General features: G+C 44.6%; 1 protein-coding gene across 4 annotated transcripts; it reads left to right on the top strand.

Moving 5' to 3' along the window:
* Positions 1-18416: 18416 nt before the first annotated feature.
* Positions 18417-71222, top strand: LOC119967382 (syntaxin-7-like). 4 transcript variants are annotated; one of them, XM_038799876.1, is made up of 11 exons: positions 18429-18495; positions 19321-19383; positions 26298-26513; positions 41937-42006; positions 43877-43967; positions 44431-44571; positions 58365-58408; positions 63717-63810; positions 65841-65913; positions 68727-68809; positions 70321-71222. In XM_038799876.1, exons 3-11 carry the CDS (start codon positions 26402-26404, stop codon positions 70414-70416), a joined length of 804 nt encoding a protein of 267 aa, XP_038655804.1. In that variant the 5' UTR covers positions 18429-18495; positions 19321-19383; positions 26298-26401; the 3' UTR covers positions 70417-71222. The 4 variants fall into 4 exon arrangements, with proteins under 4 accessions (XP_038655805.1, XP_038655804.1, XP_038655807.1 ...); XM_038799878.1 differs by lacking the exons at positions 18429-18495; positions 19321-19383 and adding exons at positions 24633-24750; positions 25045-25164; XM_038799877.1 differs by lacking the exon at positions 19321-19383 and having other exon boundaries at positions 18417-18495.
* The last annotated feature ends 867 nt before the right edge of the window (positions 71223-72089 follow it).

Here is a 72089-nt window from a genome sequence, read left to right as displayed (position 1 = left end):
TCGCTCAATTCTTGCCAATCTGGGGCATTTTCCTCATCTAACTGTGTTCCGAAGATGCTTTGGAACCCATTCTGTACAGAAAGCAAAGATTGCAGCTCCGCAATCTGCTTCCTGCACTTCGCGTGATCCACTGTGCTTTGCCTTTGCTCAGTGGTGGCAGCATGGAGTGCTCTTAAAGCTGCCTTTAGGTCAGAGCATTGCCTTTGCATTGCCTCTACCTGCTTTTCTGACTCTTCTCTTATCAGGAATGCACGCTGCACATCTTGATAGGCTTTCTCATATTGGGTTTGGGAACTGCTCAGATGGGCTAGACAGGACTGATGTGCCCTCTTGGCATCATCCACCTTTCTATCCTTCTCTGCCAGCTTCCTTCTTAACTCTAGGTTTTCCTTTTCGATGTCCCTGACATCCACTTTGCTCATCCTATTCCTTTCCTCTAATTCTGCTCGGAGCATCCGAACGACCTCCTCTGTGCCTCGCAATTGTGCCAAGCAGGACACAATTGCCATCGGCTTGCATGCTTTACTTAAATTCTTCCTGTGAATTTGAGAAAGGTTCTCCCACCAAGTATGTCCTATACTCCCGGGACCTGTCTCCTCATTCAAACAAAACTCACTCCAAAGGGGCCAGCCTTTCCCTTTGAGATATTTCCTGAGTTCCAGCTCCCATACGGGACACTGGCCTACTCTGCTGCTGTTGGTCGCTGCAACCACGAACTGCTCTGGGTTCATGAGGCGTTCCATTGCCTGCATGGCCATTTTCTCTTTCTCTCTTTAATTTGGAACAGGGGATGATCAGGTAATGCTTTTAAATACGGGTACGGCTTTCGCTATGTTCTGATTATAAAACTCCCGACAGTTTGACGCAACAAAAATCTCTCAGTTTAACCTTACAACCCTGTTAGTTACGCATGCAAAAACACACTTCCGAATTATCGTTATTGATTTGAACTCCTTGAACACTTGTGGTTTTTACTTTTTCCAATTGGATTTCCAATTCAAATTTCTGGGTTCTCTCAGAGTGGGGGGGGCCACTTCTAATCGAGTCCCAGCAGAGTCTGCCACTAAATGTTGCTCATTCTGGGTGAGTGTGCTTAACACTCAATTTGGCTCTGTTTCTTGTTCTAAACTCTGGAGTCGCCAGGTGCCGTTAAGACACCACCACAAGCTTCAAGGTGAAGTTCAAAGCAATAAAACCGTACACCAATTAGTAAGTCCAAACAACTAGAGTTTATTATAATACAATTATAATAACTACCCATGCACACGCTAAAGGATTAAACTTACTCCTACCGCTAAACAACTAATACTTATCTCGAAGGAACTGCTGGGTCAGGGAACAAGGCCTCTTGCTCTGCTCTGGTCTGCAGACTTCAGATTGTTATCAATTGAAAAGGGGGTCAGGAGTGCCTATTTCTGGTAGCGGTCGTCGTTAGGCACTTACTTGTTGGTGGCTGCTGCTCGATGGCTGGAGTGGGAGACAGGAGCCAGGAGACAGGAGACTGAACCATGTGTGGGACCTTTCTTTTATAGGTCCCAGGGGGTCCGCGCCCCTTTGGGCGGACTCCCTTACCTGCTTGGAATCGATTGGGTTTCTTCCCAATCGATATGTTTGATCCCCCAATCATAGGGCAGTTCCTCGGTCACTGGGGCGGTTCTTGGTACCTATTGTTTTGGGCTTCTCTGGTGCCACAGGGTCTGGCCTTCCATAGAATGTATCGATTTGTGCTTAACTTGTGTCCATTGTATCTGGGACTCGCCCGGTATTGCCTCATTAGTATGTTAACTGGTTTCTTTTCACAGTGCTGTCTGGTTTCTGCAATAGTCAAAACTGGTTTCTGCAGTCGTCCCAATATACAATCGCCTTGCAAGCTGCTTGCTTTCCAACATGTCAATTTTCCCTGCATTCCTTGCAATCTTCCATTTTGTGTTGGGCAGTGGCCACCCCAGGTGGCTACAGGGGTGCCAACAACAGTGCCCTCAAGCCCACCTCAAGACCACCTCCATCAGCCCCCAAACTGACTGTTGTTGGACCGCCCATTTACTAGCCATCACAATGTTTGCTGCCCAGTAGTGATTCAACAAGCTTGACAATGCTAATTCCTCCTGCCTGCCCCTCCCCCCATCGGTCCCTCTCCAAGAGCACCCTCCTCACACACGGAGTCTTCCCCACACACACATAGCTCAAATACAACCTATTCACATTCCTAACAGTGGACTTAGGAGGAATAATTGGGAGGTTATGAAATACCAAAACTTTGGCAGCACCATCATCTTCACTGTCTGAACTCGCCCATCCCACCTAGCACATCCCACCTCTTAAACTCCACCTTCGTTCCCTCCACCAGCCACGCCAAGTTGAGCTTGTGCAGCTGGGCCCAACTCCTCGCCACTTGTATCCTAGGAAATGTGGTAACCCAACCCCTTTCAGGAGGGGGGGGGATTGACGGACCACGTGACTGACTCGGGCCAATCGCACAGGAACGCGCAAAACCCAGCCAATGGTAAGCTTGCACGAGGCCCTGGGTGCGGGACCCTGGGCAGTGTGAACCAGGGAGCCGAAGAGTTAAGCACTGTTTTCTGCGTGTTACTTAACTGTCTTTGCCTTTCATCAATAAATCCCTTTGTTAATTATTAGAAGCCCCCACTGTATGTCTCAAGACATCACATCATGCCTAGCAAATACATTAGAATCCTTAGAGGGTGTGGTAGTCACCACTGATATATATTGTATAGGATGTTGATATTGGTGCTTTACGATAAGGCCCCTGTACTACAGGTACGGGAGTTGATCCCTGCCTGTTGGCTCCGCCCAGTAGGTGGAGTATAAATATGTGTGCTCCCCGTACAGCAGCCATTTCGTCAGCTGCTGTAGGAGGCCACACATTTCAGTGTAATAAAGCCTCGATTACATTCTAATCTTGTCTTTGCGTAATTGATAGTGCATCAATTTATTACAGTGAGTTTTTCAGAGATGGGCCTCCACATCAAGCCGGATCGCCTGCAGCTACATCCTCAAGCAGGCAACGCCAAAAAGGACGTCGAACATTGGCTCGCCTGTTTCGAAGCAAACATCGGTTCTGCGGCAGACACAATTCCAGAAGCACAGAAGCTCCAGATCCTTTACACGCGGCTGAGTTCCAACATCTTTCCACTCGTCCAGGACGCGCCAACCTACACAGAGGCCATGGCACTACTGAAGGAAAACTACGCTTAGCGGACTAACAAAATCTACACCAGACACCTCCTCCCCTTGCGGCGCCAACTTCCCGATGAGTCGGCACCCTGCTTGCCCTAGTTAGAGACTGTGACTGTCAGGCTGTTTCTGCCACGGAACACTCGAATTTGCTGATGAGAGAAGCATTTGTTACGGGCATAGGGTCTGACTACATCCGCCAGCGCCTCTTAGAAGGGACCACGCTCGACCTCACGGCGATCGAAAAGCTAGCGCTCTCATTTACGGTCGCATCACGCAATATTCAGGCCTATGCCCCTGACCGCGCGGCCCACCCCCCCCGTGCATCATGGATTCCACAGATGGCCGTCCCATCATAGACCCCATCAGCGACCACCCTCAGCCAACCCCACGCCTGTGCCACGCGGCAGCCAACCAACCCCGGGGAGGCCCAAATGCTACTTCTGTGGGCAGTCAAAACACCTCCGACAGCGCTGCCCGGCGCGGAGCGCCCTCTGCAAAGCCTGTTGCAAGAAGGGACAGTTTGCTGCAGTTTGCCAGGCCCGCTCAATTGCAGCTATTGTCCCGGCACACCCCACGCGCAGCCAGTGCGTGCCGCCATCTTCCCCTCTCAGACCACAAGCGGCCAGTGGACGCCGCAATCTTGCTCGACTTGCAACACGTGCGGCCCGTGGGCGCCGCCATCTTGCCTGACTCAGAACCAATGGGCACCGCCATCTTGCCTGACCCAGGATACATGCGGCCCGAGGGCGGCGCCATCTTGTTCCTCCCAGGACCAACGGGCGCCACCATCTTGCCTTCCTCACCACACGTGCAGCCCCAGCGCACCTCCATCTTGCCCACAACAGGTGCGGTTTGTGGGCACCGCCATCTTACCCGACTCAGGACCCCTGCCCGTCGGGCACCTCATCCGTCCGCTCATCGCCTGCAACCGCCGACGACCAGCCGCGCCTCGCCTCGGTCACGATTGACCAGTCTCGACCACACAACCTCGCGACTGCTTCAACTAAAGTGAAAGTCAACAGACATGAGATCTCCTGCCTGCTGGACTCCGGGAGCACTGAGAGCTTCATTCACCCCGATACGGTAAAGCGCTGCTCCCTCACGGTACACCCCGCTAACCAGAGAATCTCCGTGGCGATCCGGGGGTACTGCATCGCCACTTTCACTGTACAGTTCGTGGAGTTCAGTGGCTTCCGCCTCTACGTCCTCCCCAACCTCTGCGCTGTCTTGCTACTCGGCCTGGACTTCCAGTGCAACCTCCAAAGCCTAACCCTGAAATTTGGTGGGCCCCTACCACCCCTTACTGTGTGCAGCCTCGCGACCCTTAAGGTCGACCCACCTTCCCTTTTTGCAAACCTAACCCTGGATTGCAAACTCGTCGCCACCAGGCGCTGATGGTCCAGCGCCCAGGACAGGACCTTCATCAGGTCTGAAATCCAGCGGCTGTTTCAGGAAGGCATCATCAAAGCCAGCAACAGCCCCTGGAGAGCCCAAGTGGTAGTGGTCAATGATGTGTTAGGCAGGTTTGTTCGTTGTGGACTGCACTTGTAAACAGACATCAAACACTGGAGAAGATCCAACACTGTTTTATTCAACGATGGAACTGATAAACATATTCAGCTGTGGGTCGACACTATACTGAACTGACTGGAGGCCTTGTACTAGCCTGACCAGATTTACTAGCTACCGCATGGTGTTTGCACTTGCTAGCTCGTGGACTCTGACTGTGTCAGTGGCTGGGCCCTCTGGCTTTATAGTGGTAGTGTCCTGTCTGGTGATTGGCTGCACTGTGCTGTGTGCTTACTGGTCATCCTGTGTGTCAATCACTGCCTGTCTGCACTCCATTATATACAGGAGTGGATATTATGACAGTCAAAACTGGGGAGAAAAACAGGATGGTCGTTTACTATAGTCAGACCATCAATCGGTACACGCAGCTCGACGCGTAACCCCTCCCTCGCATATCTGATATGGTCAATCAGATTGCACAGTACCGGGTCTTCTCGACAGTGGACCTGAAATCTGCCTACCACCAGCTCCCCATCCGCAAGGCGGACCGCCCATACACTGCGTTCGAAGCAGATGGCAGCCTTTACCACTTTTTAAAGGACTCTGTTGGGAGGGCTGAGAGTACACAATTTTTCTCTTCGGCATCACCAACGGGGTCTCGATCTTCCAACAGGAGATGGACCGAATGGTTGACCAGTCCGGACTGCGGGCCACCTTCCCGTACCTGGACAATGTCACCATCTGTGGCCACGATCAGCAGGACCATGACGCCAACCTTGCCAAATTTCTCCAAACCGCCACTCTCCTCAACCTCACGTATAACAAGGAGAGGTGCGTGTTCAGCACGAACCGCTTAGCCATCTTCGGCTATGTGGTCTAGAACGGAGTTCTGGGGCTCGATCCCGATCGCGTGCGCCCCCTCATGGAACTCCCCCTCCCCTACTGCCCCAAGGACCTCAAACGGTGCCTGCGGCTCTTTTCGTATTATTCCCAGTGGGTCTCAAACTATGCGGACAAGGTCCACCCACTCTTTCAATCCACTGTTTTTCCTCTGACGGCCGAGGATCGCCAGACCTTCAACCGTATCAAGGCCGACATCGCCAAGGCTGCGATGCACGTAGTCGACGTGATGTTACCATTCCAAGTGGAGAGCGATGCATCAGACGTCGCTCTGGCCGCCACCCTCAACCAGGCAGGCAGGCCCGTGGCATTCCTTTCCCGTACCCACCATGCCTCCGAAATCCGCCGTTGAAAAAGAGGCCCAAGCCATCGTTGAAGCTGTGCGACATTGGAGGCATTACCTGGCCGGCAGGAGATTCACTCTCCTCATTGACCAACGGTCAATTGCCTTCATGTTTAATGACACACAGCGGGGCAAGATCAAAAACGATAAAATCTTGAGGTGGAGGATCGAGCTCTCCATCTACAACTATGAGATTTTGTATCACCCCGGTCAGCTCCACGAGCCCCCCGATGCCCTATCCCAAGGTGAATGTGCCGGTGCACAAGTGGACCGACTCTGGACCCTGCATGACAACCTCTGTCACCCAGGGATCACACGTTTTTACCATTTCATCAAGGCCCGCAACCTGCCCTACTCCATCGAGGAAGTCAGGGCGATCACCAGAGACTGCCAGGTCTGCGCGGATGGTAAACCGCACTTCTACCAGCCAGACCGTGCGTGCCTGGTGAAGGCCGCACTTCTACCGGCCAGACCGTGCGTGCCTGGTGAAGGCCTCCCACCCCTTTGAACGCCTCAGCGTGGACTTCAAAGGGCCCCTCCCCTCCACCAACTGCAACACGTAATTTCTCAGTGTGGTCGATGAATACTCCCGATTTCCCCTTTGCCGTCCCATGCCCCGACATGACGTCTGCCACCATCATCAAAGCCCTCAACACCATCTTCGCTCTGTTTGGTTTCCCCGACTACGTCCACAGCGACCAGGGATCCTCATTCATGAGTGATGAGCTGCGCCAGTACCTGCTCAACAGGGGCATTGCCTCAAGCACGACGACCAGCTAAAACCCCATGGGAAACGGGCAGGTGGAGTGGGAGAATGCGATGGTCTGGAGGGCCGTCCAGCTGGCCCTTCGATCGAGAAATCTCCCGGACTCCCGCTGGCAGGAGGTCCTCCCCAACGCACTTCTCTCCATTCGGTCGCTCTTGTGCACTGCGACTAATGAAACCCCCCATGAACGTCTCTTTGCCTTCCCTAGGACGTCCATCGATGCTCCCGGAGTCACCGATGACCAAGCCGCCGGAGTCGCCACCATCACTACGGCGCTCACGACGACAGATCAAGGCACCAGACCGCCTGAATTTGTAAAATTATCTGTACTTTGAAAACACAATTTTTTGTATATAGTCCTCCACCACCCCCTCCGGATTCATTTTCAACAGGGGGTGAATGTGGTAGTCACCACTGATGTATATATTGTATATATAGGATGTTGATATAGGTGCTTTACGGTAAGGCCCCTGTACTACAGGTATGGGAGTAGATTCCTGCCCGCTGGCTCCGCCCAGTAGGCGGAGTATAAATATGTGTGATCACGTACAGCAGCCATTTTGTCAGTATAATAAAGCCTCGCTTACATTCTACTCTCGTCTTTGCGTAATTGATAGTGCATCAGAGGGGGTAACAAGCAGGATAGTTAAAGGGGAGTAGATGTAACGCACTTGGATTTCCAAAACGCCTTCAATAAGGTGCCACACAAATGCCTACTTAATAAGATAAGAGGTCATAATGTTGGGGATAGGGGATTGGCTAACTCATGGAAAGCAGAGAGTTGGGATCAGAGGTGTGGTGATATGCCTGTGAATATAGTAAGAAGTCTTACAACACCAGGTTAAAGTCCAACAGGTTTGTTTCAAACACGAGCTTTCGGAGCACTGCTCCTTCCTCAGGTGAATGTTCACCTGAGGAAGGAGCAGTCCTCCGAAAGCTCATGTTTGAAACATACCTGTTGGACTTTTACCTGGTGTAAGACTTCTTACTGTGCTCACCCCAGTCCAACGCCGGCATCTCCACATCATGCCTGTGAATACTATTGTACATAATTAGCAACGTGACCTCCAACCAACTGGTGGTGTCAGACATTGGTCATGTGACATGGCACGCTCGCCAGTTGGTAGTGAGGCATACAACAAGACAGTCACGCATAGGGTAGTTCCAGGAGAGTTCACAGAACTCAAATAGTCACCTTGTCTATGTAGCATTTTATTTATTATCTTTCCACGTGTTAATCAATAAATCATCATTCTAGTTATGTCACCAGATGTCCTGTGTGGATCATTGCAACAGCAAAACTTTCGGGAAACGATCCAAAAAAAAAACCAATCTCGAGCGGGAGCTACCAAATGTGCGACCACTTACACCATTGCTGCCACTGGAAGTGAGGAATTTATTCACAGTGAATCTGTGGAATTCTTCACTGCCGAGAGCTGTAGAGGCTGGGTCGTTAATTATGTTCACGGCTGAGAGAGACAGGTTTTTAATCAGTAAGCGAATTAAGGGTCATGAGGATAAAAAAGGAAAGTGGAGTTCAGGATTATATCAGATCAGTGATGATCTCATTGAACAGCAGAGCTGACTCGATGCACTGAAAGGCCTACATCTTAAACTCTATGGTCTTATTTCCAGTTTTTCGAAGCCTTGTATTCTTTCTTACGAAAAACATATTTATTGGGCTGGATTCTCCTTTTCAGTGGCTAAGGGTCGGCTCATACAGAGAATTCGCAGAGGTTTTACGACCAAAATGTCGGCATGGACCCCTCACCGATTCCAGGACCCCAGCTCCCACGCCAAAAACGGCCGGAGAATGGCCGGGTCTCTTGCCACGCTTGTGCACAGTTGACAACCTGCAGTGATCGTTCCATATAACGTGGCGCCAGCCTTGTGTGGACCCAACTCGCCATCTGCGGCCCCACAGGTCGCCTCTACCAGTCCCCCCCACACTGGCGGAAGGCCCCCCCCGACCAGTGGCACGGATCCATTTAATGTAGATAGACATCCTAATCCATTTCACTGGGGCATGATCCAAAATAATGGGATTAAAAACAATGCTTCTAAAACAGTTAACAAAAGCACAGAATCACAGGATCTTTACAGTGCTGAAGGAGACCATTCGGTCCATCGAGTCTAACTACCTTTCTGAAAGAGTTGACATGAGGTTCTATGACAGTACGGTGATCGGCCCTCACTCCTCCCCCCCAACCTCAAAATATGGCATTAATTCCTTTTTTCAAACATCCTGGGTGGGATTCTCCATTTGCTGATGCTGGAATCTCAAAATGTGATTGGGCGGTGAAAAGGTTCCAAAGCCAAAATCATGGCAGATGCTGATTTGACACCAAATCGCGATTCGCCGTCACCTCGACAGTGACATCAATGCATACCGGAACGCACGTACAGTAAACACCGTTTGCATATCATCATCGAGCCCTACATGGTATTCTCCGGGGCCTCTGCGATTCTCCTCCTCCGATGGGCCGGGTTTCTGATGGCGTGGTTCACTTGTGCTTTTAAAAGTGATGAGGGACAGAGAGGAGGTAGGGCACAGAAAGGAGTGGCTGTAGGGCAGCACATTGGCACAGTGGCTTAGCACTCACGGCACCGAGGTCCCAGGTTCAATCCCGGCTCTGGGTCACTGTCTGTGTGGAGTTTGCACATTCTCCCCGTGTCTGCGTGGGTTTAATTGATTGCCCCTTAATTGATAAAAATAATTGGGTAGTCTAAATTTAAAAAAAAGAAAGGAGTGACCATGGGCTGCCGGGCTGGACACTGGCCGGGCTGGGGAGCCCTGCAAGGGCCGGGGAAGGGAATGACTCAAGTACAGGCTGTGAGGCCAGGGTGACCCCCCCCCCCCCCCCCAATTTACTGGGATGGTGCCCAGTCCCGGATCGCCATTACCGTGGCTATCGATGGCGCCGGAGCGTGGTGACTCTCTGTGAGCTCTCCCAAACAGATCCTCTTTTTAAATCTCTTATAATTTACCTTGTGTTGCCCTATTGTGTATTTTATTTTATTTTCATGTACTAATGATCTGTTTGAGCTGTTCACAGAAACATACGTTTCACTGTACCTCAGTGCACGTGACAATAATCAAATCCAGTCCAATTTTGCTGTGCACCCACTGACCACCGACCTTGGCCCCTGGTTCTGCAGAGTGACACCGGTCGTATGGGTGCACCCACCCCTGCACCTCAACCAACCCCAACCCCCGCCCCGCCACATTGTCTCCCACCCGGCTGCCACCAACCGGCTGCCCATCCAGGACAACACCCATAGAAGCCCCTACAGGGGCCGCGGTGCATACGCCTGGTGAGGGCAGTGCCAACCAATCAGGAATGGGCACCAGGGCAGGAGGCCCCATGGTGCCAGCCACCACTGGGGCCAGGGGTGCGGGGATGGGGGGGGGGGGGGACATGTGGGGTGAGAGCACGCAGTGCCATGTAGCCTGGTGGACCTGGCTGGGCACAGGGGTTTGCACCATGCTAACATGTCTGCCCCCTGCAGACACTGGATATTGGAATTCAACCAGCAATGGTGGCCTTCCTCCTAGTCACCGGAGCCCTAGGGGATGCCCTGCGGCTGTACGAGTGGGCGCTGCTCAAGGAGGAGGAGGAAACTGTACCAGCGGAGTGGATCGCAGAGGGACAGATGGCAGCCACCCAGGTTGGGGGGCCGGCCGCCCAAAAGGCTGAGGAGGTGGGTGTGCTAAGGAGGCGCCGTATGAGGCCTCGCATGTACAGGCATTGCCTGTAGACAATATATAAAACTATATATAATACATAAAACTCTCCCTATCAACAGCCACTTTCATTCTCAACAGCACTCACATTCATTCTCCCCATCAGCAGCCACATTCATTTTCAACAGCAGTCACATTCATTCTCCCCATCAGCAGCCACATTCATTCTCAACAGCAGTCACATTCATTCTCCACAGCAGCAGCCTCTTCTCCCTCCCACCAGCAGCCAGCCTCTTCCCTTCATAACCAATAGCTACTTTCTGCTCCACCCACCAGCAGCCACTCTCTTCTCCCCAATCCAGCAGCCAATTTCTCTATCCCCTACCCACCCCCAACACTGCATCACTTCCCCCACCTGGTAGGTGCTCCATTCCCCCCACCTTGTAGTCAATCCCTTCCGCCTCCCCCCCCCATCCGACAGCCACTTTGTTCCTGACTGGCAGTTACTTTCCCCCTGATCGGCAGTCAGTTTCATCCTGCTCGATGACCGTTTTTGACCACTTGGCAGACATTTTGATTCTTCGTCCCTCCTAGTAGCCTCACTGCAACAATTGTGCCATATTTTCAGGCCTCAGATAACTGCTCCTCCATTCAGAAATTATTGCTCTCCAACATTTGCTGCTGATTGGCTCAGTAGTGTTTCCCTCAACAGCAAACATGGGAGAGAACTGGCCTGCGATTGGTGGAGCAGTTCCTTGAAGAATCTTGAAATTCACTTGCCGACATTTTCTGACAGAGGAACTCTGTGGGCTGAGTAGAGCGGGCTGGAGGATCAGATAATCATATGCGAGCCAAGCAGTATGTTGGACAGGATTTATTTAACAGGTCTGCCATGCAATTCCTGTGGAAAGTTTAAAGAGGTGGTCAAGTTTACAGTATCAGATCAGGTGACTCGTGGCAGCTATTCGCGATCTATGGTTTTCCTGTATTCTATTGTGTCCTTTAATTAAATAGGTCTTCCTTAAACATTCCATGTCTATGGTTAGCTGGTGAAGTTGTGGGTAATTCTCAGTCAGTTAGTTTCCTGTCATCGTGACAATATTAATCACATATTTTTGCGATACCTGTCACAACAAAACAAAGAGTAACATTTTACAGAGAAACAAAATGCAAGAATTATTTTGAACAATGCGGAATAATTTTATACGGATGAATTTCTGATTTAATTTTGATCAACTATGGAAAATCTCCAAAGAAGTGGGTGAAGTCTTTGTTCGATCCTTAATGTGATACTATTTAATCAACCACTTACTTTTACAGCAGCAAAATGGGACACGAGCCCAATAACTTGTTCTCTTAAAGCTAAATGAGGTTGTGCTTGAGATTCTAGTTATACTTGAATATTGACTCAACCACATCACAAGGAAACATAGAGTCACATGAATCACATACCTGGCTATCACATGTTAGATTGGATCAACAATATCAAGTTGTGCAAACCACAACCTGGTAACATTTTGCAAGGATATCGCATAGTCAATATATTGATTGTGTGTTCAAACACTAAAAAAATCTGTTTCGGAATAGCCACTGTTACATGTTAATATCAATTTATATGGTGATAATAAAGTCACTACATATACAAAATCAATTTGGAATCATATGGTTGTGTGGTTTGATTATATTTTTCAGCTGCATACCATCAATAGTTTTGTGAAATTTACACTCTAGTTTGGGTTTGAATTTTTGTTTCTTCAAATACCGTCTGGCCCTTGATTCCTTTCAAAAAGCTGAGAAATGCACAAACATAGTAGCCCTGAACTTGGTACCAAAAAGCATATCTAATCTGTTTATTTTAAAAGCATCAGAAACAATGCATTATAAAGCTTGTAATCATGATATAGCATATAGCACCAGCTCAGTAAACTTGAATTTAACAGTTAGATGAAATTACCATTTTGATCAACTTAATTAGCAGCTTTAGGAAAAAATTACCTGAGTGTATGATTAATGACTATTAGTATATAATGAATATGATCTATTATTACAGTAATTGTATTAACATCATCAATACACATCAGACAACCAAATTAATCATTTTTGCATTTTGGTTAATGCTGTTGCTGTTATCTCTGCTTCTTGCGTGTAAACATTTTTTTCTTCATAATACAGTAGTACCATTGCTTCAATAAACCTCAATAATATTCATTTATCTCACATATCATGGATTTTAAAACACATTTTTTTTTAGTTCTTACCATGATACATTTTTCTCAGATAACTGGACCAGTACAAACATGTTCTGGGATCTCTGCTATCATTACTCCATAAATCAGCAACAGCCAAGTGGATAGTGAATTGCTTTCAAACTTTCTGTGTTTCTGCTGTGGCATCTGTTTTTAGCCTCTATTTGGTATATCCCTGCAGTGCAATGTTAGAAATTGAGAACACACCATGCAGCAAACAACTGATGTAAACCCATACAGGGTTTAGGGGAGATGGTGGCATAGTGTGGATGTCTTGTGGCGCAGTCATAGAGTCTCTACCTCTGAGCCAGGTCAAGTTCAACTCAAAGACTTGATGGCCATGAAAGATGCATTCATAATGTGGCCAATCGATTATCAGCTTGTAAATCCTTCCACTATCCCTGATGCCAAGCGGGAAGAGTTTCCTGTTGAGCCAAAATGTAGAAGGCAACAGCAAACCACGGCAGTAGTTTGTCAAGCATAATCTGCATGATCATGGAAGATCAATCCAATGGAGGTCCATGGTTATTGACACTCCCCTAAGAGATGATCCCTGAAAGAGGAGATGGGGGAGCAGTATTTTCACTGGCCGAGTAATACAGGGACCCAGGCTAATGCACTGGTAGAATTTGAAATCAATTAATGAACTTGGAATATAAAGTTAGTCTCGATAATGGGGGCCACGAAGCTATCATCAATTATTGTAAAAACCCATCAGGTTCACTACTGCCCTTTAGGGAAGGAAATCTGCCTCTTTACCTGGTCTGGCCTACGTGATTCTTGACCGAGAGTAATGTGGAAGTCTTTTAATTGCCTTATGACAAACCTAATCAGTAAGGATGGGCAGCAAATGCTGGTGTTGCTAGTGGGACACACATTCTTTCACAGAGTAATTCTCTCAATCTGCTGTAGAGTTTATTAAAACACACTGTGACACTATGGAGTAATGCAACTTTCTATTTTATCATTTCCCTGCAAAATGTTCTATCACCTAATACTGTGTGCTCACCTCGAGAACATAGAAGGAGGAGGACATTCGGCCCATCGAATCTGCACCGACCCACTTAAGCCTTCACTTCCACCCTATCCCTGTACCCCAATAACCCCATCTAACCTTTTTTTTGTCACGAAGGACAATTTATCATGGCCAATCCACCTAACCTGCATGTCTTTGGACTGTGAGAGGAAACCGGAGCACCCGGAGGAAACCTACGCAGACATGGGGAGAACGTGCAGACTCCGCACAGGCAGTGACCCAGCGCGGAATTGAACCTGGGACCCTGGCGCTGTGAAGCCACAGTGCTATCCACTTGTGCTACCGTGCTGCCCTATAAATGAGAAATAAATACAAATGAGTTAATGTACCTGGAGCATGTAGGCAATTGCAAAATTTATTCAGTCACTTGTTAGTTGAAGCTTGCTTCTTTCCAAAGACTTTTTGTAGAATTTTAACTGTTGGGTAAAGTGTATGGTGGGGATTTTGGAAGATAGGTTTGGTTGTGGGGGTTAATGGCCTGAAAGATTGGGTTGGGTCAGAGAACTGGCATGATCCCACTCTCCGCTGAGCTTGACCAGGGTGTGTTTGCATGCAAAACCCTCGTGGAGTTGATGGGTGAATAATTTGAATGTGGAAATAAATACTTAATTTTGAATTAAACCCAGAATTCTTGTTTTAACAGCCAAAGCATGAGCTTCCTGAGATGTATTTGAACTTGCCGGAGTTAACAAGTCAGAAGCACAGCAGGAACCCATTGTTCAATGAAACATAGGCTTGAAAATCTTTAAAATGTGTAACTGCACACCTACTGGCCAACCTATGGCAAAGGCTTGACCTCGTGGATGATCATGCTCTGAGAGCCTAACTTCACTGTTTTAAAGATGATTTCAACTTTGTACAAATCATTACAACTAGCTTGCTTGATCTGAACTTCACTGTTTTCAGCTTTCATTGCAGCAAGGGAGCAACTTGTGCAGCTACAGCATGGATCTCTGATCAGAAGCAATAGGAGAGGTCACACCAACACAGTAGCTCTTGGTGCCATATATACAGCTCCAATATCAAGACCTCGAACAGCAGCTGCCTTCTCTTTAGTCATATGCCACTCCAAACGTCAGAAAGGATGGAGACAGAGCTCAACCATTCTCCACCATGGCTGATACACATCTCATAGAATCGCTATAGGGCAGAAGGGGCTCATTAGGCTCATCGAGTCTGCACCGATCCTTGAAAAGAGCACCCAACGTCGGCCCAAGCACCCACCTTATCCCCGTAACCGCACTTAATTTTTCTTTTTGGACACTAAGGGGCAATTTATTATGGCCAATCTACCTAACCTGCACATCTTTTGACTGTGGAAGAAACAGGAGCACCTGGAGGAAACCCACGCAGCACAGGGAGAATGTACAAATTCCACACAGTCACCTGAGGCCGGAATTGAACCGGGGTCCTGGCGCTGTGAGGCAGCAGTGCTAACCACTGTGCCACCGTGCCGTCTCTGGGGTACTGCATTCGAGATAGCTAGGGCCATAGATGGTAAGGTGCACATCACATGCAAGTAGGCACTGGAAATGTGAACAGCAGTGAAAAGTCTCCATCAAAGGACACAACACACACCAAACTCTGTTTCACATAAATATTCAGTCTTGGGAAGGGTGTTTGCATTGATGAAGTTGAGGGAGGGGGATACCTGCATTGGCAAGTGTGAGGGGGAGGATGCCCTCATTGCTGGCGGGGGCGGGAGATGCCTCGGGTCTCTAATGCCCCAATGCCAACAATGATGAAGGACATTAACTTCAATTTGAGATCTGGGTGCCCTTGTACAATGGCACCCTGATCACTGTAGAGCCAAGCTTGCTGACATTTTTAGACCCTGTCCCTCAGGAATTTCAGCACAAAGCACACACCCCTGCTTTTTTCTGAGCAAGTGTCAGAAGATTTGGAGAAAACCAGCCTGTTTCTCTGGGGAGAAAACATGCTGGTTTTCAGTCAGAACTTGACACTTTGCAATTTTCTCGTAAAATTGCACCCAACATCTTGCTATGGCCACTCATCACATCTAGCATGACCTATAGGAAAGAGTCAGAGAGACATGGGTAGTCTTCGCACTATTTTTTTTTTGTTGCTGTAAAGATGCACGCAGACATTCTTATCCTTAATGGGCTCCCTTTAAATAGAAAACCTTCCTTTGAAAGAGTGCAGGCATGCAGGTCATCAGAATGCCCGCACTCTGTCACTGGTCAGAAAACCCAGAAGTGGGATGTTAATACCATGGCTAAGTCAATGAGCCACATTAAAGTCCACTGATATGTGCTCCTGATCCACTACCACGCTTCCCCACAACAATTGGATATTATACAACCCATAACTTCCATCCTTGCCCTCTCCATAATTCTTCTCTCCTTTTTGCATCTTCTCTTCTCCCTAACCTTGATTCCACTCCCATCAGGAAGCTCAGATACAAGAACAGCACGAACCAGGGGAGGCAGTGGCATAGTCACTGGATTAGTAATACAGACACCCAGGGCAATAGTCTGGGGACCCGGACTTGAATCCCATCATGGTAGATGGGGAAGTATGAATTCAATAACAAAAGAGAGGAATTAAAAGTGTCCATGAATTGATTGTTGTAAAAACTTATCTGGTTCACTAGTATCCTTTTGGGAAGGATATCTGCCATCCTTACAGGTCTGGCCCAAGTTGACTCTTCAATGCCCTCTGAAATGGCTCAGCAAGCCACTCAGTTCAAGAGCAATTAGGGATGGGAACTGCCAGTGCAGCCAACGACATCCACATGCCGTGGAGTAAAAAAGGCAAGTTACACACTTCATGCAGTGAGTCACAAAGAGCCCAAAATTAAATTTAAGTTGCCAATTAAGTAAATGGATTAGAGTTTGACTGTACACATTTCCAACCAAAAGTACTTCATGTACCAACTGTGGTTCAGTTCGGATGACCAACTAAACTTCTGCAATACATGATAGGTAGCTAACTTTACTTAACACAGGGGCTGGTTCTCCGTTTCAGTGGCTAAGTGCCAGCTCGAATGGAGAACTCACAGGAATTTTATGACCAAAAACCGGCGCCGACCCCAAACTAATTCCAGGACCGGTGAGGGGCTTGCAGCAGCGGCGGGCGAAACTCCCTGCTCCTGCACCGAAAACGGCCGTGTCTCTGGCCACAGATGCGCACATCTGATGACGTGCAGCAGTCGCGCCATAAAACATGGTGCCGTCCATACGCGGGCACGACCCGCCATCCGCAACCCTACAGGCCACCCCCCACCCCACCCCACCCCACCCCCCACCCCTCGTGGAAGCCCTCCCTGGTCAGCGGCACGGATCCCAGCCGGGTGCGGCAGTGCTCGCCACAATCAGCAACCGCTAGGCCGGGTTTCCGACTTCTGAGAACACATGTGTCCCGCGCCGTCGGGAACTAAGCCTATTGGGGGCACAGCATCGCGAGAGGGTCTGCCGATAACTCACCAACGCCACTGCAATGGCGCACAGCGCTCAACACGATTACATAATTCCTGAGGAGGTGGAGCAGGGCTGACCAGCATCAAACCGGCATCGGCCCCAATTTGGGCATTGGAGTCGTTTTTCTGCCCAATCGCTGATTATGATAACGCTGTCGGGTAACAGAGAATCCAGCCCCATGTTTTTGCAATCAAGTGCGATAAGATGTGTTCCACAGACAAAGAAAGCAAGGCCAGCAGATGTGAGATGTTTTTGCAAACTAACATTGAGGAAAATGGGTAACTGGTCAGCCGTGGACATGGCTAAATAACTTTACCGATGCTGGAAGAAACTGAATATAAAGTTAGCAGCCTCAGCAGAGATCTGTGGGACCAACTATCAAGCAAGAAGACCACCCAGAGTCTGGGACTCAGAGGAAGACCAGTTCAACTTAAGGGAGGTCGGTCACCTCACCTTGCAATGGATAATATCTGAGTCTTGTGGTTCATTGTAACAAGCAATCAGCACTTCAACCAGCAGAATGAAGAGCAGTTCAGTGTTTATCTGATGTTTTAAGCATTAATAAAGTGATTTGTGCAAAATATTTAAAGAGATGTTCAGTGTTTATCTAGTGTTTTAAACAGTAATAAAGATTCAGTTGAAATATCTTGTGGTATTTCTTTGTCCTCCATGTCAGCTGATACCTCAGTCTGAGGGCAAGGTAAGGAGAGGGCGGGGCCAGGCGGGGACAGGGGCGGGGCCAGGGGGACAGGGGCGGGGGAGGGCGGGGACAGGGGCGGGGGGAGGGCGGGGACAGGGGCGGGGGGAGGGCGGGGACAGGGGCGGGGGGAGGGCGGGGACAGGGGCGGGGGGAGGGGCGGGGGCGGGGGGGGGGGGAGGGCGGGGGAGGGGGGGGAGGGGGGGGGGGAGGGGGGGCGGGGGGGGGGGGGAGGGGGGGCGGGGGGGGGGGGGGGGAGGGGGGGCGGGGGGGGGGGGGAGGGGGGGGGCGGGGGAGGGGGGGGCGGGGGGGGGGGGAGGGGGGGGGGCGGGGGAGGGGGGGGGCGGGGGAGGGCGGGGACAGGGGCGGGGGGGGGCGGGGACAGGGGCGGGGGGGGGCGGGGACAGGGGCGGGGGGAGGGCGGGGACAGGGGCGGGGGGAGGGCGGGGACAGGGGCGGGGGGAGGGCGGGGACAGGGGCGGGGGGAGGGCGGGGACAGGGGCGGGGGGAGGGCGGGGACAGGGGCGGGGGGAGGGCGGGGACAGGGTAGACGGCGCCAAGGGAATGGATGGGCGGCGCCAAGGGAATGGATGGGCGGGGCCAGGGGACGTGGGGAAGGTCAGAGGTCGAGACGGAGGAGCCAGGGAGCGGGGACTGAGGTTCCGACCGGAGCAGGTATCAGCCGCCTCCTCTCCCACACGCACCTGTTCCGCTGCTGCTGGGTAGGCTCGCGGGGGAGGAGATAATCCGCCCGGAGCTGAGTCCGGGCCCTGGCTTCACCTGGGAGCGGCCGCCGAGAAGGGGCGGACACTGCCATTCCCCATCCCTCCCTCACAGCTGTCCCAGCGCCATTCCCGGGAAGGGCGGCGACAACAAGCCTTTGCAGAGCTGATTTGATGGGTGACGAGTGGGTGGGTGTCTCCGGGAGGAGGAGCCGGTGCTCCCCCCGGACGGAGCAGCCGGGTGGGTGGGTGCAGTGATCTGACCCTCCCGGGGCTGGCAGTGCCACCGGCAGCTCCCCGCCCCCCAGCACTCGGCTTCCTCAGCCGGGCGGCCGTGCTCTGCCCAAGGCCGGCGTCTCGGCCTCCGATAGGCAGGAAGTGACTTGGCTTCGGGAGCCGGCGGGGCGATGCCTTGCACAACCCCCCTGTTGGCATCGACCGGCCGATCCCTCCTGCGGCGATTGGGTGGCCGGGGGGGGGGGGGGGGGGCTGTGGGAGGCGTCTCGGAGAAGCTTCGCCCCTGGGGTAGATGGCCGTGAGTTCAACTTGCGCTCCAGACCTTCAGCACCAAATTGGAAGCTGAAAGTGTTTTCTTTCAGATAAGACCTAAACCGAGGCCCTGTCTGTGCTGTTCGGTCGACCGTAAAAACTCCCATGGCATTATCTTGAAGAAGAGTAGGGGAGGTATCCCTATAGTCCAGGCCAGCGTTTATCTCTCAAATGATTTCCTACATGACAACAGTGATTGCACTTCAAGCAGACTTAAATTTACTTTCAGATGTTCTGAAGAAAGAACAGTACAGCACAGGAACAGACCCTTCAGCCCTCCAAGACTGTACCGGTAATGATACCACCCTTAGCCAAAACCCTCAGCACTTCCTAGTGTCCTATCCTCTATACCCATCCTATCCATGTATTTGTTGAGATGTCTTTTGGACGCTGTTAATGTATTTGTTTCCACAACCTCACCTGGCAGTGCGTCCCAGGCACTCAACACACTCTGTAAAAAAAAAAACAAAAAAAAACTGCCTCACAGAACTCCTCTAAACATTGGCCCATGGACCATAAACCTATGCCCCCTAGTGACTGACTCCTCCACCCTGGCAAAGAGTGGTTGCCCATCCACTCTATCCATCCTCTTATCAGGTGGCCCCTCAACCTCCGTCGTTCTACTGAAAACAGTCCGAGTCGATTCAACCTCTCCGCAGAGCTAACACTCTACAGACCAGGCAACATCTGGTTAACTGCTTCTGCACCATCTCCAAAGCCTCCACATCCTTCTGGTTGTGTGGCGACCAGAGTTGTGCGCAATATCCGAAGTGCAGCCTCACCAAGGTTCTATACAACTGTAGCATGACTTGCCAGTTTTTGTACTCTGTGCCCAGTCCAATGAATGCAAGCATTCCATATGTTTTCTTGACTATAGTGCCCACTTGTGTTGCCATTTTTAAAGATCTGTGGACCTGTATGCCCAGATCTCTTGACTTTCTATATTCTTAAGAGTTTTCCATTTACTGTATATTTTCCCTCTATGTTAGACCTAATGCATTACCTCCCATTTGTCTGGATTAAACTCCATTTGCCATTTCTCTGCCCAAGTCTCCCAACATCTATGTCCTGCTGTATTCTCTGCCAATCCTCAACACTATCTGCCACTCCACCAACCTTGGTGTCATCCACGAATTTACTCATCAGACCAGCTACCTTTTCCTCCAAATCGTTTATGTCTTCCACTAACAACAGAGGCCGCAGCACCGATCCCTGTGGAACACCACTAGTCACAACCTTCCATTCAGAAAAACACCCTTTACTGCTACCCTATGCCCTCTGTGACTGAACCAGTTCTGTATCATCCTAAAGTTATGAAAGGTGCTGTACAAATGCAAGTATTTCATTTTGTGAGAGGAAAAAAGTATAATGGAAATAAAGAATCTGTTCTGGGGGCAGTGGGGGACCAGAGGAGGATAGATGAGAGGAAGTAGAGCATTCATTGTCTTGAGCTTCTGTTTTTTTTAAATTCAGGACAGTGAGTTGGTAGTACTTTGAACTGATATTTCAAATAAGGAGCCAGAAATCAGAGTTGAGTTGTAACAATGTTATATTCTGCAAAGTGAGGAAGAATTGATCTAAATTCAGTGAAGTTTGAGTGCCTTATAATGAACCCTTGATTAGATTGCATCATTGAGGGGTGGCACAGTGGTTAGCACTGCTGCCTACGGCTCTAAGGACACTGGTTTGAATCCCGGTCCTGGGCCACTGCCCATTTGAAGTTTGCACATTCTCCCCGTGTCTGAGTGGGTTTCACCCCACAACCTAAAGATGTGCAGGTTGGGTGGATTGACAATGCTCAATTGCCCATAATTGGGGGTGGGGGGGAACATTATTGCGTACTCAGATTTATGTTAAAAAAAGTACTTTGCAACATTGAATATCGATCCTTATGTTTAGCTTTTTCTTTAAATGTATTTCTGTCTATACTGTGCTCACAGCAATTGTGTCTCAGCCCCATATTTTCAAAATAAGAAGCATGAAAACTGAAACCTGGAAGCTATAGTGTTGCTAGTTGCAGTTCCTGACAATTGTGATTGGTAACCTTTTACTTTGTGTGCGAAGCACTTGTTTTATTTTTGAAGGTTTAAGATTTTTGGTTTATCTTATAATGATTAAAGTAGGTAAAGTTACTGTAGTCCCAGGTGAGTAGCACGGTAGCATTGTGGATAGAACAATGGCTTCGCAGCTCCAGGGTCCCAGGTTCGATTTTGGCTTGGGTCACTGTCTGTGCGGAGTCTGCACATCCTCCCCGTGTGTGCGTGGGTTTCCTCCGGGTGCTCCGGTTTCCTCCCACAATCCAAAGATGTGCAGGTTAGGTGGATTGGCCATGATAAATTGCCCTTAGTGTCCAAAATTGCCCTTAGTGTTGGGTGGGGTTATTGGGATAGGGTGGAGGTGTTGAACTTGGGTAGGGTGCTCTTTCCAAGAGCCAGTGCAGACTCGATGGGCTGGATGGCCTCCTTCTGCACTGTAAATTCTATGATGACCATAGCCTTCTTTCCCCTTTGAGGGGGAAGAGATGACTGGTGGTGATCTAACCTGAGGATCATCACACCACAGGAAAGGGACAAGGTTGAGAAGGCAGGGCCTTCATGAATAACCTCAGCCAATATGGGAATTGAACCTTCTCTGTTGGCCTCGCAATGCATCACGAACCATCTGTCTAGCCAAGTGAGCTAAACCAGCCTCCATTTTACTGATTACACATTAATGATTGCCATAAAGACATCAAGATTATATATTTCAAGTTTTGTTCCTTTCTGTTGACGGATTGAAATGGACATATTGAACTTCTCTATTTGCATAATCACAGAAAAGCTCACTGGCCGCTTGTTTCAAAAAATTACATCAGTGTCATTTGGCAACCTATCCTAGATGTGTACAAAATTAATTTATCCATTTTTGAAATGGGCATCTCACTAACATTTAAAATAGCTTCTTCAAATGGCATTCTTAAACTGGCAGGTTATGAGAGTAATTTGTGCTGTGTGCATGTAATGAGTCAAAGGTGGGGCTTGCGTTGTGAAATCTTGTCAAGGATGTAGGTGTCTCCAAATCCACAACTGACTAAACTTTAAATAGCTTGAGGAACTGGCACCCACTATTTTATTGATGCAACTGGCATTTGCGTGTTTGAAATAGTTTGATTTGTTGAAAGCTCTATATAGGTACAAACAGTGCAACATTGTAAATTCAACATCTATACAATATAAATCTTCTCCCTGTCTATATTTACTGTCGTCACTGCCCTTATTGGTGCCATATTTTGTATTTCCCCATTGTCAATGGATATGTCCACATGTTTAATTTGTTTATGTTAGTTATCGCTTGTCACAACGTAATGTAACAATGAGACTACAGCTAATAGGTGATCCTGCATTTTGAATATTGGAATTTAAATTCTGGTCTTGAGTTTCACATCATTTGTCAAATTTTTCAGAGATTTTTTTTTCTTTTTAAAGCTGTTCTACTTGTGATCTTTGGAAAATAATTTATGAATGAAATCATTTTGTATGGTCTCCTTTTTTTTGTTTGCATGTTACTATCCATTTTTAAAACCCATCTTTCTCCAAGCAAAATACTGCAATGCTGGAATCTGAAATAAAATCAAGAAATGCTGGAAATACTCTGGTCCGGCAGCTTCTGTGGAGAGAGAAAGTGTTAACAATTCGGACTGATGGCTGGTCATCAGATGTTCTGATTAAAAAGACAGTTAGTGAGTTGTTGAAAGAGGCTGCAAAAAGATTTAGTCAGAAAATTATGTTTTTGCAGACAAATGAGTGACTCTGGAAATAATGTGGTTAGATCTGCAATGCAGAATTATTGCTGGAGACAAAATAAGTTTTTGTTTTGTTGCAGTGTGAAATAATAATTTTGGGTGAATTCTTTAAGCATTTTTAAAAAATTAGAATCCCAATTCTAAGGCAGCCTGGTGGTGCGGTGGTTCAATCCCGGGCCGGGCCATTGTCCAAATGGAGTTTGCACATTCTCCCGTGTCTGGGTGGGTCTCACCCCCACAGCCCAAAAAGATTTGCAGAGTCGGTGAATTGGCCATGCTAAATTGTCCCTTAATTGGGAAAGAAAATAATTGGGTACACTGTAAAAAAAATTTTTTAAATCCAATTCTCTCTCCAATTAAGGGGCAATTTAGCGGAACTGCTTTAATAATCGGGGTATCCTCCCCCCTCCCTCCCCGTACATTGGTACTGAGAGGAGGGTACCCTTTTTCTCCAACACAAAATTAGTATTTGTACCGTTTGGCCTTGTATATATTTTTTACTGTTTTAATAAAAAGATGTGGCCAATCGGCCTACCTTGCACATCTTTGGGTTGTGGGGGTGAGGCCCACACAGACGGGAGAATGTGCAAACTCGACACGGATAGTGACCCGGGGCCGGGATCGAACCCGGGTCCTCAGCACCGAAAGGCAGCAGTGGAATCCTTTGAATATTGAAGTATGTATGCCGGAGTGTTTGTCAGGAGAACTAGGAGCTTCTTAGGATATCTGTACAACAGTATAAAGTTGCATTCTGATGGAGAAAACCCTGGTGAGGCAAACTAATTTGAAATTTAGCACCACATTAGATATATATGTAAAGTTTGAGTCAGAATTTTTTTTTGTGGAGGGGATTGACATTGTCGTGTCTGGAGGTGTGCTAGGAAATCTATAATGCAAACTTGTGGCTGGTTGGTTCCCTTTTTCAGCAGCATGTGAAAGTGCGTTTTCCCCAAACACTGATTCTCAGCTGAAATTGACAACCGAGAGAAAACGTGAGGGGGGATAAATATGCATATATTAAACTCTAAATTGCACAGTTGATTGTGATTCATGTTTGTATTAGATCTAAACCTGCCGCCTTTCCTATTTTTGAGAAAGTGTATATTGTGGACATGCCTTTCCGTGAACCACACTAATTCACATGTTTTGTAGCAGCTGCTCTCTGTTTCGGGGATTTGATTACTGCAGAAGGAAGTATATCAGCTTCCTCTTTTTTTGAAACGTGTTACTTAAAACTGAGTTGTTTTGAAGAAATGCAAAAAGCCGTGAAAGACAAAGCAAAGGTCATAACATAAAACCTGAGTTTTCTGTATTTCGTTTACTATCAGTTGGATAATTTTTATGAAGCTACGCTTTTGTAAAAGTGAAATTTATGCATAAATCTGTGAGGTTATCTTTGCCATTTTTGGTCTGTAGGCAAACTGGTTTGCACTATGGTAGTCAACTCCAAGCTCTTTGGTAGGATACTCTTTCAAAGAGCCGGTGCAGACTCGATGGGCTGAATGGCCTCCTTCACTGTAAATTCTATGAAATCTATGTAAGCATGGCCTGGCATGGCTCAGGAGCCTCATTGCTGCATTTGCTGCAGGGGAAGACAGTGGGCTGAGAAAGTGCACTATTCACTGGCCTACGCTTTCTCTGGGCCCTCTACTTGGCCAGCTGAGCTCTTCATTTCTGCTTGCCCTCATTGCCCTTCCAAACAGTCTGCCTCCAGGGGTCCCAGCAGTCACAGAATTTCCACCTTCCTATGTCGCTTGTAGGTATCCTTGTAGCGGAGATATGGACGTTGAGGTCGTCACCCAGTGGCCAATTTACCATGCAGAAGATCTTTGGGTGTGCATACAGCGGTTATCCACCCGATGGACATGGCTGAACTAGGTGACCTTTTAACCTTTGCAATAATAATGACAAACAGCTGCAGCAACTTTGTGACAGAAATATTGGCCCTTTCCAATGCAGTTGTTAATTGTTTGAGTGTCTTTAATTCATTCCTTGTAAGATTAATTTAGTTTCCCAGAAGTATATTTGTATTGTCTCTGATGACAGCAGTCTACTTGTATGTAAAGAGAAGCTTTCAGATGGCATATCAGTAGCCACCTGACACTCAATTGATGTGGCCGCGTTGTTAATCCGAAGTCCACCCTGTACATTTTGTTGTATTTTCTGTGCTAGTGAATGGTGCAATTCCGAGCCTGATTTGACAGCCTGAAATACTATCAGAAATGCAGTGCAATTGATAAATTTAAAGGAAGCGGCTATCAACTGAAAGTTGGGGAGTACGGATGTTTCATGGTAGGACACAGATTTTCAATGTAATTCTCAATTTGGCAAGTTTCTGATACTTTGTTGGAAACCTGAACTGATGCAAGACGTTTTCATTCTGTAACACCGGGTTATCTGTCTTGCAGCAAGTCTTATGTGCATAGTGGTTATTTTCATTTTGTCTTCCATTTGTTTGTTGCATTTATGTACCACCTTTCATGACTTCAGAATATCCCATAGCACCTTACAGCCAGTAAAATGTTTTTGGTGTCATCACTGTTATAATGCCAGGGTAAGCATGGTATCCAACTTTCACAAAGCGGGTTCTTACAAACTGCACTGAGGTAACTGACTAGATTGTTGGTTTTTAGTGATGCTGATTGAGGAACATGTATTGGGAAGGATGCTAGAAGAACTTGCTAGTTTCTCAGTTCCTTCCACAGGATCCTAAATGGTTAGATGGAGCCTCAGTGAAACGTTGCATTTGTAAAACTGTACCCTGGCCAGTGCAACATTCCATTAGTAGTTACTGAAAACATAACAATGGATCCCCACAGTGCGGAACAAGGTTATTCAGCCCATAGAGTTTGCACCGACCTTCTGAAAGAGCACTCTACAAATCCCCTTCCCTATTCCTGCAACACCTTAACCTGCATATCCCTGGACACGAACGGACAGTTTTTTTAACCTTGTCCAATCCACCTAACCAGCACATCTTTAGACTGTCGGAGGAAAATGGAGCACCCAGAGGAAACCCATGCAGACATGGGGAGAAAGTATCAACTCCACACAGTCACCCAAGTCCGGAATTGAATCAGGGTCCCTGGCGCTGTGAGGCAGCAGTGCTAATCACTGTACGGCTGCGCCACCCAAACTTTGCCCTAGATTATGTGTCTGAGTTTATAGAGTGGGATTTCACTCTACAATTGGGGTGAATGTTATTACTGAGCCTAGACTAATGCCCAATGCAGATAAATTACAGAAGCTCTTTTTGTGTGTTTTCTTCATTTTGCCACTTCTGGGAATTCAGAAATTGTTTTGAATTTTTAAAAATGTATTATATTTATGACCCCTGATTTTGAATTTCTTACAAGTGGAGATATCTTCTGTACCCTATTGAATCATTTTCATAATTTAATATTAATATATAAATACTATTTCAGCTGTTTTCCAGGGGCCAAACAGAATCCACGCGTGAAGGTTATTTGAACTTCTGATGCTGGTCAACTGAATCTCGCTGGAGTTTTACTTAACCTAATAACCAATCATGGCTTCTGAAAGAAATGAAGGCGGGTACTTGGAAGAATCAAATTTATCTTCAGAAACACATCAGCTTGCTCAAATAATAAGTTCCAACATCCAGAAGATTGCACAAAATTGTAAGTTACAAACTATCTTCCTTTGTTGGAACAATTTTTATTTCCAAAAACAGATTTGCCATTGTAATCTCGTAAGAATATATTATAGATGGCTGGTAGCACGGAACTTGAATATCGCTGAAAAGAGAGTCATGATGCCGAAACTTTTCATCTTGCAATCATCAGGACAAACGCAAGAATGCAAAATTTCAAATTGTCACGACAATTATACCATAAGGGAAAAGGGCACCGATTGGTTGATATGTTGACTCTGGCCAAGATGTTGCTATTGAATAAGCACAAATGAACTGTAGACTCTATTGGGAGAACCATATAAACTTTTTGTTAACAAAGTTGAAGCTAATGGAATGGGAGGATTAGTGCTCAATTAGATTTCAAAAATGGGGTACGAACAGAAAGCAACGAGTCATGGTACTTTGTACTGGACGGCTTTTGTTTTGCTGTATATAAACAACTCGGATTTTAGAATACAGAGTAAAATTTCAAAATTTGTCGACCATTCCAAGTTTGCTCTACTCTACCAGAGTTTTTTTTTTATAAATGTTTAGCATAACGTCTTTGCATTCGATGTCTATATTTATGAAGCTCAAGGTGCAACATGCTTTACTGATCGCTTTCTCAGTATGCCCTGTCACCTTCAAAGATTGATGCAAATGCCCCCCCTCAGTTTCTGTTCTTTCTTCAGAATTTTGCCATTTGGTTTATATTGCATCATCTTACCCCTTTGGCGAAATGTATCAATTTGCTCTTCTCTGAATTAAATTCTGTCCACCACCTGTCTGGCCAGTCTGCTAATCTACATGTCTTGTTGCAGGTGATTGGTATCATCCTCACTATTTTCACAGTAACTTCATTGCAGTGTTAATGTAAGCCTGCTTGTGACACAAAGAAAGATTATTATAATTATTTGGTGTTGCTCCAGGTTTTGTATCATTGGCAAGTTTTTGAATTTTATTCTATATTGGGACTCAGGGACCCAGTTTCAATTCCAGTCTTGGGCGACTGTCTGTGTGGACATTCTCCCCGTGTGTGCGTGGGTTTCCTCCGGATGCTCCTGTTTCCTCCCACAGTTCAAAGATGTGCAGGTTAGGTGGATTGGCCATGGTAAATTGCACCTTACTGTTCAAAGGTGTGCAGGTTAGGGGTTGAGGATAGAGAGGGGGAATGGGTCGAGGCCGGAGGCTCTTTCAGAGTGTCGGTGCAGACCTGACAGGCAAATAGTCTCTTTCAGCACTGTCTGGATTCTATGGATTCCAGAATCACAGAATACTGCAGAAGAGGCCCTTCAGCCTATCGAGTCTTTGATGACGCATGAAAGGCCCTGACCTCCCCACCTAATCCCACTTACCAGCACATAGCCCAGATTCTTGAATGTTATGATATGCCAAGTAGTCATCCAGGTACTTTTTTAAAGGATGTGAGGCATCCTGCCTCTACCACCCTCTGAGGCAGTGCATTCCAGACCATCACCACTCTTTGGGTAAAAAAGGTTTTCCTCAAATCCCCCACTAAACCTCCCACCCCTCACTTTGACCTTGTGACCACTCCTAGCTGACCTTTCAAATTAGGGGAACAGCTGCTCCCTATCCACCCTGTTCATGCCCCTCGTAATCTAGTACACCTCGATCAGGTCACCCCTCAGTCTTCTCTGCTCCAAAGAAAACAACCCAAGCCTATCCAACCTCTCTTCATAACTTAAATGTTCCATCCCAGGTGACATTCTGGTGAAAGCGACAGGGAGCAGGGAGTTAAATGGCAAGATACGCAGGAGGATAACATGTAGGCAGGTGGATTTAAGCTTGAGGCAGACTAGGAATGCAACAAACAGGAAGGATAACTTTGGACATCTTAGGACTTCCAATATCTGTACTGATAAGAAAGTTAACATTAAGGCACTTTACCTGAATGCTCGTAGCATTTGTAACAAAGTAGATGAACTAATGGCACAGATCATCGTGAATGATTATGATGTGGTAGGCATCACAGAGACATGGCTGCAGGGGGTTCAGGGCTGGCAGTTAAACATCCAAGGATATACAACCTATCGAAAAGACAGGGAGGTGGGCCGAGGGGGTGGGGTTGCCTTGTTAGTTAAGAACAAAATTAAATCTATGGCACTAAACGACATAGGGTCGGATGATGTGGAGTCTGTGTGGGTAGAATTGAGGAACCACAAAGGCAAAAAAACCATAATGGGAGTTATGTACAGACCGCCTAACAGTGGTCAGGACCAGGGGCGCAACATGTACCGGGAAATAGAAAAGGCATGTCAGAAAGGCAAGGTCACAGTGATCATGGGGGACTTCAATATGCAGGTGGATTGGGTAAATAATGTAGCCAGTGGATCCAAAGAAAAGGAATTCATGGAATGCTTACAAGATGGCTTTTTGGAACAGCTTGTCATGGAGCCCACAAGGGAGCAGGCTATTCTGGACCTAGTGCTATGTAATGAACCAGACTTTATTAAAGATCTTAAAGTAAGGGAACACTTAGGAAGCAGCGATCATAATATGGTTGAGTTCAGTCTGCAGTTTGAAAGAGAGAAGGCAAAATCGGATGTAATGGTGTTACAGTTAAATAAAGGTAATTACGAGGGCATGAGAGAGGAACTGGTGAAAATCAACTGGAAGCAGACCCTAGCAGGGAAGACAGTAGAGCAAAAATGGCAGGAGTTTGTATGCATAATTGAGGACACTGTACAGAGGTTCATCCCCAAGAAAAGAAAGATTATCCAGGGAGGGATTAGACAGCCATGGCTGACAAAGGAGGTCAGGAAATGTATCAAAGAAAAAGAGAGATCCTATAAAGTGGCCAAAAGCACCGGGAAATCAGAAGATTGGGAAGGCTACAAAAACAAACAGAGGTTAACAAAGAGACAAATAAGGAAGGAGAGGATCAAATATGAAGGCAGGCTAGCCAGTAATATAAGAAATGATAGTAAAAGTTTCTTTCAATACATAAGAAACAAACGTCAGGCCAAAGTAGACATTGGGCCAATTCAAACTGATTCTGGAAGGCTAGTGATGGGAGATGAGGAAATGGCTGGAGAACTTAATAAGTACTTTGCGTCTGTCTTCACGGTGGAAGACGTTAGTAATATCCCAAAAATTATAAAGGGTCAGGGGGCTGAGTTGAGTATGGTTGCCATTACAAAAGAGATGGTGCTAAAAAAGCTAAAAGGTCTTAAAATTGACAAATCTCCTGGCCCCGATGGGCTACATCCTAGAGTTCTGAGGGAGGTGGCTGAAGAAATAGCGGAAGCGTTGGTTGAGATCTTTCAAAAATCACTGGAGTCAGGGAAAGTCCCGGACGATTGGAAGATCGCTGTTGTAACCCCCTTGTTCAAGAAAGGATCAAGACAAAAGATGGAAAATTATAGGCCAATTAGCCTAACCTCGGTTGTTGGTAAAATTCTAGAATCGATCGTTAAGGATGAGATTTCTAATTTCTTGGAAGAGCAGGGTCGGATTAGAACAAGTCAACATGGATTTAGTAAGGGGAGGTCGTGCCTGACGAACCTGTTAGAATTCTTTGAGGAGGTGACAAGTAGGTTAGACCAGGGAAACCCAGTGGATGTGGTCTATCTGGATTTCCAAAAGGCCTTTGATAAGGTGCCACACAGGAGGCTGCTGAGTAAGGTGAGGGCCCATGGTGTTCGAGGTGAGCTACTGGCATGGGTTGAGGATTGGCTGTCTGACAGAAGGCAGAGAGTTGGGATAAAAGGTTCTTTTTCGGAATGGCAGCCGGTGACCAGCGGTGTCCCACAGGGTTCAGTGTTGGGGCCGCAGCTGTTCACCATATATATTAATGATCTGGATGAAGGGACTGGGGGCATTCTAGCGAAGTTTGCTGATGATACGAAGTTAGGTGGTCAGGCAGGTAGTGCTGAGGAAGTGGGGAGGCTGCAGAAGGATCTAGACAGTTTGGGAGAGTGGTGCAGGAAATGGCTGATGCATTTCAACGTGAGAAAATGTGAGGTCTTGCACTTTGGAAAAAAGAATCCAAGCATAGACTACTTTCTAAACGGTGAGAAAATTCATAATGCCAAAGTACAAAGGGATCTGGGAGTGCTAGTCGAGGATTCCCTAAAGGTAAACATGCAGGTTGAATCCGTGATTAAGAAAGCGAATGCTATGTTGTCATTTATCTCAAGAGGGTTGGAATATAAAAGCAGCGATGTGCTACTGAGCCTTTATAAGGCTCTGGTTAGGCCCCATTTGGAGTACTGTGTCCAGTTTTGGGCCCCACATCTCAGGAAGGACATACTGGCACTGGAGCGTGTCCAGCGGAGATTCACACGGATGATCCCTGGAATGGCGGGTCTAGCATATGAGGAACGGCTGGCGTTCCTGGGATTGTATTCATTGGAGTTCAGAAGGTTAAGGGGAGATCTAATAGAAACTTACAAGATAATACATGGCTTAGAAAGGATGGACGCAAAGAAACTGTTTCCGTTAGGCGAGGAGTCGAGGACCCGTGGGCACAGCCTTAGAATTAGAGGGGGTAAATTCAAAACAGAAATGCGGAGACATTTCTTCAGCCAGAGAGTGGTGGGCCTGTGGAATTCATTGCCGCAGAGTGCAGTGGAGGCCGGGACGCTAAATGGCTTCAAGGCAGAGATAGATAAATTCTTGATGTCGCGAGGAATTAAGGGCTATGGGGAGAATGCTGGGAGGTGGAGTTGAAATGCCCATCAGCCATGATTGAATGGCGGAGTGGACTCGATGGGCCGAATGGCCTTACTTCCACTCCTATGTCTTATGGTCTTATGGTCTTATGGAATCTTCTCTGCACACACACCAGAGCAATTAAATCCTTCCTATAATGTGGTGACCAGAATTGCACACAGTACTCCAGCTGTCACCTCACCAGAGTTCCATGCAATTTCATCGTGACTCCCTGCTTTTGTAATCTGTGCCCCAATTGATAAAAACAAGTATCCCATATGCCTTTTACACCACCCTATTAACCTGCCCTTCTGCCTTCAGCGATCTATTGTCAAACACGCCAAGGTCTCTTTTGTTCTTCCCAGTGTCAGACCTTGTTAAATTAGTCCTTCCAAAGTGTATCACCTCTCTTTTTATTTAAATTCCATCTGCCGCTATCCGCCACATATTTTCCTGTAACTGTAGAAACTCAACCTCACTGTTAACCGCCCAGCCTATCTTTTTGTCCTCCACAAACCCCCCACATAGTCATCAATGTCATTTATATCATAGAATTTCATAGAGTTTACAGTGCAGAAGGAGACCATTCGGCCCATCGAGTCTGCACCGGCTCTTGGAAAGAACCCCCTACCTAAGCTCACAACTCTACACTACACTATCTCTGTGACCCAGTAACCCCACCTAATCTTTTTGGACACTAAAGGCAATTTTGCATGGCCAATCCACCTAACCTGCACATCGTTGGACTCTGGGAGGAAGCCGGAGCACCCGGAGAAAACCCACGCAACACGGAAAGCGCAGACTAGGCACAGACAGTGACCCAAGCTGGGAATCGAACCTGGGACCCTGGAACTGTGAAGCAACTGTGCTAACCACTGTGCTACCATGCCCCCCATAATAAATGACAAACAATAGGGGGCCAGCATGGATCACTGGTACGCCATTGGTCACTAGCTTCCAGACACTAAAGCAGCCATCTATCATCTTCCGCTGTCTCCTACAGCTAAGCCAATTATGAATCCACCTTATCAAGTCATCCTCTAACCCATGTGCTTTGCCTTCTTATTAAGTCTGGCAAGTGAGACCTTGTCAAAGGCTTTGCTGAAATCTATGTAAACTAAATCAACTGCACGACCTTAATCTATACACTTGGCTACACGGTCAAAAAATTCAATGAAATTTGTTAGGCATGACCTCCTTCTGACAAAGCCATGCTGATTATCCCTGATCAAACTTTTCCTCTCCAAGTGTAGATAGATAATGTCCTTCAGAATCTTCTCCAGTAGTTTCCAACCACTGACGTGAGACTCACCAATCTGTAGTCTGGCTTGTCTCTACAACCTTTCTTAAATAGTAGCACCACATTAACTATTTTCCAATTTAAACCTCAACAAGTTGATCTGGAACTTGCTGCCTTTGAGGCCGGTGGGATCTGAAACGATCAATGATTTCAAAATAAGGGAGTGGTATTAGTTGGCATGGATAGAGATTTGTCTAATGGGCAGGAAACAGCGAGTGAGGAGAAGGGGTTATTTTTCAGGATGGCAACCTGTAACCGATGGGGTTCCACAGGGATCAGTGCTGGGACCGCAACAGCTTAAATATATATTAATGACTTGGAGAAAGGAAACAAATGCACTGTAACCAAATTTACAGATGACACAAAAGTAGGTGGAAAGGCACGTTGCAAGAGAGATACAGTTTGTAAAGAGATATTGATGGATTATGTAAGTGGGCAAAAAGTTGGCAAATGGAGTATAATGTGGGAAAATGTGAAGTTAATTTTGGAAGGGAGAACAAGAGAGGGTGCAACACAAAGGGACTTGGGGTACTTGTGCACGAGACACAGAAAGCTAGCACACAGGTGCAGCAGGTAATCAGGAAGGCTAATGGAATGTTGGCTCTCATTGCAAGGGGGTTGGAGTATAAGAGTAGGGACATCTTGCTGTAACTGTACAAGGTACTGGTGACACCACATCTGGAGTACTGTGAGCAGTTTTGGTCCCCTTATTTAAGGAAGATATTTCATTGGAGGCTGTTCAGAGAAGGTTCACTGGAATGATCCCTGGTATGGAGGGATTATTTTATGAGCAAAGGTTAGACACGTTGAAACTTTACTCATTGGAATTTAGAAGAATGAGAGGTGATCTCATTCAAACATATAGGATTCATAAGGGGCTGACAAGGTAAATGCTGAGAGAATGTTTCCTCTCATGGGGAGTCCAGGACCAGAGGGCATGATCTCAAAATAAAGGAGTGCCAATTTAAGACTGAGATGAGGAATTTCTTCTCAAGAGGGTGGTGAGTCTTTGGAACTCTTGCCCCAGAAAGCTGTGGGGGCAGAGCCCTTGTATATATTTAAGGCTGAGATAGGTAGGTTCTTGACCAGTAAGGGAATCCAGGGTTATGGAGAAAGGGCAGAAAAGTGGACATGAGGAACGTTGGGTCGGCCATGATCCTATTGAATGGTGCAGTAGGATCGAGGGGCCGAACGGCCTATTCCTATTTCTCATGTCTATTGGCAAGGATTTTGAGAGTCAAGAGATGTGGTGGAATTTGGGGAATGAATTAGAGTGAAGGGTTTTGAGGTACCTGAAATCACAGCTACTCCAATGTAAAGAAACTGTTTTAGATACCTGCATCAATTTTAGTAGAAAATGCTGTGACACCATGCATGTAATGACTAACTTATTCCACAACAGTGGACCTTTTGAAAACAATTTGTTTAAAGGAAGCAATCAATTCCTGACTCTTGAATTAATTTAAGTTTATTCCCCGTAATGATAAATCTTGTAATTTTTCACCTTTTGGTTTCACGCAAGGAACATTATGTTGAAGAATTTTATTTGAACCTCAGGCCCCAGTATAGTATAATTCTTGCCTTAATTTTAAAAAATCTGATCCATCTGATCTTTATTTAGTTCTATGATGGAATAGTTCAGTCAGAGACTTCACACTAAGTCTCTGCCAGTGCTTAGAAATCTAGTTGATAAGGGGTAGATAAGAATGGGCAAAGATGTTTTTACTCTCTTGAGATTATTTACCTCTGTTGACATTTTTGGAGTCTGTGAATTAACTTTGAGTTGATGTGAAGTGGTTCCTTGTCCACATCAATGGAAACGTGGCATTATAGCTCCAGTCAGATTGATGATCTCGCTGAGCACATGGAGAAATGCAAGATCACCTTCAGTTAGCTTGTATTTGTATCTGTATAGTAAGTTGTACAATGTCTTAAACAAGGTGTGGACATGAAAGGAATTAATATTTTTCCTTAAGGGCATGATACGTTACTGGTTATGGTACCAGGTTAACAGCCCTGAGGCTGCATTTATATTCCTGCCCAAGGCAAATTATGAAAATAAAAAAGTAAAACTGGTAATTTATTCACTTAGATGAAAATATATCATCATAGAACGGCGATTATAGTTTGAAGAAAAAAAAAACTGGTTCACTAATCCCAGAGAAGGGATCTTACCTCCCGTCTCATCAAGTAGGCCGGCATGAGGGGGGCACATGGTACAGTGGTTCGCACTGCTGCCTACGACACTGAGGACCCGGGTTCGAATCCCGGCCCTTTGACATTGTCCGCTTGGAGTTTGCACATTCTCCTCATGCCTGTGTGGGTTTCACCCCCACAACCCAAAGATGTGCAGGTTAGGTGGATTGGTCGTGCTAAATTGCCCCTCAATTGGAAAATAAATTGGGTAGCCTAAATTTATTTTTTTTAAAGTCAGCCTACATATGACCCCAGTCCCACACTGTTTAATTTACTCAGTGGCCCATGGGCAAAGAGTGTGATCATGCCATGCCATTCTTGTTGACATCTCATGGAGAAAATATTTTTATTAAAAGGCTAAAAGCTTTACTAGCACACTAGATATTGGATACACCAGTGGAAAATGCAAGTTTATATCAACAATTAATATAATATAATATGAGGTAGTATGGGTTGAAGTCAGAAATAGGAAAGGAGCAGTCACCTTGTTGGGAGTTTTCTATAAGTCCTCCAATAGCAGCAGAGATGTGGAGGAACAGATTGGGAAACAGATTTTGGAAAGCTGCACAAGTCACAGGGTAGTTATCATGGGTGACTTCCCAAACATTGAGTGGAAACTCTCTAGATCAAATAGTTTGGATGGGGTGGTGTTTGTGCAGTGTGTCCAGGAAGCTTTTCTAACACAGTATGTAGATTGTCTGACCAGAGGGGAGGCCATATTGGATTTGGTACTTGGTAATGAACCAGGGCAAGTGATAGATTTGTTAGTAGGGTAGCATTTTGGAGATAGTGACCAGAATTCTGTGACTTTCACTTTAGTAATGGAGAAGGATAGGTGCGTGTAACAGGGCAAGGTTTACAATTCGGGGAAGGGTAAATACGATGCTGTCAGACAAGAATTGAAGTGCATATGTTGGGAACATAGGCTGTCAGGGAAGGACACAAGTGAAATGTGAAACTTGTTCAAGGAACAGGTACTACGTGTCTTTGATATGTATGTCCCTGTCAGGCAGGGAAGAGATGGCCGAGTGAGGGAACCATGGTTGAGAAGACAGGTTGAATGTCTTGTTAAGAGGAAGGAGGAGACTTGTGTAAGGCTGAGGAAACAAGGTTCAGACAGGGCGCTGGAGGGATGCAAGATAGCCAGGAGGGAACTGAAGAAAGGGATTAGGAGAACTAAGAGAGGGCATGAAAAATCTTTGGCAGGTAGGATCAAGGAAAACTCCAAGGCCTTCTACACATTTGTGAGAAATATGAGAATGACTAGAGCGAGGGTAGATCCGATCAAGGACAGTAGCGGGAGATTGTGTATTGAGTCTGAAGAGATAGGAGAGGTCTTAAACGAGTACTTTTCTTCAGTATTTACAAATGAGAGGGGCCATATTGTTGGAGAGGACAGTGTGAAACAGACTGGTAAGCTCGAGGAGATACTTGTTAGGAAGGAAGATGTGTTGGGCATTTTGAAAAGCTTGAGGACAGACAAGTCCCCCGGGCCTGACTGGATATATCCAAGGATTCTATGGGAAGCAAGAGATGAAATTGCAGAGCCGTTGACAATGATCTTTTCGTCCTCACTCTCAACAGGGGTGGTACCAGGGGGTTGAAGAGTGGCGAATGTCATGCCCCTGTTTAAAAAAGCGAATAGGGATAACCCTGGGAATTATAGGCCAGTTAGTCTTACTTCGGTGGTAGGCAAAGTAATGGAAAGGGTACTGAGGGACAGGATTTTTGAGCATCTGGAAAGACACTGCTTGATTAGGGATAGTCAGCATGGATTTGTGAGGGGTAGGTCTTGCCTTACAAGTCTTATTGAATTCTTTGAGGAGGTGACCAAGCATGTGGATGAAGGTAAAGCAGTGGATGTAGCGTACATGGAGCTTAGTAAGGCATTTGATGAAGTTTCCCATGGTAAGCTTATGCAGAAAGTAAGGAGGCATGGGATAGTGGGAAATTTGGCCAGTTGGATAACAAACTGGCTAACCAATAGAAGTCAGAGAGTGGTGCTGGATGGCCAATGTTCAGCCTGGAGCCCAGTTACGAGTGGCGTACAGCAGGGATCAGTTCTGGGTCCTCTGCTGTTTGTGATTTTCATGAATGACTTTGATGAGGGAGTTGAAGGATGGGTCAGTAAATTTGCAGACGATACGAAAATTGGTGGAGTTGTGGATAGTGAGGAGGGCTGTTGTCGGCTGCTAAGAGACATAGATAGAATGCAGAGCTGGGCTGTGAAGTGGCAGATAGAGTTTAACCCTGAAAAGTGAGAGGTTGTCCATTTTGGAAGGACAAATATGAATGCGGAATACAGGGTTAACGGTAGGGTTCTTGGCAATGTGGAGGAGCAGAGAGATCTTGGGGTCTATGTTCATAGATCTTTGAAAGTTGCCACTCAAGTGGATAGAGCTGTGAAGAAGGCCTATGGTGTGCTAACGTTCATTATCAGAGGGATTGATTTTAAGAGCCGTGAGGTGATGATGCAGCTGTACAAAACCTTGGTAAGGCCACATTTGGAGTACTGTGTGCAGTTCTGATCGCCTCATTTTAGGAAGGATGTGGAAGCTTTGGAAAAGGTGCAAAGGAGATTTACCAGGATGTTGCCAGGAATGGAGAGTAGGTCTTACGAGGAAAGGTTGAGGGTGCTAGGCCTTTTCTCATTAGAACGGAGAAGGATGAGGGGCGACTTGATAGAGGTTTATAAGATAATCAGGGGAATACATAGACAGTCAGAGACTTTTTCCCCGGGTGGAACAAACCATTACAAGGGGACATAAATTTAAGGTGAATGGTGGAAGATATAGGGGGGTGTCAGAGGTAGGTTCTTTACCCAGAGAGTTGTGGGGGCATGGAATGCACTGCCTGTGGAAGTAGTTGAGTCGGAAACGTTAGGGACCTTCAAGCGGCTATTGGATAGGTACGTGGATTACAGTAGAATAATGGAGTGTAGATTAATTTGTTCTTAAGGGCAGCACGGTAGCATTGTGGATAGCACAATTGCTTCACAGCTCCAGGGTCCCAGGTTCGATTCCGGCTTGGGTCACTGTCTGTGCGAAGTCTGCGCATCTTCCCCGTGTGTGCGTGGGTTTCCTCCAGGTGCTCCGGTTTCCTCCCACAGTCCAAAGATGTGCAGGTTAGGTGGATTGACCATGATAAATTGCCCATAGTATCCAAAATTGCCCTTAGTGTTGGGTGGGGTTACTGGGTTATGGGGATAGGGTGGAGATGTTGACCTTGGGTAGGGTGCTCTTTCCAAGAGCCGGTGCAGACATGATGGGCCGAATGGCCGCCTTCTGCACTGTAAATTCTATGATAATCTATGATTAATCTAGGACAAAGGTTCGGCACAACATCGTGGGCCGAAGGGCTTGTTCTGTGCTGTATTTTTCTATGTTCTAATTCACAGCAGTTCAGTATCTTGTATATTATTGCTCAGACCACCAGAGGGTGCTAATGGTATAAACTTGGCAATTATAATTACAAAATGATACAGAGGAAAAGAAAAGCCTGGAAACCTGAAGTTTGAATTCTGGAAATGTTCAGCAAATTTAACAGTACTGACAAAGAGCGAGGATAGGTTCACATTTTGTGGGTCGACATCCTTTGTCAGGAGATAGTTGTCGTATTGTATCTTCACGCACTTCGCTTCCATGATGCCACAGATAACTTGGCTTTATCATTGTATTTAGTAAGGTCAGTAGCATTACAGGACATGGACTGAAGTTTGCAGCACATGGCCGTAGGCTGACCAAACAAACACTAATCTGCTTTTTGCCATGCACAAAAATTAAAATGTGTATGTGTAAACATGACAAAATACCAATGAATGGTAGTGTCAGTTACTTGTGTTTAAATTTATTAATCAATACAACTTTACAGACCTCGATTCACGATGTTAGACAGCATTGCCATAGGTGAGTACTTGGATTAGCTTCTGGTGACCAGCTGGGTGTGTAAGATTGATGTCTAGAATATGAATGTGACTGGCATGTCGCAAGCTATCTTAGTTCGATCCTTCTATATTTAAAGCTGATGGCCATTAAATGGCTGAAGAAATTTGGGACAATGTGCAATGGAGGTGTGTGAGCCCAGATTTGTGAACATTTATGCATATATGGGGCATGATTTAATGGCTTCGTTGCACTTGAGCGGCTATGTGACGCAGCCATTAGATTGCGGAAGAGGCCAAAATCGGGAACCGCGCCGAGCATCGATCGGTTTGCGATCTAAACAGCCCGCTCCCGGTGGCGAAATCAGGGTCCTGTGGCGTGACGAGAAATCAATAATCACCAATTAAAGCCAATCTCCATACAATTAATGGGATCAACCCTCTATCTAACAGCCTCCCTTGATCTAATCGCCTCCCTGGTAAGTGGTCACATGGGTGCCAATTAATACATCTTTTTAAAAAAGGAGAAGTTGGCAATATGACTGCTGTGGGAATCCGAGGAAGTGCGTAACCTGGACTGGAGTTGCTGCCTTTGGGGGGTGGGGGGGGGGGGGGGGGGAGAAGGGCGGTGGTGGCAACCTCGGGTGGTGGGGGATTTGTTGGGTGCCTTCGGATCCGTGGTTCGGCCATGCCATCACCTGGATTGTGTGCACCCATAATGGGGGGGGACCCCCAGATCCTGCCTTTCTGTCCACCGACCACCCATAACTCCCACTGAACGTGGAGGCCTTTGACCATGTGGCTGAAGGCTATTGCTAATAGGAAATTGGCAATCGTAGTTAAGTGAACACTTCACACTTCCAAGTGCATTCCGGTGGATAGGCATTTTGTGTCGCGTGGAAGTTACTGCCTAGCATCCCAATCTGATCGTGAGGCCTGGCCACTGTGTCTGAACACTGCAGGAAGCAAGACCAGGGATGCAGCGGCCAACATCCGAACACCCAGCACCAGGGATATTTCTGCAAGCAGAGAGTGGGTGTGTGCACCGGGGAGGGGACCAGTGCCCGGTTCACGTAACGTTAAGAGCGAGTGTCTGGGGTGCAGGGTCTGGTGACCAGGGGAACCTGCTACGTTGGTAGGGTGTGTTGGATGTCACCCTGACTGGGGATGTTTGGGCGGGAAGGGCGGGGGTGTAGTGAATGGAAGTCACGGGGGACTGGAGGGTCCCGGCGATCAAAGAGATCGCTAGTCACCAGACTCCTACTCTTTCCAATTCCTTACAGATATTACACGGGATGGACGATATCTTGGATCCCACAGCAGCTGCCCTCACCCTGTTAGAGGCAGGCAACGCGGAAGACGTCAGAGAAGTTCTACGGCCCATGTGCAGGGCCCCATCCCACACCCGGAGGACCTGGCTGCCAACCCACCTGTGCGGCCCGGTAGAAGCTGTTGATCATCTTACGGCACTGGGTGCCAGTCCCCATGCTGACATTCCCCAAACTTGCTGACTATTTCTCCCAGGGACATTGGCTGCCCTGTAGCTGACCCTCTGAGCCCCTCGGGCACAGGCCATCCCATCTGGACCGCATCCAACAATCTGATCAGGTCAGCATCCCCTAATTGTGGGGTTGGTCTCCTCTGTGACATAGCTGCGAGCTGTAGAGGTTTACTCTGCGGGATAGGTTTAAGTGCTGCTTCCCCTTTATTAATGGAAGCGATTCCAGTGAGTCAGCAGCGGGACCATCATTTGCAGCGTGAAGCCCATGGAACCTTGTAAGTGGATCATTTAACAAAAGAACAAAGAAAAGGACAGCACAGGAATGGGTCCTTCGGCTCTCCAAGACTGCACCAACCATCATACCCGTCAAACCTAAAACCTTTTGCCCTTCCAGGGACCATATCCCTCTATTCCCATGCTATTCATGTATTTGTCAAGACGCCCCTTAAACGCCACTACCACCCCAACAGCGAGTCCCAGTAACCTGCTACCCTCTGTATAGACAAAAAAAAAACTTCCCTCTTGTATCTCCTCTAAACTTTGCCCCTCGCACCTTAAACCTTTGTACCCTAGTGATTGATCCCTCTACCCTGGGAAAAAGCATCTGACTATCCACTCTGTCAGTGGCCCTCATAATTGTGTAGACCTCTATCAGGTTGCCCCTGAAGCTCTGCCGTTCCAGTAAGAAAAAATGGAATTTAGCAAACCTCTCATAGCTAATGCCCTCCATACCGGGAAACATCCTGTAAACCTCTTCTTTACCCTCTCCAAAGTCTCCACATCCTCCTTGTAATGTGGCAACCGGAATTGGACACTATATTCCCAAGTGATTGGCCCCGTCGTGGTGAGTGTCAGGAAGCTCGCAAAAATTCCCACTCGCTACGACACTTAGAAAGTTTTCCATTCAATCTACTGGAGGAACTCCTATTTGCTGTTTGGTTTTGGTGTTTGTTTGGTTTGTTTATACAGCTAATACTGCTCAGAGGTTCCTAATATCTATTGTCCACCTAGTAAATGATTATACAAATGTTCCTTGGTGTCAGACAAACAGCCAGTAACAATCCTTTTTCAGGAAAGGAGCGAAGCTTGATTTCTGGAATTGAACTGACTGGTGGTATACAAATAGTTGCTTGGTAGCACAGAATTTGAGCATTGATTTAACAAAAAGAGAGATGCTGTCAATGCTTTTTAAGTCTTGTACTTATCAGGACAAATGCAAAGAAATCCAAAATTCAGAGGGAGCAACAATTGAAGTGGGTGCTGATTGGTTAGCAAGTTGGCTCTGACTTGCTGAGGCGTTGCCATGGAGAATGCGCATGTCTGCAAGCAGAAAGAACAAGTCCAGGCATTACGTCTTTTTTGAATTAAACAAAAGTTTGAAGGACAATAATTCCTTGGTGCATTCTGCGGCAATGCCTCAAACAGTCGGGGTTGACTTGGCAATCAGCAGCTTTTCTCCAGCAGTACAAATTGTTGTTCTCTTTCAGTTTTGGCATTTCGTGCATCGGTTCTGATGAGTGCAAGATGAAAATATTCACAGCAGCATATCGCTCTTTTTGTACAATACTTATGAACTGACTGCCTACAAGATGACATGCCTTGCCATGGGAAATTAGAATTATGTAGATCTTGTGATGAAATTGGTAATCTGATGCGTGAACCAGGCACCAGGATGACATTAGACTAGTCTGCCTGCCTTTTAAAGGAGAGAACCTGCGACCCCCACTTGACCTGTAAGTCATTATAATTGGTTGGTTGTATCTGTTGATGTTCTGTGCCTCCTGTAAAACTAGTTGTACGTTCAAGGGTATAATTTGCTTGAAATTGTTTATTTTCTCTTAATTGTCTTAATTCAATATTTGATAACTTTTCACTTCAGCTGCAGAGATCCAAAAGATTTTAAGCTACTTTGGCAAACCTCAGGACAATATAGACCTTCGACACAAACTGTGAGTATTATGCATAGCTATAAAATCTTAATTCTTTCATCACAGCAATGAAAATGAAGATATCAGAAAGAGGCTTTCACAATTGGGGAGTTTGGCAAGTAAATGGGGAAAAGCTATTTTCTTTGGTTAGTGAGTTGATAACACAAGTGCAAAGATTTAGGTTAGTCAAAATAAAGAAGATAAGTGGTTAGAATTATTTTTAGATAGGATTTGGAATGACTTCCAAAAACTGGAAGCAGATAATCCATTGCAGCTATTAAAAGAGAAATCGACACATGTTTGAAAAAGATGAGTTGAAAAGGCAGGAGAATGGATTAATTGGCTCTCAGAAAACTGGCTGGTACAGAGATAATGGGCCTTTGGCCTGTTTCTGTGGTTTATAATTCTGAGACATAGTAAGACATCCTATGACAAGAGATTAAGACGACTAGGCCTATCTTCCCTGGAGCTCAGAAGAATAAAAGATTTGAATTGAAACATTTGACAGGATGGACGGTGAGAAAATGCTGCTCTGACTCAAAAATCCGGGACACAACCTCAGAACAAAAAGGTCAACCATTTAGGACTGAAATTGGAAACTTCTTCACTCAGGACAGCACGGTGGTGCAGTGGTTAGCACTGCTGTCTCACGGCACTGAAGTCGCAGGTTCGATTCGGGCTCTGGGTCACTGTCCGTGTGGAGTTCTCCCCGTGTCTGCATGGGTTTCGCCCCCACAACCCAAAAATGTGCAGAGTAGGTGGATTGGCCACACTAAATTGCCCCTTAATTGGAAAAAATAATTGGGTAATCTAAATTTATTTAAAATTTTTTTTTAAATGGTTGTGAATACTTGGAATTCTGTACACTAGGGAGCTGTAGATGCTAAACTGTTGAGCATATTCGAGAGAGGTCAGTATATTTTGGGGTAATAAAGAAATTCGGGGATATGCGAATATGCAGGAAAGCAGAGTTCCAAGAGAAGATCAACCAAGATTGTACTAGATGGCGGAGCAGATTGAATACCTGCTTTGCATTTTTATGCCGTTAACCATAACAATGAAACCTAGGTTTGAATTTTCATGTAAAAAAGTGAATTTTTAAAAAATGTTCTTTCAAATCGTGACTTTGTCGGTCATGCTTCAATAAAGTTGTTTCATTTTTTTTTTCAACATGATATAAAATACGTTTCAATCTGATTCCTGACCTGTCGTGTCTTTGGTTTATCTTTCTCGGACAGGGTTTGATTTCGTTACTAAAATCGGAAAGGATATTGAAGATTGTAATCTAAGTAACATTTGTGCTTCAGGTGATCTTTACAAATTGCTCGGCTTTAGCACAATTGATATATTATTGATCCTTTTTAGTTTCTACCTATAATTCCTTTTAATATCGTAAATATTTCTATTTTCAATATAAATATTCCCAATATTTCTGTACCTCAAAGCCATGGTTTTATAGCACCAAGAAAGAAGAGAGCAGTAATATCAGGAGCACTATCACCTCTAGGGTTCATCCTGGTTTTCTGACTTAGAAGTAAGCTGCTGTTCCTTCTATATTGATGGTAAAAATCCTAGAATTCCATACCTAACATTATGAGCAACACAGGAATTTGCAACAGTTCAAAAATAAAGCCCATTGGCCGTACTACCATGCTACCAGTGAGCAATAAATATAGCCTTGCCACCATCGCCAAATTTGGAAGACAAATAATAAATTATTGGATAAAAGTGCAGCTTTACTTCTGAATATTGCAAACCGTGAAATATATAATATCAATCATTTTGTTTCTCTAACCAATGTCAATAGGACTGTCAACTATTTTCTGTCAATGATTGCTGCTGATCCTTACTGCATTGTTAATTTGTGTTCAATATTTCTTTCCAATGCTAGTCAGCAGAAGCAACAGCTGGTCAATCACCTTGCTAAAGAAACTGAAAGGAGCATAAAGGATTTTGGATCATTAAAATCTATAAATGACCAGGTTAGAGGTTTTTTGCCACAGTAACTGAATTTTCTTGATCTGATGGATGTGTCAAACACATCCTTGACATTCCTCTGTTAATTCCCAGCTATTAACTGGAAAATAAACACAACAGTCCCAAGTCTACAAACTTCAAAAATTAATCAGGACTAATTATAAAACATTGCAGTTTTATTGACTTAATTTCAATATTTGTAAGTAAAAGCATTTTAAAAGGAGTTCTAAAACATTTGATTTTACTTAGAAATTCCTACAATTAAATAGCAGTGAAAAAGGCTTTGTCCATTTTCTCTTAATAATTTTGCATGTGTGTCTTAAAGCAGTTTATATTGAGAATACTAATTAATTTTGCCATGAATGTCTAGGCTTCTGTGTAAACCACACTCCATTTACAAAATGGATTGTTTCATTTATGACTATTTTCAAATGTGCCTTTTTTCGTACACAATTTGTTTTCTTTTAGCAGCGGCACAAAAAGCTAATGAAAGATCGTTTAGTAGCAGATTTCACTACAGCATTGACCAGTTTCCAAAGAATCCAACGCGAAGTTGCCGAAAAGGAAAAAGAATTTGTAGCAAGAGTACGTGCTGGATCACGTCTGTCTGTAAGTGTTTCGTTTACATTAGCACTAATTAAGGAGTGGACCAAGCAGCCTGCTTGATCGCCACCCCATTCACCAATTTAAACATTCACTCTCTCCACTACGTACCCACAGTGGCAGCCATGTGTACCACACAAGAGGTGCACTGCAACAACCCACCAAGCATCCTCTACCACCTAGAAGTGTCTCTGTCTGGCTCTCTCTGTCTGTGTCTCTCTCTGTCTGTGTGTGTGTGTGTGTGTCTGCCTGCCTGTCTCTCTGACTGCCTGCCTGTCGCTCACCCTCTCTGGCTGTGTGTTCTGTGTGTGTGTGTCTCTCTTGTCTGTCTGTCTCTGTCATTCCTCTTCACCTGCTTATTCAGAAGCCAGTGCGAAAAACAAAGCAGCAGAAGCCCTAGAGGCGTATAGACTGTGAAGTGGGAACTTAAAAAGGAAATTGGGAGAGTAAAAAGAGGACATTAAAGGATACTGGCAGATAAAATAATGAAAAATCCGAAGTTGTTTTACAAGTACATGAAGGGTAAAGAATAACTAGGGAAAGAGTCGGATCCATTAAGGACCACAGTAGTAATCTATGCGTGGAGCCAGAGGACTGAGGGGCATTCTGGCAATGTTCACTCGTGAGAGGGAGGGAGTGGGTGGGTATTGAAATCTGGGAGAAGGACTGTATTAAAATTAAAGCGATTAACGGAGAGGAGGTTCTGAGTCATCTGGCAGGATTAAAAGTAGACAAATATCCAGGGCCAGATGTATTGTATCCCAGGTTGTGAGTAGGGCAAGTGAAGAAATAGCAGGGGGCGCTAACAATAATTTCTAGTTTCTCTCTGGCCACATGAGAGGTGCTGGAGGACTGGAGAGTAGCCAATGTGGTACCATTATTTAAAAAGGAATGAAGAGATAAACCAGGAAACTACAAGCCAGTCGGTCTTAACGCCAGTGGTAGGGAAACTATTGGAAGCAATTCTGAGAAACAGAATTAATCTGCATTGGAGAGGCAGGGATTAATCAATAACAGTCAGCATAGTTTTGCTAAGAGAAGGTCATGTCTGACCAACTTGATTGAACTTTTTGAAGAGGTGACCAGGTATGTAGATGAGAGAAATGCATTTGATGTAATATACTTGGACTTCAGCAAGGCTTTTGGTAAGGGCCCATATGGGAGACTGAGATTGAATGCAAGAGCCCATGGGATCCATGGAAATTTGGAAAATTTGATCTAAAATTGGCTGAGTGGCAGAAAGCAGAGGGTGTTTTTCTGACTGGAAGCCTGTGTCGAGTGGGGTCACGCAGGGGTTTTGGACCCCTTGCTGCGGTTTCAATAAATCATTTAGATATGAATGTAGGAGGTTTGATAAGTAAAATTGGAGATGATAAGAAAATTGGTGGGGTGGTAAATCGTAAGAAGGATAGCCTTTAATTACAGCAGGATATAGACAGGCTGGTCAGATGGGCTGATCAGTGGTAAATGGAATTTAATCCGGATAAGTATGATTGATCCACTTGAGCAGGACAAACGAGGCAAGGGAATATATGATAAAAGGCATGACCCAGGGAAGCACCAATGATCAGAGGGACCTTTGGTGTGCATATACGCCCGTAAGCTAGTAGAGCAGGTGGATACAGTGGCTACAAAGGTATATGGTATACTTGCTTTCATTAGACGAGGCATAGAATTTAAGGGCAGAGAGATTATGCTGGTACAGTATGAAACATTGGTTCAACCACAGCTAGAGTATTATGTGCAGTTCTGGAATCCACATTATAGGAGGGATGTGATAGCACTGGGAAAGAGGAGATTTACCAGGATGTTGCCGAGGCTGGAGAGTTTTCATAATAGATTGGATAGACTTAGACTGTTTACCTTGGAGCAGAGGAGATTGAGGGTGTGGGGGGGGGGGGACGACGACGACGTGATTGAGATATCTAATTATATGGGGCATATATATGAATGAAATGAAAATCGCTTATTGTCACGAGTAGGCTTCAATGAAGTTACTGTGAAAAGCCCCTAGTCGCCACGTTCCGGCACCTGTTCGGCGAATCTGGTACGAGAATTGGACCGTCCTGCTGGCCTGCCTGGGTCTGCTTTAAAAGCCAGCGATTTAGCCCAGTGTACTAAACCAGCCCCTAGAGTAGACAAGAAGAAACTTTTCCCCTTAGTGGATGGATCAGTGACCAGGGGGCATGGATTTAAGGTAAGGAGTATAAGAACTAGAAGCAGGAGTAGGCCATCTGGCCCCTCGAGCCTGCTCCGCCATTCAATGAGATCATGGCTAATCTTTTGTGGACTCAGCTCCACTTTCCCGGCCGAACACCATAACCCTTTATTGCTTTATTCTTCAAAAAACTATCTATCATTATCTTGAAAACATTCAATGAAGGAGCCTCAACTGCTTCACTGAGTAGGGAATTCAATAGATACACAACCCTTTGGGTGAAGAAGTTCCTCCTGAGTTCAATCCTAAATCTACTTCCCCTTATTTTGAGGCTATGCCCTCTAGTTCTGCTTTCACCTGCCAGTGGACACAACCCCCCGCATCTACCCTACCTAGTCCCTTCATGTTTGTATAAGATCTCCCCGCATCCTTTTAAATTCCAACGAGTACAGTCCCAGTCAGCTCAACCTCAACCATGGGGCAGCATGGTAGCACAAGTGGATAGCACTGTGGCTTCACAGCCCCAGGGTCCCAGGTTCGATTCCCCACTGGGTCATTGGTGGAGTCTGCACGTTCTCCTTGTGTCTGCATGGATTTCCTCTGGGTGCTCCAGTTTCCTCCCACAGTACAAAGAAGGTTAGGTGGATTGGCATGATAAATTGCCCATAGTGACCAAAAAGGTTAGGAGAGGTTATTGGGTTATGGGGATAGGGTGGAAGTTAGGGCTTAAGTGGGTTGGTGCAAACTCGATGGGCCGAATGGCCTCCTGCACTGTATGTTCTATGTTCTCTCCTCGTAATCCAACCCCCTCAACTCTGGGATTAACCTAGTGAATCCCTTCTGCACACCCTCCAGCGCCAGTACGTCCTTTCTCAGGTAAGGAGACCAAACCTGAACGCAATACGCCAGATGTGCCCTCACTAATGCCTTATACAATTGCAACATAACCTCCCTAGTTTTAAACTCCATCCCTCTCGCAATGAAGGACAAAACTCCATTCACCTTTTTAATTACCTGTTGCACCTGGAAACCAACTTTTTGCGACTCATGCACTAGGACTTATGGGGAGAAGGCAGGAGAATGACGATGAGAAAATATCAGCCATGATTGAATGGCGGAGGAGACTCGATGGGCCGAGTGGCCTAATTCTGCTCCTATGTCTTATGGTCTTATGGACACCCAGGTCCCTCTGCACAGCAGCATGTTTCAATATTTTAGCAGGAGGTTTTGAGGAAAAAGGTTTTTACCCAGAGGGTGGTGGAAGTTTGGAACTGACTTCCTGAAAGGTTGGTGGAGGCAGAGACCCTTGATGTGTTTAGAGCAGAGACCCTCAATGTGTTTAGATGTGCACTTGCGATCCCAAAGCAAACAAGGATCATGTGCTGGAAAATGGGATTAAAATGGTTAGGTGGTTGTTCATGACCGGCGCAGATGCGATGGGCTGAAGGGCCTTTTCTGTGTTGTATAACCCTATAACTTGATAACTGCAATATCATCTGGAAATAGTGTCTAATTCATTATGACATTAGCCTCCAAGATAGGAAGTAGGAAATGTGTATGTAGCACAGAGGGTGAAATTTCACAGGTCTTTGAGCTCCGTTCTAGAATTTTGTACTTTTTGTCAAGAGTTTGTAATTCAATATGTTAAATAACTTGCAAGCGAATAATGCTGTTTCTTAGCTAATAAGAACATAAGAACATAAGAACTAGGAGCAGGAGTAGGCCATCTGGCCCCTCGAGCCTGCTCCGCCATTCAATGAGATCATGGCTGATCTTTTGTGGACTCAGCTCCACTTTCCGGCCCGAACACCATAACCCTTAATCCCTTTATTCTTTTATTCTCCAGTAAATCTTGTTACGACCCTAGATCAGACCCCAACATTATCTAGGGTACTGGACCGAAACTCCAATATTTCACTTGTTTGTAAGAGTGTGCAGAATGAATTTTTCGATCCAGGAGTGATTACGTGATGAAATAGGGCTTTGGTATTTTTTTTAAACAAAAGTTTATTATGGATACAATCTTAAACCTTTTTAGCTGCACACCTAAAAAGAACAGCTTACAATTACCCCCTACTACCCAATTTCTCATTAAACAACAAAAAAATAAACATACAGCTCTCAATCTATCTTAACTGTGGGAGAATTGTGGACTCGGCGCCAGGCAGATTCAGAATTCAACTCCTCTCTGCAAAACTTTCTTCAAAAACTGCCTCTCTCAAGCTTTTTAAAATGTCTCTAAAGCATTCAAAATGTTTATCTGCATTCCTTGGCTCAACCCAGCAATGACCTCATCTCTCCAAGCTGAATTATCTATGCAGGCTGCAAAACACATTAACTCCCCAGGGACTTTCCCAGTCAAACCATAGTCCATTAGCCCAAACTGAAAAACGCATTCCTTTGTCAATTTCGCCATCTATTAACCTGTCACAAGTAGGCTTACATTAACACTGCAATGGAGTTACTGTGAAAAGCCCCTAGTCGCCACAGTCCGCTGCATGTTCGGGTACAGGGAGGAAGAATTCAGAATGTCCAAATTACCTAACGGCACGTCTTTCGGGACTTGTGGGAGGAAACAGGAGCACCCGGAGGAAACCCACACAGACACAGAAAAAATGTGCAGACTCCGCACAGTGATCCAAGTCGGGAATTGAAACTGAGACCGTGCCGCTGTTAAGCAATAGTGCTAACCACTGGCTCTCAGGCCCTACAAAACAGAATTCCTTTGAAAAACAATCCTTGCAGTCAGACACACTCTAACCCCAGGCTTTTAAACCTTAAATTGCCCAATTCTTAGGATCTAATATTCCTGAAGTCTTCCAGTTGTCGTACCTCTCCCCTTAAAGAAAAATGGACTAGCAATGGAAACAGCTACAACTTTTCCAATGTAAAATATTTCTTAAGGTAACATACAATTTGTACTTTATACAATATATCATTTTACATTTTTAAATAGCAAACATAAACATGAATATAGTCCATTTTAGCATTCTCACATGTTACAGGTGTCATAAAGCATCAACAGTCACTTTCACTTTCTGCCACATATAGAATTCGTAAATTAAACTGTTATAATAATAAACTGCATCTGCATAGTTTTGCGTTTTAAATTTGTCCAAGAATTTAAATGGATTATGGTCCATATGTACAATTGTGCCAGATAAATTGTTACTAACGTAAATGTTAATGTTGTAATGCCAATACCGAACTCAGTGTCTCCTTCTCAATGGTCGAATGTTTCTTTTGGTGATTGTTGAGTTTCGTAGAAAAATACCTGATTGATTTTTCAATTCCTTCATCTTCTTTCAGCAGTACCACACCAACACTTGCCACCATAAATAATTAGGTGTCATCAACACCGGTGCGGTGGTTAACACATTCTTCAGATTATTGAATGCCTCCTGACATACTGACGTCCACTGACGTTTTTTGTGTTCTTTTAGAAGTTCAGTCAGTGGAGCAACCACGTTGCTGAAATTTGACATGACTTTCCAGTAGAAACCACTCATGCCCAGAAATCTCAATACTTCTCTCCTAGTTAATTGTATTGGAAATTCTCCACTAGCTTTCGTCTTCCCGTTCATCTGACCATGTCGATGGCATAGTCAAATAAGGTGAGTTGAGCTTTGGCAAATTCACTCTTATCCAAATTTACCACTAATCCAGCTTTCTTTAATTGATCAAATATATTTTTTTAAATGTTCCAAATGCTCCTTCCATGTTTCACTGAACATCATCGAATTGTCAATGTGTACTGCACAATTGTTTAGACCTGAGATGACCTTGTTGGTTAATTAGTTTCAATTAGCCTTGTAATTAAAACTATTTCTTGCAATGGTTCTGTAGTGAGTATGTCAGTGTGCATGTAAATTTAATGTTGGCTTTGAAGTGCTGTTAATTTTCTTGGCTCAAACTCCCAAGTCATCCAGTAAAAATGTACTATATGCAAAAAATTATGACTTTCCATCTTGTTGGTTAAGTTTCCAGAACTTTAATTGATATTTTCATAACTTGCTAGAATCAAGCTAATCTATAAACCATGGAGGCCTCACAAAAATAATGCAAACCTTTGGAGATGATGATAGGAGGTGAGCTGGAATGGTGCCAAAGCGGTTTATTTATGGAGATGGGCTCCAGGAGCTTGGGCCATTTGAAGAGGGGATCAGTGTTTGCTGTAGGTTGTGCTGCAACCTGTAAGTCGTCATAGAGAAACATAGAAAATAGGTGCATGAGAAGGCCATTTGGTCCTTCGATCTGCACCACCATTCAATATGATCATGGCTGATGATGCAAATTAATTATCCCAATTTCTCTCCATATCCCTTCATCCCATCTTAAAGGGCCACATCCAGCTCCCTCTTGAACATATCCACAAATTCCGCAAGTTCACAACTCTCTGAGAGAAGTTCTTTCTCATCTCCGTGCTGAATGCCTTACCCCTTATTCTGAGGCTGTGACCCCTCGTTCTGGACGTCGCCAACATCAGGAACAATCTTCCCCGATCTAGCCTGTCCAGTCATGCGTAAGTCGACTCCCTTAGCTTATTGAACGTGCATACCCATGCGGAAAGACTTAAAGGGATCGTACACTTAAACAAATCACCCCCGCACTCCCCAAAAATTAAAGGGTACATTAGAGAGGTTAGGATTTTTTCAAATGAGTGAGCTTAAAATATTTACTCTTCTTTGACTTTTGCTTTTATTTGATCTTAAACTCATGCTGAACAATCTACTGAAGATTGACAGCAAGGGTAGAATCAGGAGACAGAATTGATTAGCTGCTGAGAATTATTGATTTTCATAAAGAGCATTTACCTCTACATCAAATTACTGAAATATTCACGAGGTATGAATTTGCGATCTATTTAGAAGGAATAAGTTCCTGAAGGAAAGAGACATTTCAAGTACTTAGTTACTTGATTGCCTTTAAAGAGTTGGAGGAAATTTGTGAGGTTTCTTGACTTATTGAGGTTTGATTTTGCCTCTTTCAGAGGATTGTGGGGTGGCGTTGGATCAGTGATGTATTTGGTTAGATCATTGTCATGGGATGGTGGACAAGATGGCTGCTTCTTGCCATTTTCATGTGTTAATTGGTAGCTGAGTTATTAAGGCATATTATGTAGAGGATCTTTGGCAGCTGTTGCCTTGGATTGGAAACGGATTGCACACCTGTTGTAGTGGGGATGGCATGTCAAGGAAACTTGTAGGAAAAACATTGGTTCGTCATCAACCAGTATTGGAACGTACAGAAAGAGTATTCTGAAGCAAGTATCATCGTTGTGCAGGAAACTTGTTATCGTAGATTAATGATTTCATTAATACCGTACCAATAATTACCTGGTTCTGTCCCTCGAGCGTTTAGATAATAGGTTTTCTCACCTCCTGTTAGGGTGAATGTAATTTTCTGTTAGGTGCTAAAGACGGTTTTAAAAGCCGCACCAAGAGCCAAAGTGGAAAATCCTAATGACTCTCCTGAGGCAATTAGGTATTTCTGTCTTGTTTACAATAATGATGGCCCAGTTACATTGCCAAAATAAAAACATCAAACGTCAATCTGAATGGTTGATGAATGTACCTAAGTGTATGTAATGGCTGGTTAGATGTTTTAAATGTTTCCTTTGTAAAATGAGCATTGATGTTAATGGATCCTAGAAATGTTATAAACATCACTTGGCTCCATATGAACAGATGAATTAGGATCAGGACTAGGCCACTTGGCCCTTTGAGCCTGCTCTACCATTCAGTCGATCATGGCTGATCTGATTGTAACCTCAAACCTATATTCTTGCCTACCCCGGATAATCTTTCACCCCCCGTTAACTAAGAATCTTGTTAACCAGAAATCTCATTAGCTCTGCCTTTAAAAAATAAAGCCATTGCCTTTGAGGAAGAGAGTTCCAACGACACTTGACCCTCTTGAGAGAAAATATAGTTTCCTCATCTCTGGCTTAAATGAGTGGCCCCTCAAATGGTGAATCCTTGGGCGAAATTCTCTGCAGACCGTCGTAACGCCGATTTCCGGCGAGAAAAATTGGTGTAGATGACTCCGGCGTCGGGGCCTTCTTTTAGGCCGCTATTCTCCGTTCCCGGAGGGGCCAGCAGCTGACTGACGCGATACGCGTCAGTTTCACCAGCTGCGGAAGTGGTGAGACCCGCCGTTTTGGGGGGGGGGAGGAGGAGGAGAGAGACAGCCCGGCTTTTGGGGGGGGGGGGGGGAGGGGAGGAGGAGAGAGACAGCCCGGCATTTTGGGGGGGGGGGGGAGGAGGAGAGAGACAGCCCGGCATTTTGGGGGGGGGGGGGGGGGGGAGAGAGACAGCCCGGCGTTTGGGGGGGGGGGGGAGGGGGGGAGGAGGAGAGAGACAGCCCGGCGTTTTGGGGGGGGGGGGGGGGAGGAGAGAGACAGCCCGGCATTTGGGGGGGGGGGGGGGGAGACCCGGCGTTGAGAGGGGGGGGGGGTTGCGGCGATGAGGGGGGGTTGCGCCGTTGAGTTGAGAGAGGGGGGGCGGCGTTGGAGGGGGGTAGGGGTGGTGGGGAGGGGGGGGGGGGGGGGTTGGAGGGAGGTAGGGGGGGTGGTTGGGGTAGGGGGCAGCGGCGTACAGAGGGGGGGGCGACGGTGCGTTGGCCCGGGCATCCGTCGCCCCCCCTCTCTGCACGCCGCTGCCCCCAAACCCCCCCCCCCCGATGCCGCAACCCCCCCCCCCCATGCCGCAACCCACCCCCCCCGATGCCGCAACCCCCCCCCGATGCCGCAACCCACCCACCCCCCCATGCCGCAACCCACCCACCCCCCCCATGCCGCAACCCCCCCCCCACACCCCACACCCCGGACACTGAACGGCGTCAACCATCATCAATGGTTAACGCCGTTTTAAAGCAACTGTGATTTTCGCCGACGTGACCCGTGGCCACGTCGGCGGGACTTCGGCCCATTCGGGCCGGAGATTTGTGGAAACTAAAAAAAAAATGAAATCCCGCCGGCGCCAGCTGTTTTCAGAGGCTGCCGGCGGGATTTGCACAGCGCCGGTATTTGGCCGGTCAGAGATTTAAAAACCCTGCGGGAGCGGGATTAACGCCGCTGCCGGCCGATTCTCCGACCCTGCGTGGGGTCGGAGAATTTCGCCCCCAGTTCTAGATTTGCCCACAAAATGAAGCATCCTCTCCACATCCACCGTGTCAATACCCTTCAGGATCTTGAAAGTTGCAATAAGGTCACCTTGATTCATTCAGTTTGGCCTCAGATATCCCTCCTTCATGAATGGACCTAGCAGGTACAAATCTAACCTGTTTTTCCCCAGAAGATAACACATCCATTCAAGTATTAGTCCAGTAAACCTCTGAACTGCTTCTAACATGTTTATATAGTTCCTTAAATAAGGAGAGCAATACTGTACACAATACTCCAGATGTGGTCTCATCAATGCCCTGTACAATTGAAGCATAACTTTTGTAATTTATTTCCCTCATTACAAATAATAACGTTCTATTTGCCTTCTGTATTACTTGCTGTACATGCATGCTAGCCTTTTGTGAGTCATGCACTAGGACACCCTTTAAATCTCAGCTCTGCAATTTCTCACATTTAGAAACGTTGTTTTAATTCTTTGACCATTTCACCTTTTCCCACATTATACTCCGTTTGCCAGATCTTTGCACATTCACTTATATCTGTGTATCTTCGTAGCCTCCTTATGTCCTCTTCACAATTTAATTTCCAACCTATACATACAAACATGCTAATTAGGAGCACCAGTAAGTCACTTGGCCCCTCAAACCTGCTCCGCCATTCAATAAGATCATGATTGATCTTCAACCCCACATTCCTGCTTATCCTTGATAACCTGTCATCCCTCGTTAATTAATAATCTATCTAGCTCGGCCTTAAAAATATCCAAAAACTCTGCTTCCATTGCTTTCAGAAACTCATGTGCCTCAGAAAACAAAATTCTCCTCACCGCTGTCATAAATGAGTGACCCATTATTTCTAAATCATAGAATCCCTGTAGTGAAGAAGGTGGCCAGTCGGCACTGACCTTCCGAAAGAGCACTCTACCTCGGCCAGCTTCCTCGCCCTCTCACCATAACCCCACCTTAACTACACATCTTTTGTACACTAACAGGCAATGTAATATGCCCAATCCACTGAACCTGCACATCTTTGGACTGTGGGAGGAAACCAGAGCATCCAGAGGAAGCCCATGCAGACAGTAAGAGAACGTGCAAGTTCCACACAGACAGTTGCCCAGGGTCGGAATCGAATCCGGGTCCCTAGCACTGTGAGGCAGCAGTGCTAACCATAGTGACTCCTGACGAGAGGAAATATCCTCTCAACATCCATCGTGTCAATACCCCTCAGGATCTTATGTTTCAATCAATTTGTCTGCACTCAAGTGGAGACGAACCTAATCTCTCCAACCTTTCCTCAAAAGACAACCCGCCCATTCTAAGTATAAGTCTTGTAAACCTTCACTGAACTGCTAACGCATTTACATCTTTCCTTAAGGCGACCAATACTGTACCTGTCTGCAAATTCCACAACCATGAAAACTCAGCTGAAGAATTCAATATTAATTCAGTTTGAATCTTGAACTGACTCAGGTTAATTTTTAGGTCCATTCATGGAGGAGAGATATTTGAGGCCAGACTAATTTGAATAATTTAATTGAACTAATCATTCATATTGGGCCCGAAGCTGGGAACTTACTGGGTAGGTTGGTGACAGAAATCACATCAACACTTTTGGGGAAAGTTTGTTGGGGCAGTAGAGTGGAGAGCAACAGAAATTGCGAAAAGATTGTGTGTTTTAAGAACAAAGTGGCTGGAAAATCCCACTGACTGGCACAAAGTGAAGTCAGAAACATGAGCCTGGGAAATAACGAGCCACACAGCATTCGACTTCTTGTTTAAAAGCCATTGAAGTAGAATTGCTACAGCACGAGGTGAGCGTGGAGTGAAAGTAGGTGCTGTTTGTTTGCTCTCCCACAAGAGAACAAGGCAGCATGTGTGGCAGAAGCTGGCTACTGAACTCTGCATTCATTATCCATGAATCCTGATAACAAATGTGGCACATCTGCACCCTTACCGTTAATTTCTTTTTTAAATTGGTGGATTTGCATATCTATGGGCCATGTATGTATATATAGCTGTAAGTTAACATTTTCAAAGGGGTTCTCCATACAATCTTGCTGCATGGATGTTACATGGCACCAGAATGGATTTAATAACTTCAGCACAGCTGTCATTATGCGTGGGCTCTTCCAGCTTGCATTGTATTATGTTTATGCTGACAGGTGTTTTATGACTGGAAGGCTGTTTCCATTGGGGCTCCGCAGGGCTCAGTACTAGATTCCCTGCTTTTTGTGTTGTATGTATAAATGATTTGGACTTAAATCTAGGGGCATGATCGTGAATTTGCAAACAAATTTTAGCTGTGTGGTTGCTAGTGAGGAAGAAAGCTGTAGACTGCAGGAAGAAATCAATGGACTGGTCAGGTGGGCAGAAAAATAGCAAATGGTGTTCACCCCATAAATTGGAGGATACTGAAGTTGTAGAGGAGGTGAGGGACTTTGGATTGCGTTTCAGCAGATCCTTGATGATAGCAGGACCGGTCGATAAGGTGGTTCAGAAGGAATATGGAATACTTGCCTTATTAGCTGAAAAATAGCTTAGAAAAGCATGGAGGTTTCTGCTGGACTATCTAAAATACTGGTTGGTCGCAATTTAAATACTGAGTGTTGTTCTAGTCACTTCATTACAGGTTGCATTAGCGAGGGTACAGAAGAGATTTATGAGGATGTTGCCAGAATTGGAAAATTGCAACTGAGGAAAGATTGGATCAGTTGAGATTACTTGAAACAGAAGAGGCTGAGGGGAGATTTAATTGAGGTCTACATGGTTGTGAGGGGCCTGGTCGCTGGCGCTGTGAAGCAACAGTGCTAACCACTGTGCTACATGCCGCTCTGCATTGCTTAGAATGTTCTAAATATCTGAACAGGAGGAATGTGAAGGGGGAGAGGTCAGATGTGAATTGCCCCTTGAGAGACACAGTGAGCTGAATGGTCTTCTGTGCTTTAATGATTCTATGCTGATCAATGCATAAGCCAGTTTCATGCTTGGGTAATCTTGCTGCTGACTGTGCCAGCCCTAAGATGAATGTTTGTAGATGTCCTTTCAGATAGTGCGGCTCATGAATGGTCAGTGGGGAGCCAATGGAATCAATTCCTGACAGTTCAATTACAGTAGTCTCGATGTTATGGAGTCATATAATTAGGGCTGTATGGAGGGCTTTAAACTAAATAGTTGGGAAGAGTTCACATGAGGGGAGATTTGGAAAGTTAAAGGGAAAGGACAAGGCATTAGTGCTGGGTAACAAAATAGTAATGGTAACCAGCGTACAAACACGGGTGCACCAATGAATTTGGTCAGAGTAGAGAAATATAGCTTTAGACTAAGAACAAGGATGGAGGGTTCAGGTGGTGGGAAAATTAAAAATCCAAAGATAAAAGCTGTGGTCGTAAGAAAGTATTGATGTGGGTGAAAACAAACTGAATTGGACAGGAAATTTAAGAGTAATACTGCATCAGTGAGTAAGGTTCATGCAGCGAATAGTAAAGAGAAATAAAATTGAAGTCACTTAATCTGAATGCATGGAGCTTGATAGATGAACTAGTAGGCAGTAATAAGGATAAATGGCTTAAATATAATCGCTGTTACGGAGGCATGGTCACAAGTTTATGGAATAAATATTCCAGGGTACATAACTTTTCAAAAAGGCAAGCAAAGTAGAAAAGGGGAGCAGTAACCAAAACAATAAAGGATTTGTGACAACTCAGAAGATTAGTATTTGAGAAAGTATCTATTTAAGTCTTAACGATACACTTAGAAAAGCATAATATGATTAGAACAAGTCAACATAATATTATAAAGGGAAATCTAGTTTGACGAGTTTTTTGAGGATATAGCTAGTGGGGGAGATATAAAGAAATCAATACATGTAGTGCACTTGGATTTCCAAAGGCATTTGATAAGGAGCCACACAATTTGGATACACAAGGTAAGGGATCATTGATTTTGGGGGAACATATCAAAATGAAAATGAAAAAATGAAAATGAAAATTGCTTATTGTCACGAGTAGGCTTCAATGAAGTTACTGTGAAAAGCCCCTAGTCGCCACATTCCTGTGCATGTCCGGGGAGGCTGGTACGGGAATCGAACCGTGCTGCTGGCCTGCTTGGTCTGCTTTAAAAGCCAGCTATTTAGCTCAGTGAGCTAAACCAGCCCTCATATAGACATGGATAGAGGATTGATTAACAGACAGGAAACAGAGAGTAGGGATAAACGGGACACTTTCAAGCTGGCAGGCTGTGACTCGTGGAGTGTCTCAAGAATCAGTGTTGTGGCCCCTGCCAGCAAAATCCAACCCTGTTTACAGAATAATCTGCTAGCATTCATAATATAGAAGGGAAAAGAAAAGCTGTGAATATTTAAAAAACATTGGAAATCCAAAATGTTCGAATTGCACAATATATCAGTTAAGCAAAAAAAAATTAATATGTGAATTATTTATCTGAATTGATCATAGATTTACCTAATTCAAATACTATACAATCATTTTTTTCATTCTTGGTTTGTTTTATTCTTTAGGCAAGTGAGAACCAAAGCGATGGAAATCTCTTATCAATTGAAAGGTAAGGAAAATACATTGTCCACCGATTGTCTACTCCCCTGCAAATCTATTTTGAATGTATAACTCACTACAACTAAATGGAGCAGTAAATATACACTATCATTTTAACACTTGGCTTGATATTGATTCTGCAGAAAGAAAGAAATTGGTTTATATACAGCACCATAACATTTCCTCAGTACATTCAAAAGCACTTCACACCCAAAGTATTCTCTTTTGCAGGCAATAGCTTTTGTAGGTAAACCCAGCAGCTAATTTGTGTAAAGCCCCAAAGAAATGGCAAATAAGTATAACATCTCTTCTGAAGCATGAAAATGACATTTATCTATGCAAACCTATCTGCACGCCAACCCCATGTGCAACAGATTTGTGAAATCCTTCACAATGAAGGTCATTCTTTACACATCTTGCTATTTCCCAAGTACCCTTTGTGTAATTTCCATGCCAGCCACTGCTGGATGTGCTGTCATGTTTTTTCTTGCAAACCAGGAAAACTCCCTATTTTTCTTGAATAGTGTCGACGGAACTTTTATGTCTCCTCGTTAAAACAGTAGAGTCCTTATTTTGTACCTCATCTGAAAGGCAGCAAATGAGTGCAGCACTTTCTCAATATTGCAGTGAAGGATCACTTAGTGTTTCGTGCTCTCATCCTGGAATGGGGTTCAAAATCTCAACATTCTGTTTTCAACAAGAGTTCTACCACTGATTCGGGTGACATTTAATGCTTCTTTGAGTTTGATCAACATTGAACATTCTCCCCGGTTATTTTAGAAGCTAAGAATTCTGTGATAATCTTAGTAATTTAATACTTGGAGGAATGTGCTTATAAACAAGCTGGAAAGTAGTTTAAGGGAAGGAGAATGAACTTGAAAAGATAAATGCAAATTACCGCTGATATAAAAATACTACTGATACAAAAATAGAAATACTATACCATCTCAGCAGGTCTGACAGCATCTGTAGAGAGAAATTGGAGCTAACATTTCGAATGTGGATGACTCTTTGTCAAAGCTAGAGGGAACTGTAAATAGGATCAGATTTCTACTGTTATTTGGGGGGTGGGGGTGGAATGGAGTAGTGGGCCTGGATAGGGAGCCAGCGATAGGTGGAGATTGACAAAGAGTTCTGGACAGAAAGACAAAGGGAATATAAATGGGGGCAATCAAGTCTAAGAAAGGTGCTGATAAAGTCGTCATAGTCCCAGATTACCATTGGCTGCTTTTCCCTTTGAGGGGAGAGCTGACTGGTGGTGATTTAACCTGAGGATTATTACACTTTAGGCGAGGTTGAGAAGGTGGGGCCATCATGAATAACCTCAGTTAATACGGGAATTGAACCTACGCTGTTGTCCTTGCCTTACATCACAAACCAGCTGTCCAGTCAACAGAGCTAAACCGGTCACCTTCGTGAATCTGCATGCGGGACCCGGACCTTCCTTGCCATTTCAGCTTGCCACCCCGCTCTCATGTCCATCCTTGGCCTTCTGCAATGTCTCAGTGAAGCCTAGCACAAACTGGAGGAGCAGCACCTCATCTTCTGATTAGGCACATTACAGCCTTCAGAACTTGGCTCTGAGTACAACATCTTCCGGCTGAGATTTCTCCTCAAACATCACCCTATCTTTCTTTCCAGCAATTCATTTTAATTTATTTCATCCTCATCATTGTCCTTCCCCCACCCACCCCACTTGGGCCACGTGTTCCCTGTTTTTAGCTTTCTTTTGGCACACTGTTTACCTTTTTGTTCTGTCATTAACATATTCTGATCTCTTAACCTGCCACTATCAGCACCTTAGCCTTGAGTAACTCCATTTATATTCCCTTTGTCGTCTTGTCCACAACATCTTTGTCAATCTTCACCTATCGCTGGCCCTCTATCCTGCTCCACGCCCTCTCCACAACCTTCCACTTCTCTCCAACTTTGACCGAGGCATCCAAACTCCATGTTAGCTCCCTTCTCTCACCACAGATGTAGCAAAAGATAAATATACCTGTGCTGATGAATTGAAATAAACATGGTTTCCATCAATTAAACATGTGAGTCACATGGCTTGCTGTCTGAGAAGTAAATTGAGACAGGTAGATACTCAGCGAGACCTTGGTGTCCTCATGCATTAGTCGCTGAAAGTAAGCATGCAGGTACAGCAGACAGTTCATGAAAATGTATGTTGGCCTTCATAGTGAGAAGATTTGAGTATAGGAATAGAGATGTTTTACTTTAATTATTTTATTTTTGTTAAATTTAGAGTACCCAATTATTTTTTCCAATTAAGGGGCAATTTAACATGGCCAATCCACCTATCCTGCACATCTTTTGGGTTGTGGGAGTGAAACCCACGCAGACACGGGGAGAATGTGAAAACTCCTCATGGACAGTGACCCAGGGCCGGGATTCGAACTCGGGTCCTCAGCACCATAGGCAGCAATGCTAACCACTGTGCCACCGTGCTGCCCTTTAATGTAATTATATAGGGTATCGGTGAGGCCACGCCTGTAAAATCTGTGCAGTTTTGGTGTCCTTATCTGAGGAAGGATGTTCTTGCTATGGAGGGAGTGCAGTGAAGGTTTACCAGGCTGATTCCTGGGATGGCAGGACTGTCATATGAGGAGAGACTTGTGTAGGTTCAGATTATATTCATTGGAGTTGAGAAAAGTGAGAGGGAATCTCATAGAAACTTACAAAATTCTAACAGGATTAGACAACGTAAAATCAGAAAGAATGTTCCCGATGGTGGGGCAGTCCAGAACAGGGATCATAATTTGAGGATAAGGGGTAAACCTTTTAGGACTGAGGAGAGGAGAAATTTCTTCACCCTAACTAATTCAGCAGGGAGTTGGGAACCTGAATTGTAACTCCAGTATACAGGAGGTTGAGAGTAGTGAGAGTAGAGAGCAGGCAGGAAGGTGGTTTAAAGTGGGTCTACTTCAACGCCAGGAGCATCTGGAATAAGGTGGGTGAGCTTGCAGCATGGGTTGGTACCTGGGACTTCGATGTTGTGGCGATTTCGGAGACATGGCTAGAGCAGGGACAGGAATGGTTGTTGCAGGTTCCGGGGTTTAGATATTTCAGTAAGCTCAGGGAAGGCGGTAAAAGAGGGGGAGGGGTGTCATTGTTAGTCAAGGACAGTATTACGGTGGCAGAAAGGACGTTTGATGAGGACTCGTCTACTGAGGTAGTATGGGCTGAGGTTGGAAACAGGAAAGGAGAGGTCACCCTGTTGGGAGTCTTTTTATAGGCCTCCGAAAAGTTCCAGAGATGTAAAGGATTGCAAAGATGATTCTGGATAGGAGCGAAAGTCATAGGGTAGTTGTTATGGGGGACTTTAACTTTCCAAATATCGACTGGAAACGCTATATATCGAGTACTTTAGATGTGTCCTTTTTTGTCCAATGTGTGCAGGAGGGTTTCCTGACACAGCATGTAGATAGGCCAACAAGAGGTGAGGCCACATTGGATTTGGTACTGGGTAATGAACCAGGACAGGTGCTAGATTTGGAGGTAGGTGAGCACTTTGGCGATAATGACCACAATTTAGTTACGTTTACTTTCGTGATGGAAAGGTATAGGTATATACCGCAGGGCAAGAGTTATAGCTGGGGGAAAGGCAATTATGATGTGATGAGGCAAGATGTAGGATGCATAGGTTGGGGAAGGAAACTGCAGGGGATGGGTACAATTGAAATGTGGATCTCGTTCAAGCAACAGCTACTGCATGTCCTTAATAAGTATGTACCTGTCAGGCAGGGAGGAAGTGGTCGAGCGAGGGAACCATGGTTTACTAAAGTAGTTGAATCACTTGTCAAGAGGAAGAAGGAGGCTTATGTAAAGATGAGATGTGAAGGTTCAGTTAGGGCGCTCAAGAGTTACAAGTTAGCTAGGAAGGACCTAAAGACAGAGCTAGGAAGAGCCAGGAGGGGACATGAGAAGTCTTTGGCAGGAAGGATCAAGAATAACCCTAAAGTTTTCTATAGGTATGTCAGAAATAAAAGAGTGACTAGGGTAAGAATAGGACCAGTCAAGGACAGTAGTGGGAAGTTGTGCGTGGAGTCCGAGGAGATAGGAGAGATGCTAAATGAATATTCACACAGGAAAAAGACAATGTTGTCGAGGAGAATACTGAGATACAGGCTACTAGACTAGAAGGGCTTGAGGTTCATAAGGAGGAAGTGTTAGCAATTCTGTAAAGTGTGAAAATAGATAAGTCTGCTGGGCCGGATGGGATTTATCCTAGGATTCTCTGGGAAGCTAGGGAGGAGATTGCTGAGCCTTTGGCTTTGATCTTTATGTCGTCATTGTCTACAGGAATAGTGCCAGGACTGGAGGATAGCAAATGTTGTCCCCTTGTTCAAGAAGGGTAGTAGAGAGAACCCCGGTAACTATAGACCAGTGAGCCTTACTTCTGTTGTGGGCAAAGTCTTGGAAAGGTTTGTAAGATATAGGATTTGTAATCATCTAGAAAGGAATAATTTGATTAGGGGTAGTCAACACGGTTTTGTGAAGGGTAGGTCGTGCCTCACAAACCTTATTGAGTTATTTGAGAAGGTGACCAAACAGGTGGACGAGGGTAAAGCAGTTGATGTGGTGTATATGGATTTCAGTAAAGCGTTTGATAAGGTTCACCACGGTAAGCTATTGCAGAAAATACGGAGGCATGGGATTCAGGGTGATTTAGCAGTTTGGATCAGAAATTGGCTAGCTGTAAGAAGACAGGGTGGTGGTTGATGGTAAAAGTTCAACCTGGAGTTCAGTTACTAGTGGTGTACCACAAGGATCTGTTTTGGGACCACTGCTTTTTGTCATTTTTATAAATGACCTGGAGAAGGGCGTAGAAGGATGGGTGAGTAAATTTTCAGATGACGCTAAAGTCGGTGGAGTTGTGGACAGTGCGTAAGGATGTTGCAGTTTACAGAGGGACATAGATAAGCTGCAGAGCTGGGCTGAGAGGTGGCAAATGGCGTTTAATGCGGAAAAGTGTGAGGTGATTCATTTTGGAAGGCAAGAAGTCACTGTCCGTGTGCAGTTTGCACATTCTCCCTGGGTTTGCGTGGGTCTTGCCCCCACAGCCCAACGATGTGCAAGGTAGGTGGATTGGCCACGCTAAATTGCCCCTTAATTGGAAAAAATGAATTGGGTACTCTAAATTTATTTTTAAAAAAGATAAGTCAGCATTCAATAACTTCTAAGTATGAGCATGAGGGACAAATGGGAATATGAGGAAATACCTTTCATATTCATAAAACTGAAATGCTTTGACATTAAAATTAAGTTATCTTGTCTCCACACTAACAATTGGTTTCCATGTTATGTAGTTCAGAACAGTTTGAAGATCAGTTAGAAGATGGAATTTCAGTCGATGACTTGGAGCTCATCAAAGACCGAGAGTCTGCTATTAAGCAGCTGGAGGTACGTATTCTTTGTTGCATAACAATTTATATAAAACTGCACATTTCATAATGTTTGTATTCTTTCTTCACACCATCAGATATTAATTTTCATTCACCATGGGACATATGCTAAGTAGTGGAGCCCAGGAACAGGGGTCAGCCATTTAGTCCCTTGAGCCTTCTGCCATGAGACCATGGCCGATCTGGCACTGGACTCCCATGTACTGACCATTCCTCAATCGGCTAAAAAGGAACTGTTAGTCTCCATTTTAAAATTCTCACTTGATCAAGCTTCAGCTGCTGTTTTCAGAAGATAAACTCCAAACTTCTGTCCACATTCCATAAAAAGGTGCTTCCCAATTTCACTCCTGAAAGGTTTGGTTCTATTTTTTTTTAGAAGGCTATGCTCCTTGGCCCAACATTCCCCTCATCAACAGTCATCATTACTAGCCATCTCCATAATGTGCTGTGACTCAGTCTGCAGATGTGAAGGCAAGCCTTTGATTCTTCTCTGCAGTCCAGAATAAGTAGTCGAGAAAGCCTGATCCAATTCTCCTCTTCTTTGGTCAAGTATCTAAATTCTAAATCCCGAAAAAGCTCAGAAGGGCATAAAATCCAGTGAGACAGGTCCGTTCAGCTCCTTAGGCTTACACGTCATATATGATTATTCTATAACTTGGCTTTCCTCTCATGTCATCGACTGATCTTTGAAAAGAACTAGTTTCATTTCTATTACTCCATTGAAGGAATAAATCAAATAACGGTATTAAATATATTTTAAAAATCTGTCGCCAACTAGGCTGCAAATGTTTGATATTCCAAATGAATTACAATCAGTATTCTATGGAAAGAAGGACCCTGCCCGCTATCTGGCACATGATAGTAACATCATTTTGATCTCACATTTTAAAATTAATGGGTTAATAGATTTATTTCAGAAAATATTATTTAAGGTTTTTCTGCAAATGATGTCCGCAAACCATGTTCATATGTTTTGGTTCTGTCCAAAGCTGGAGGATTACTGGAAGGAAGTGTTTAGGGTAATCTCTAAAGTGGTGCACGTGAAACTGGACCCAGGCCCTCGGGAGGTCATATTCGGGGTGTCAGACCAGCTGGGGTTGGAAACGGATGCAGAGGCAGATGTTGTAGTCTTCGCCTCGTTGATCGCCGGAAGGCGGATCCTGTTAGGGTGGAGATCAACCCCTCCACCCTGTGCCCTGGCGTGGCGGGGAAACCTGCTGGAATTCTTAACGCTTGAAAAGGCCAAATTTGAACTGAGGGGAAGGATGGAGGGATTCTACAATTCATGGGCATTATTCATTATGCACTTTCGAGAATTGGATCACATCGAACTTTAGGGGGGTTGGGGGCTGGGCGGGTTGGGGCGAGGGGGACTGTATGTGTTAATGGTGACTCTGGGTGATTCATGATTCCTTTTTGTCATTTGTTAATGTTAACATGCAGACCAATGTCTGGGGTTTGGTGGGAGGATGGAATTGTTATTGAGTAACATTTTTAACATATTCGTTACTAATTGTTGTTTATTGTTGGGTGTAAATTTGGGAGAAAATGTGAAAAAAGAGGAGAATAAAATAATATATTTTTTAAAATTAAATCATAAGGTGTGCATTAAAGCCCCTGGGAGAAGTATCAAGTTTTCCATTCTCCTCCATTATCCACTTCAGCTGGCATGATCAATACACTGAAAGCATGTAATAACTATAGTTTGAGGAGTACTAAATACAAAGCAAGTTATGTTAATTCTTTTTTGTGTAGGAATGTCAATTCTGAGAGAACTCTAAACTCAAGCACATTAAATCTTTATTAACTATACAACATAATCAGAAAATGCTCAATGAACAGCACATATGAAATATAGATAATGAGGGAGGTGAACCTCAATCAGAAATTCCCCAATTGGGCCAAATAAATCAAAGATCATAGAATTTACAGTGCAGTTACAAATAGACTTTTAATCAACTAACTTAGTTGGGACACATCTTAGTATTTGTTTTAACTTGTAAAATAACTCTCTGTTGTTCATTTCAGTCTGATATCCTGGACATTAATGAAATATTTAAAGACTTGGGAATGATGATTCATGAGCAAGGAGACCTGGTTGGTAAGCATCTTGTGTTCCGATATGTTCTTAGCTGTGCTCTGGGATCAGGTACAGCAATTTGAAAACTGCTGCGAGTGGCAATGTCTTCTAACTAACATTTTGAGATGAGGTAGTTATTTGTAGGCTTTCCAGAAGTTAATCAAATGAGACATTTTGTTTGCTGTACACTATTTCAGATGTCATGGATTTTGTTCCTGTTGTGTAAGTAACTAAATTTAATGCAGTAACAAGTTTCCATTATCTATTTGGTCAAAACGTTTGACTTGCCTTTGAGGTTCTTTTCAATCCGGAAAAGAATTTTGAAATAGGAAAAGTACATAACAGTGCAATTTTTTGATGAAAAAGTGGTTGTTTTTAAATATATAATATATAAAGTAGGGTGCTCTTTCCAAGGGCCGGTGTAGACTCGATGGGCCAAATGGCCTCCTGCTGCACTGTAGGGATTCTAGTCTATTATAAAGGGTTAGGTAAAGTAAAGTCGCCATAGTCCCAGATGACCATAGGCTGCTTTCCACTTTTGAGGGATAGAGCTGACTGGTGGTGATTTGACCTGAGGATCACCACACCTCAGGTGAGGGGCGAGGTTGAGAAGGTGACGCCTTCATGAATAACCGCAACAGAGGCTTAAACTAGCATTATGGTTATTTACAGACAGAAACTGTCTTTGTGACAGGTAACCTAGTCGAATTAAGTAGGAAATGTTAGCATCACATTTTATAGTGGTGATTGTTGCCACGGTCATGATGACAACAGGAAGTATGCATCCTAAGGTATTTAACATTTTTTGATGAATGATGTATCTGGTGATTTACTGTTGTTGTGTATTTCTTCTTTTCTGCTAATTAATGCCAAATCAAAGTAAACCAATTGCAATTTTAAATAGAAGATGGGGGTTCTTGCATTGTCCTTTAATTGATTACATCAATTAAATCTTATTTATTCAACCAAAACAAAATCCATGACTTCCGAAAGAGTGTATAATGAACCACAATTACTCTTTTGATTAGCTCCTGGAATGCCTACAAATTATAAACTTAGCTGAATAAGTCCAATAGAAGATACTGTCAGCAGTTTATCTTCATTACAGCTTAATATAGCTTCTAAAATTTTGCTTGAAGCATCCTTGTGGTTCTTGACTCAATTATGCACGAGTACTGCACTGTACTTGCACTTATAGCAACATAAATATGGAGCAAGAATCCAAGGATAGCTCTTATGAAATAGGATGCATTGTAACCGGCAGTTTAATTCCCAGTATTCGCTACAATATTTCATGATTCAACATGCAGTATGGTACTGCATAAATGCCTGTGCATGTGGAATGATGTACTGAATTTAAAGAAAGGAGGGTATTAATTGGGAGGTGTTTGGGTATAATAGGTGTGAAAGTGTGATTCCATTACTGAAAAATATTGGGTGATTTGGTCCAAAGAAATTGTCTAATTCGCAAACAATCAGAATCAGATCATGAAAGTTGAATTCTGCTTTTGTTCAATATGTATATTCTGAAATCTACCTATCATCATATTCGAAGGTCTAATTAGCCCAAGGAGACTGTCCTTTTAAGAAATTGCATCCATGTGTATTCAAGGTTGACGTATTTGTTATTTTCCATAATAGTTGTTGTAATTACGGTTAGCTTTACTTCAAACGTTGCCTGGCATCAGTTTCTTCCTATACCATTAGAATATAGACCTCTAGCTACTTCAGAGGCCTCATAAAATGTTAAAGTCCGTAGGCTTTTGTTGACGGATCGTAACTTATTTCCCAGAGTTGCACACCAACATCCATGATTTGGATTTTGATTTTGTTTATTGTCACGTTTAACGAGGTACAGTGAAAAAGTATTTTTTTTACGAGCAGTTCAACAGATCCTTAAGTACATGAAAAGAAAATACATAATAGGGCAACACAAGGTACACAATGTAACTACATAACTCCGGCATCGGGTGAAGCAGATAGGGTAAAGGGATGTTAAGGGAATAAAGGGGAAATCCCAGGACTTAACACAGCCTTCATAGGGTTGTTAACACCAGCGAGTGTTGAATTCGCAGATAAGACTATAGAGGCTTCATTATTTTGGGTTAATGGACTTTATAATGAATTGAATGTGTGCATGTCTGGCCTTTGTTATTCTATAGTAATGAGGGAAATTGGTGACTGATGCGCAGCTTGTGCAGTCTAGTCAATCAGTATAAGATCGTGACCTTCACATGTAAACATCATTTAACCCAGCCCTCCATCCGTTCACTATTTCTGATTGGTCTTTTATCTTTTCTGGAAAGGAACTACACTAACCCTAATGCAAAATACAATAAAGTTGAAGTTGCTGCTATCTAGATGGTTTAAGCTTGAATTGTACCGATTTGTGATCCTTTTGTCTTGGACTTGTATGTGGTTGAGTCGTAATAGTTTGCTAAATATAACTTGTGACATATTTTATACACTGGTCTGTCACCTTATATGATCATTGGTCTCTAGGTTGACTTTGTTAATTTAGTTGATGATATTGCTAGGGTTTTTAAGAGATAATCCAAAAAAAAGTCATTCTCTATTTTGGAATGTCCACTAATCATCTGGATGAATGATTATGATGGTAGAATGCTTGAGAACCGTTGAAATTGTAATCTTAATCATATAAACAAAATAAGTTGAAGAAAAGTTCATTTTGGCCTCTTGACTTCAAAGGTTATGCCTTCCTTATCAAGAACTTTGATATCCAGTGGATATGAATAAATGTAGGTTAGTTCTTCACATATGAAAACTTCCTTTTGTTTTAGTGATAATGTAAATTTTCCTACTTGTTTCTGTAGATAGCATAGAAGCTAATGTGGAAACTGCTGAAGTACATGTTCAGCAAGCAAACCAACAGCTGAGCAGAGCATCTGATTACCAGGTATGCTGCGTTTTTGGAAAGTTTAGTGGGTAAATTGCAAGGCAGATGGAATATTTTAAATTAACAATAAGTTTGGTTTTCATTCTCATTCTCCTTGCCCTGTGCCCACTCCCTCACATTTGGCCACTGGACAAGCAATGCTTGATATAAAAATTTTCATCTTTGTTCACCTTCCTAGCTTTTCATTTCTTTCAGCCCCGCAACCCTTAGCGGTATATGTTTTCTTCTAATTTTGGCCTCTTCTGATCCCCAATTTTAATTGCTCAACCAATGGTGACCATTCCTTCATTTGCCTAGGCCCAAGCTCTGCAGTTCCGTGTCTCCATCCTCTCTGCCTCATTTTACCTCCTTTACAGAACTTAATAAAATCCACATCGTTGGCCAAGCCTTTGGTGATCTGATCTTATGGGTGTGATCAACCGGCCATGTCATGCACAAATCGGAGTGTGACGCTGCCCGGAGAAGCATCCCGCGGGCTTACCGGCAGCCAGTAAGCCTCGCAAGGTCTATCCGGACAAGGGTGTGGGCCATACCCATGAAAGGAGGGTGGAGGGAGGTATGAAGGGTGGGAGTGGGTATGAAGTAGCCTCGAGAGGATTGGGGAATGGTGGGGTGTGGTAATGCTCATGTGTGTGGGGTTAGGGTGGGGAAGGTGACATTGCCAATGGATGGGGGAGGGGTGGGAGACCGACAAGCTCACTTGGAGATCGGGGTAACCTTTCAAAATGACGTCCTGATCTCTCAGGAGTTGGTCTGACCAATGAGTTCACCTCCCTAGAGATGAAAATAATTTTTTTTTCCCAATGAAGTGGCAATTTAGCAAGTCCAATCCACCTGCACATATTTTTGGGTTGTGGGGATGAGACCTATGCCGACACGGGGAGATTGTGCAAACTCCATACGGTGACCTGGGGCCGCGATCGAACCCATGTCCTCTGCGCCACGCGGCAGCAGTACTAACCACTATGCCACCGTGCTGCCCGAAAATAATTTTAAGGCCTGGACTTTTTGGCCACACCTGCCGCAACATCGTCACAGACAGGACAGGGACCATGTAACGGTCAATTGACCACTGGCGGGAATTTCCGGTTGCCGGGCGAGCACGCTGAAAAATCCCGACCTAAATGTGGGTTAAACCTGTGAGAAGCTCCCTAGGACCCAAAAAAGTGACCGTGTGAGATAGCAGTGGCGAACTCCCAGCAAATGCCACCACAAATGACACTTGGAATCTTTTCTGTTGGATCGTGTGCAATATCTTCTGATTTGGCTTGGTGTCACACTTTATGATGCTTCTGTGAAGTGCCTTTAGACGTTACATTACTTTTAAGGTGTTATATGACAAAAGTTAATGATTACAGTTTATTGTTGAGTTATTTAATCATCATGCGTAATTAGCTGTAGAGTGCCGCACTTATCTCACAGTGGAAATCTACCTACTGGTAGATTTAAATGTATTTTTATTTGCCTCCATTATATTTAGAAGTAATTAGATTTATCTTTTGTTCCCACAGCGGAAATCTCGTAAGAAGATGTTCATATTAATCGTTGTATTGGTAGTCTTAGCTGTGGTAGTGGGAGTCATTATCTGGGCTTCTGTGAGAAAATGAATTCTGAAGATTTAGCATAGACATTGCACTTGAAAACAGGCATAATGTTAACATTAATAGAATTGGAGTTATTTTACTGAAGCCTAATACTTTATTCAAACAAATAATTTAGAAAATTAAACATCTCAGAAGTGGCTTTCTAGCAATATAATCAGAACATGTAATTTATAATGCCATGCTTCACAAATTCAAGTGTCACTGTTTTAATAACATACAACTTTAAATCTCTTAATGGTTGGGACAACATGTCTTACAATGTTTTTTTCCCATGCCTGGTTGCCACATTCTAATCCTCAAGCTTTGCTGACTATTGTCGATTTATTTATGTTTGACCTAATTTCCAGCAAAAGGCATTCCATTTGGTAAAAGTGTGTCTGGACCTGTGCCGAAATTGATTTTTCAGTTTTGATTTAAAACGGTGCCAGTTTAACCTTTTCTATTTTGCTCATTTGTTGGTAGCTTTGATTATGTGCCTGCCCATAATAATCTCTAAAAAGGAACAATGCACTTGTCATATTAACGGTATATAAGACTTCTTCAAGTTAACTTGCGATTATCTGGTGTTTGCAATATTTGCACTGAATGGAGCTAGTCTGACTTTGTACCCTATACATCCCTTTGTATTGTGTGTAATATGAACAATACAGAAAGGACTATATTTATATTCCTCGGGGATGTATTACGTATTTTAATACAAGTTGTGCCATTTTGAGATTGTATGCTTCCATATGGTTTTTCAGATTTGGATTAAAATTAGACTGAACAAAATGCAAATATGCTGCTTTAATAAACTATTTGCCAATATCGTTGTGCTATCATGACTGTCAAGCAACTTTAGACAATATTCATTTTATAAGCCACAAATGTTGTTTGTGAGGTTCGACGTGAAAACCAATGAACGTTTTATTTCTATTATTTTGAATATTTAAATTCAAATGGAATGCCTCAGACTGGTTACATAGCCACAACAAAACATTGTGTGGGAGGAAGGGGGGAGGGGGAGGAATGTTACTAAATACAAGCTAATCAATAAGCAGAAGACAACTGAATTTATTAAGACTATTTGCACTCGCAGTAAGGATCACCATACCTGGCATTTTTATATTCTTGCAGAAAGCTAGCATGTTACTGAAACACCGTTCCCAGTTTTTCATATCTTTGCTGTAATATTAAGGTTGTGTTCAGAAACATTCTGTTTTAAATAAATATATATATATATATACATGTCTAATAAATACTGATCACCTTCAACAGAAATCGGATCGCAGTCTTGTATCAGTGTTTGATAACATACATGACGCCCTTCCCTAACAAGTGATGAGTTGCCGTAAAAATTAGGATCTCGTAATATGTAAGCTATGAGGTTTGGGTAGGGAGAGGAGTTTATTGTCAGTATCTTGGTTATGAAAAATCTTGACTACCCTCAAATGGACGAAGCAAAAAAAATGCGCTATCATCTAAGAAACAGATTCTGGATCCCTGTCCCAGAATATATTTGCTCTTAAAATTTATTTTGTAACCAGACATCCAATAACATTTTGTATCCTCTACGGAAGTCTGCAAAACACGGGAACATAATCATTGTCTTAAAATGCAGGTTGTTCAGGCCGCAATTTTAGCTCTTTCTCATGACACTGTAATTTCCAGTAGGTATTGAGATTCTGCTTTGATTA

Source organism: Scyliorhinus canicula, chromosome 6 (genome assembly GCF_902713615.1).
Source record: "Scyliorhinus canicula chromosome 6, sScyCan1.1, whole genome shotgun sequence".
NCBI lineage: Eukaryota > Metazoa > Chordata > Chondrichthyes > Carcharhiniformes > Scyliorhinidae > Scyliorhinus > Scyliorhinus canicula.
Note: the sequence above shows the minus strand (reverse complement) of the source record. Positions and strands in the feature narration are given on the sequence as shown.

Bases quoted from the DNA above. Each gene is read 5' to 3' on its own strand.
- LOC119967382 (XM_038799877.1), top strand. From the start codon at position 26,402: ATGGCTTCTGAAAGAAATGAAGGCGGGTACTTGGAAGAATCAAATTTA. The intron at 43,968-44,430 runs GTTAGAGGTTTT...GTTTTCTTTTAG, and splicing joins TAAAATCTATAAATGACCAG to CAGCGGCACAAAAAGCTAAT. The intron at 68,810-70,320 runs GTATGCTGCGTT...TTGTTCCCACAG, and splicing joins GCAGAGCATCTGATTACCAG to CGGAAATCTCGTAAGAAGAT.